This window comes from Aotus nancymaae, unplaced genomic scaffold (assembly GCF_030222135.1).
Source record: "Aotus nancymaae isolate 86718 unplaced genomic scaffold, 86718_ANA_hifiasm-v0.15.2.pri h1tg000008l, whole genome shotgun sequence".
NCBI lineage: Eukaryota > Metazoa > Chordata > Mammalia > Primates > Aotidae > Aotus > Aotus nancymaae.
Window position 1 is genome coordinate 45,079,209 of NW_026988419.1, and position 72,089 is coordinate 45,151,297.

Below are 72,089 nucleotides of genomic sequence, written 5' to 3' on the forward strand. Positions count from 1 at the left end.
CCTCTACATATGGATAGTACCCAAGAAAAATTTTACTTAAGTTTTTTAACACGTTCTTTTAATGCATACGTTCCATTAAAAGATTGCTAAACATGAGCTATCCATCTTCCTCTAAGAGCTAGGAAAAGATGGCTTTTGATTCTTGCCCCTATATTTAGTGATATACATCCCTTCTGCCTGTTGAGTGCCCTTACAGCCCTTCCTATCCCTTCCTTTACTGTTTCAATTGTGGTAGACCATGGCTAGACCTGCTTTATTTAGACCTATCTAAGCCTTCCTATAGAAAATACAACTAGCTTCATGTATCAACTAATGGACATTTTGCGTAGCTACATATATATCACATAAGCTGTGACATCCGGATGTTATATAAATTGTTGCCAATTTACCAGTACGGCACCAGTAGTGTTGCGAGAAATTATACTCAGAACATATAAGTAGATTCAAGTGATGTGGCATATTAAAGGTACTTTGATAAACATATAGGCAATTATATTAAAGTTTTGGAACATAAAAACCTTGCTGTCACCTATAAAGACCTCATGCCAAACAAACAAAATACCATAACTATCATGGCCTGTGTGAAGAAATTGGGGATATCTCTTCTGACCTTTTTCTGGGATACTAGCATCAATTTTGATAAAAGAAATTGGAAGTACAAAATGTGAGTAAAGCCTTTTTGATTCCAAATTTAAATAATTCAGTAGTGGAAGTGGATGCCTCAGAAACTATAGTTGTTTTCTAAGATAATTGTATAATTAGTAGCAGTCTTTGTTAGGGGGTGCAGGGAAGGGAGGAGGCTATTCTAGATTACTGAGTAAAGGTTCACATTCAAACACAATTTTAATGGTTGCATAATCTCTCATCTTAATATTACCCTGCATTTATTTAACCAATCTGCTATTGTATGACATTTCGAATGCTTCAGTTTTAAATTACTATACATAAAACTATTAAAACTATAGGAAACCTCTTATGGCATAAATCTTTGAGAGCCACATCTGATAATTTCCTTGAAATAAATTCCTACAAGTGGAATTACTGGTTCAAAAATAATGAGCTATTTCTAACTCTTTTAGCATATTGCTATGTTTTTTAAATGATTATATGAGGTTGCCTGATTTACAGCCTAATTGCCAACTTTGTGTCTTTAATTGTTGGTAAGTGTTATTTGACTTTTGAAAATTGGAATTCCATTTTCTGTTTGATAAAAATATTTTCGTTTCTTATTTGACCTCCAGTTGACTGAGGGCAGAAACCATGGTATATGCTGTGGGCACTACTGTTTTTGTCTACCTCAGCTCTGAGCATATAATGAACTCAACAAATACTTTTTGAGTAATATATTAATACCAATTACTTTTACTCACATATAGTAGGTAGTTAAATGATTTAGACATCAGCTAATGACAATTTGATATTTATCATTAGTTTATATATTAGTTTCAAAGAAGTTCAAGAAAATTGTGAATATGTTTCTGTACCACTTAGGCCAACTGTTTCTCAAAGGAATTGTTATTCCCTTCATTTTGGTCGAGTTATGGTTTCCATAACTCCTCTACATTCCCTTGTTATCTACTCTTTGCTATTAGTTCAAGATAAAAGGATCAGGCTGCCTTCAGCCATAATTCTCTCCCAGGCTTTCGTAAAACATTTTGGCCTTCCAAGAAGGTTTGCATCTTTCCTGTAAGTTTTCCCACCACCTTGACCGATCTCCTACAGGACTTGCTGCTTTCTGTCCTTTCTGTTAGAGTCCCTAAACTCCACAATAACCAAAAGGAAAGAAAAACACTGGCCTCCGTTGGCCAGGTGAAACTGACTAGAGGGCAGGCTTGATGGGGAGGACACTGTTATTCCCTCATCACCCTTGGGTGTTGGGAATGTTGGCTTTGTTCCAATCCAGTTTGCCTGCATGGATGTCTAGCTACAGCATCAGATTGGAGTAAGGTCCTGGGGCAACTCATGGCATCTAGCTGAGGCCACACCTTGGTGTTGCCTGAAGGCTCGAAGACTAGAAAGTCCCCAACAGCCCATTATGGTGTCAGCACTAGGACTTCCATTCATTACTGTCACCTTATCTTTCTTTCATGGATGTTATGGTTCCTATCTCTCTCTCTCTTTTTTTTTTAAATATACAATGTTAAGGGTGTTGTTGCAAACTAGAGAGATAATACAGTCATCAGGAGTGTAATCCAGAACAATGTGGTTTCTGTCTATTCTCAGAAGCGAGGAGGATGTAACGATTGAAAGCTTTCTTTTTCCTCTGTTCAGGAAATTTATTAGCATAGGTCAAGAAGCTACTTCCCCAGGCACCCACCTGTCCTCTGGATTTAAGTTTTTGGTTTTGTTTTGTTTTGCTATGTTTTTGCCACCATGTCAGGAATCAACATAGTCCTGCAAATGCAGGGAATTTTTCCACACAAAGGTTGCTTTTTTTCTTTTTGTGAGGCATCTTATTAGGCCAGGTCCCCAATTCCTGGGACTCCCTTTTTCTGCCATGTTTGAGGAGAACCTGGTTCCGCAGCTTCATGTTAGCATTCTGCTTATCATAGGGAAGCAATGTAGGAGTTGCCCTGCCAGCTGCTGACTGCAATTTTGTAAGGACCACCTAGGACTAATTTAATAGGTTCATACACCCTCATGAGGCACTTTTTTTTTGTCTCAAATTTGATTGCAAGCTTTAGTTTGAAGCCCTAAAAAGGAAAACTAGATCTGAGGAACCCCAAAGTAGTTACAGCAGAAGGCCAAGGCACAATGCAGGTGAGCATGACTATACCTGCCAATTAGGCCTTTCCACTTCATGGGTGGAGAACTTGCTTGCATACCTGGTATAGATGAGGACTAGGGAACCCAAAGGTTACCAACAGTGTGAGGATAGGGCAGCATAGGTAAGTGAGAATATCTCTACTCACTAGGCCTCCCTGCTACATGGGTGGAGATTGCACTCTCACCCATGGGTGGTGCCTCTCTGGGATGCCAGGACTTGGGACAGGAAAGGAGAAACATATGTTTTTTCTCTTTCACACACACCCTGGTTTTCACTGGAAGAGAAAGAGAGTAACTAAGGGATGGCTTTTCCCCTCTCTTCCCAATGGGTAACCAATCATCTTCAGCCTTTACTCCTCTTGAGTGCGTCCTGAATCACTGGAATTTCTCTGATCTCAGACTCTGAAGAAAAGTGTCCCATATTCCTTTGCTCAAAGGAGTGGCTGGATTATGTTCTGCAGGAAAGATAAGCTTGGCCTGAGGAAGGAAGCATTAATTTTAATACCATCCTGCAGCTGGATCTTTTTTGTAAACATGAGGGCAAATGGTCCGAGGTTCAAAACTTGCAGGCTTTCTTTGCCTTGCAGGGTAAACCAGACCTTTACCAATGTTACAGAATTGATTCAGTCCTAGCAGCCATCTCAGAAGAGGCTGCAAAGAGCAATCCCAAAGGACTAGGGACACAAACCTCAGAGGTACCTTCAGCAGGGGAGTAAACGCCCTCTGGTCCTGCTCCTTCCATTCCACCCCATCCCCCATATCCAGGTTTTCTCTCAAGCTTGCCCCATCCTAGAAATCTTCATTTTAGCAGGTCCAAGTCTCACTCTTGCCCTTACAATAGATGCCTGGTGAATATGGCCCCATTAGGATTCAGGTTCCCTTTTCTCTATAGGACTTAAGGCAAATCAAGGGAGATCTTGGCAAGTTTTGAGATGACCCTGACAGTATATAGAGGCTTTCCAGATTTTAACCCAAGTATTTGAACTCTCCTGGAAGCATGTTATGTTACCTTTGAATCATCAAACCCTGACTACTGCTGAAAAGCAGGCTGCCCTGCAAGTGGCAGAGAATTTTGTGGATGAGCTTTGTATCTCATATAGTGCCAGGGAGAAGGATGAGCCTTATCCAATAGGAAGAATAGAAGTATTATTGGAGGACTCTAAATGGGACCCCAATGATGAAATGGGAAAATGAAAAATGAAGCACTTTCAGGTGTGCATATTAGAGAGCTTTTCAAGCCCTAGAACTAAGTTTCCCAATTACTCCAAACTATCTTTGATAGACTGGGATTAGATGAAAATTCCACTGCCTTCCTGGAAAAGCTAAGAGGAGCGTTAGTACGGCATATCTCTCTATCCCCTGATTCAGTCAAGGGACAACTAATTCTAAAGGATGTATTTATTACTCAGCAAGTCCCTGATATCAATAGGAAGCTGCAGAACAGGGCATGGGGCCAGATAGTACTTTAGAGAACCTGTTGAAAGTGGACACCTTGGTTTTTTATAATAGGGATTGGGAATAAGCCTGAGAGAGATAGAAGATACAACAAAAAGGCAGAGGCTCTAATGGTCACCTTACAAGCTCACAAACCCCAGAATCTCTGTGATGCACCTGGTAACTACTACAAGTGGGGCAAGCCACAGCACATTAGGAAGAACTGCCCAAGCAACATGAGGAAGCTACCTTGACCCTGTCCAATTTGTTATGGGAACCACTGGAGGGTGGACTGTCCCTGGAGATGCATATCGCTGGATCCAGGGCCAGTCTTCCAAATGGTCCAGCAGGACTGATGGGTCATGGGTCTGCTCTCCCCACCTCAAGTGGTTCAGACTGTCATTACCATCCAGGAGCCCTGGGTGATTCAGGAAGTTGAAGGGAGGAAGGTAGACCTTCTTATGGACACCAGAGCAGGCTCTTCATTTCTCTGAAATCAAACCCCCATTCTCTCTTAGCACGACCATGAGGGATGTTTATAGAAAGTCTTTAAACCAATATTTTTCCAAACCTTTAGTTGTAGTTGGGGAGAGGTCTTGTTTACTCCTGCCTTTTTAATTGTGCCTGGAAGCCCAACTCCTCTGCTAAGACAGGAATATTTTGCTTATATGGAACCACCTTCCCGATGGCTCTAGGACAGACTATTTGTCTCTTTCTAGTGGAGACCAATATTAACCCAGAAGTTTGGGCAAATAAAGGGAAAATTGGCTGAGCCACAACCACCACACTGGTCCAGATCCACCTTAAGGATCCTACCTCCTTCCCTAACTGGAGACAATATCCACTAAAATCAGAAGTTAGGAAACTTCTGATAACTTAGGAAACTTCATTGATAACTTGATACAAGGCCTCCTCAAACCCTGCAAGCACCCTTGTAATACCCCTATATTGGGAGTAGAAAAACCTAACAGGGAATGGAGATTGGTCCAGGTCCTCTGCCTCATTATGTGGCCGTGGTTCCAATTCATCCAGTGGTTCCCAATACCTATATCCTGCTAACTCAAATACCTGGGGGAACTAAATGGTTCATGGTCTTGGACCTAAAGGATGCTTTTTTCTGCATACCATTATACTCTGACTCCCAGTATTTGCTTGCATTTGAAGATCCCTTAAACAAGACCACCCAGCTAACCTGGATGGTGTTACTTCAGGGATTCTGAGACAGCCTCCACCTGTTTGGGCAGGTGTTGTCAAAAGATCTCTCTGAGTTCCTTTATCATCAGGTTAAAGTTTTACAATAGTAGATGACAGTCTCCCTTGTGCCCCAGCTGAAGCAGTCTCTCAGGAGAGCAATAGGGTTCTTAATTTTCCGGCTATCAGAGAATATAAGGTCTCAAAATCTAAGGCTCAAAATGAGCACACGCTGTTGGAAAAAAACAGTGCTGATAGACTTGCTTAATGCAAGGTTGCCACAAACCTCCAATTGTTTTTTTTAAAAGCAGTGTCTATGAAGCACAATAAAGAGAAGCACAATAAAACAAACTATGTCTGTATCATAGGCTTTAAGTTTTGTTTTATTTAATTAATATTTTCAAATAACAAATTATTTAGACTTTGGTCTTGCCATTTTCTTAAGAGAGGCAATGTCATGGATTAATCTCCAAATCACATTAATCCTTATGTAAATGGATTGCTAGAAATTATGAATTTGAGCAGCCATCTGGTTTCCAATAGATAAAAGCTCAGAAGGGAGTAGTGTTTTATTCTTCATTTTGTGATGCTACTTAATTTTCATTGCACATTTTCTCACAAAAGGTGGCCTCTTCTAAATATAACATTAAATAATAAAGAAAGAAAGGCTAACCTTTCATTGCAACTTCTCTAGAGTTGAAGTGCTTTCCTCTGATCTATAAAGAAAAGGCAAGAAGATCCTTCAAAGCATCTATACTTGCTAAGGATCAAAGAGAATGCTTCTAAATGAAAAGGTAGAGGGATAAAATGAAAGCTATCAGTAGAACTCTGTCCTAGTCTTTTAGTATCCTGGAATCACTCTTCTTTTTATGATAATTTCTAGTGATTGGAGGGCTGCAAAAACAAAAGTACCTATCTTTTGAAGTCAGGTCTAGAGATGACAGGCCAGAGTGCTGTGTAAGAAACTACTGCTTTGAGGAAATTTGAATCCAACAGACTGGGAATTATAGAATCTTTAGGACAGAATGTAGAATTGCACTCATGCAAAGAGAAAAACTTCAGCCCAAAGAGCATTCTCACCATAAAGGTTAGATGGAAAAAAATTTAACAAGATAGAGTGAGGGGTCAGGTGCAATGTCTCACACATTTAATCCCAGCATTTTGGGAGGTCAAGGCAGGTGGATCATGAGGTCAGAAGTTCAAGACCAGTCTGGCCAATATGGTGAAACTCCGTCTCTACTAAAAACACAGAAAAATTAGTTGGGCATGGTGGCACACACCTGTAGTCCCAGCTACTCGAGTGGCTGAGGCAGAAGAATTGCTTGAATCCAGGAGGCTGAGGTTGCAGTGAGCTGAGCTTGCATCACTGCACTCTAGCATGGGTGACAGAGCGAGACTAGGTCTCAAAAAAAAAAAAAAACAAAAACACAGAGTGAAGTATGGAGCAGTGATTTCTGTAATACAAGGGCTGCCCCCAGAATAATTGTTTCAGGAGGTCTTTCCCACCATCCATCTATACTAAGTAATTGGCATCAGAAATATTTTGTCCCTCACCAAACCTCAAACATGAATTCCTAAAGAATTGGACTATGTGCCCAATCACAGTGGTTAGCCTGGATACTCAAACAGAAAAAGAAGCAGATTAGAGACTTGTCAACTCAGTATCTCAGCAAAGAGTAAAGAAGAAGATGAAGAAAATAAAAGAAAAGAAATATTAGTTTTTGCAACTACATCCAGAAGAAAGCTGTGCTTTCAACTCTGTGCATAGAAAGATTCCATCCTATCTCGTCTCAGCCTTTTCACTAAGATCTAGTGTAGAAAGATTGCATCCAAGAGATACTCAGAGTTGATACAGGGCTTGTCCTAGCCTGGATGGGGTGAAGCCAATACCCCCATATCACAAGCTCCTCATATTCCACACAGCCCCATACTTCAAAGCCACAGATTTTTCTGGATTGAAAAGCCCAAGGCAAGGCTCCTAAAAGTAAAATTGGTCTTCTCAAACAAGGCAAGAAGAATTCTTATTTGGTCTGAGAAAATACACTTTCTAAGACCTCTACAAGCAATATAAACAGATAGCTGAGAGTCACCAAATATTTGTGTTAAATTCAGACCTCAAAATGGAGGCAAGAAAATTACTTAACAAACCTGAGTCATGAGAAAACAGAGTTAATTAAAGATAAACTAATATAATACAGTTGTAAAGATAAGAAAGGATAATGTATTTTGAAAAATGTACAAGTTAAAAACCTCAATATTCTTAATATATGTGAAAACATATTATGTAATATATTTTGGGAAATATTCAAGTTACAAAACACACTCAATATTCTTAATATATGTGAAAACACATATTATGTATGTGTGCCTATGTTGAAAACAGAATAGACACAACTGAAGACAGTAAGCTAGAAGACTGAGAAAAAAATTTCCCATAAATCACAGAAATAAATGAATAAAAGTGAAAGTACATGTAGTACTGTGTGTGCATATATTTTATATATATAATATATACACACACAATAAAAATACACAAAATATATACACACAATATAAATTACACACAATATAAATACATATGCACACATATGCATACACTCTGTATATCTAACAACGTATATTAATATATATATATATATATATATATATATATATATATATATATATACACACACACGCATACACAACCTGGAACCCCTGCATGATGTCTATTATTATTCTGGATGTTATCTTTCTTTCTCAGTCTTCTAGCCTACTACATTCAGCTGTGTCTATTCTGTTTCAATATAGGTACACATACATAATATGTGTTTTCACATATATTAAGAATATTGAGTGTTTTTTAACTTGAATGTTTTCCAAAATATATTATTCTTTCTTATCTTTATAACTATAATTATTATCCAGAATATTAATAGCCTTCTTGCAGGGGTTCCAGGCTCCAGCCAAAAAGAATAGAGATAAGTGAGTGGAATAAATAATCAAACAATCAAATAAATGAGTCTAATGTTTGAAATGAACAGCTGAGACCTAAACAAAGGGAATAAAAACAGATTCAAACCCAGATACATGTTAGTGACATTTAAGAACTGCATAGATAGAGTTGTTAATATTTTTAAAGAACAAAGTATGTCACATGCCAAAAAAAAAAAAATTAAAGATACATAAAACTTCAGCTTGAGGAGAAAACATTTAAAGGCAATCAAATGAAGCCTCCAAAGTGCTGAGGGAAAAGTGATGTTAAATTAAGAACTTTGTAGCTAATCAAATGAGCATTCAGTTATGAGGGCAAAATAAAATTTATTTTGGACATGTAAGAGCTCAAAGTCTATTCAGGATAAGTTCTTTTTGAAAAAAATATAGCTTACTATGCCAGAGCTAATATAATACACCAAATGTAAGACAGCAACAAAGTGAAACCAGGTGTGGTGGCTCACTCCCAAAGTAATTCCAGCACATTGGGAGGCTGAGGTGGGCAGGTCACCTGAGCTCAGGAGTTTGAGAACAGCCTGGCCAACATGGTTAAACCCCATCCATACTAAAAATACAAAAATTAGCCGGGCGCAGTGGTGGGGGCCTGTAATCCCAGCTACTTGGGAGGCTGAGGCAGGAGAATCACTTGAACCCAGGCGGAGGAGGTTGCAGTGAGCTGGAATCGCACCACTGCACTCCAGTCTGGGTGACAAGAGTGAAACTCCATTTAAAAAAAAAAAGAAATAGAAAAGAAAACAAAGTGCGATAGAGTCTATGATAATATCAATTAAAATTATGCATAATTTCTAAATATATTTTATACATAAGGTAATGCAGCTAGAATATTTTATTTCAGAAAGTAGAGGATAGAGAATGAGAAATAATGCCAATTAACTGAGATAAAAAGCTTGATCAATTCAACAAAGCTTAGGAAAGTAAAACTAAATCAAGAATGCAATAAAGGGAAGTCAAAATGGTAGAATTCAGTAATCGTAAGGACTGTGGGTCAATTAATACCTATTGAAATACAGAGACTTTAGGTCTATCTTACAATATGAACATATATGAAATGATTGCAAGAGACACAAATAATATAGAAAATGCTGCAAATAAAGAGAGAGAGACAAATATACTTGACCAACGACATTTTGAAAAAACCAAATGTAATAATATCACAACCAGAAAATTCAGAAATTAGAAACTAATACTGTAAGGCCGGCTGCCTCGCTGAAGAGCCAAATGGACACACTTATCTCTCTGTGCTGGCTCCCCACACCTGCTCCTATCTAGTTTCTCCATGCAGGCTCCACACGCCCACTCCTGCATTCCTCACTCAACCCTTTCAAAATTTAAAAAGCCCGCGGAAGATTTGTCCAATGGCAGTTTAACATTAACCTCCCCAGCCAGTCAGCCTACCAATGAAACTGTCTGCTCTTTGTTTCCCTAACAATCAATCAAATCTCCTTACCAATGAAATTGTCTGCTCTTTGTTTCCCAATGACCAATCAACTACCTCCACTTCTTATAAAACCCCACACCCTGAGAAGCCCATTGCGACTTCTCTGGCCCCTTCCTGGACCACAGAACCTTGCCCGGGAGCTGAATAAATTGGATTCTCATTTTTTCTCACTGGCCTCAGTTTCCTCATTTTAACTCGGCAATATACCTTACAGCTGGTGCCGAAACCCGGGAGGGGTTGTGAGACCCCCTCCTAAAGGGGAAACCGACTCCTCCACCTGAAGCTAAACCAGGGAGCCACTGCGCCGCAAGGTAAGACTTCTGTTACCCATAGCCTCTCCCGCTGCTTGACTCCGGACTCCCTGTCTGTAACCGCGGCCGCGTCAGGGACTCCTCTCTGCCGTGGGCCCAGGGCCCCGGCTCTGTTCAGCTGAGGGCCCAGGGCTCCAGCTCCGCCTCGAGGACCTGAGTGTAGAGGAGACGTCCCTACGCTCTTGTCTTCCCCCCGTAAGGGGTCTGCGGAGGGTCAGGAACCAGAGGGAGACGTCCCCTTCTTCCTGAACCCTCTCTGGTGTCCAGTAGTGTCGTCCGGGATGCCTACCGGTCATCTCTGCGGCAGCGGGCTAGACTTAAGTGACTAGAAGCCCTGTTTACTCCTCCAAGCCCTTAAGGCCTAAATTAAACCTTGGCTCCTAACCCCAAAACCTGCCCTTTGGCAAATCAGCTCCCGTTTAATTATATTCTCAATTTCTCTTTCTGTTTCTCCTTCTGTTCCCGAGTGAGTGTGTGAGTGAGTTTTTTTTCCCTTCCAGTAAAATTGTATCCTGCTTTGCAAGTTTTATAAGTTTACAAATTCTTGTATTCTTGTTCTCTATTGCTAATAACTGTAAGTTTCTACAGTGAAGGTCATAAAAATGCCCAAGCAGGCAAGACTCTAGCTTTCTAAACACTGTATCAAAAAGAAATAGATAAGGCCTGTGCTAAAATCCTTGAGCTCTACAGATAGCAAACATCTGGGTCACATAGCAACTATCACATGTAAGCCTAAGTTAAGTACCTATTACTGCTTAATAAATTGCCTTTGTTCTATGCCTGCAAACTTGTTTTAGTGCCACTGTGTACTTCATATATAAAAAGCCAAGCCCTGTCTTTGTTAAGTGCTTAATATTAAAATGCTAATCTGCTAAGCCAGTAGCCACCTTAATAAAATCCTCCTGTTTCACAAAAAGAAGAAAAAAAAGAAAAGAAAAGAAAAAATCATGGGTAACCAAAAATCCCACCCAAACCCTAAGTCACCACTGGGATGCCTAGTTCTAAACCTACCCAAGCTAGGCCTCTCTATAAAAAACAAAAGGCTACTCTTCCTCTCCACCGTAGCCTGGCCACAGTATCCGCTAAACAACCAGTCCAAGCGGCCTCCAGAGGGCACACTTAACTTTAATGTCCTCACTAATTTAAACAATTTTTGCCAAAGGAAAGGCAAGTAGGCCGAGGTTCCCTACATCCAAGCATTCTAGTATAAAATATAAAAAACTCCCATACGAAACCTGGTAAACTTGGCATTTAAACTTTTTAATGGCCGGGAGGAAAAGGCTAAGACCATCCACCAGGTCCATTTACAGCAACAGGTAAGCCTCCAAACCCAAGCTATCGTAGCAGCCCTAAGGCCGGCAGCACGCCCAGCATCTGGTGGGGAAAACTCCTCAAAGTTCCTCCAAAAAGGTCCCCTAGAACCCACCCAGACTACTTCAAAGGTCCCTCCCGGGCCCTGCTTCAAATGTAGCCAAAAGGGACACTAGGCCCAGCAGTGCCCCTGTCCATGTCCACCTCCCGGACCCTGTCCAATCTGCAGATGAACTAGACGCTAGAAGGTAGACTGCCCATTCTGGACTACAGGCTCACCCCCTGCATCTCCATGTGAGGGGCAGGCCAGTCCAAAGGATGCAGTCCCTTCACTTGAACTCCTTGGCCTCATGAATAATTAACGCAACCCGGACTCGAAGACCCCCATCACCCTTGCTGAGCCCAGGGCGCTACGAAGAGCGGGTAAGTCCATTTCCTTCTTAATGGACATGGGGGTTTCCTATTCTGTATTGCCTTCCTACTCAGAGCCTAGTACACCTTCCCAGGTCTCAGTTGTGGGAATTAACCGGAAGCCCTCCTGTCCCAACCGGACCCATCCTCTAACTTGTTACCTGGAGGGACATCCGTTCACCCACTCCTTCTTAATCATACCCTCGTGCCCAGTCCCCTTACTGGGATGAGATATCCTCCAGACTTTAGGGGCTACCCTCCAACTCATTGGCTCTCCACAGTCCTCCCCATCTTCTACCCATCTCCTGGTATTAACTTTAAATAACAATGCACCCAGTCACGATTCCTCGCTTCAACCCCCTATTCCTCCTGAAATGGTTAATCCCTCAGTATGGAATACTTCCAAGCCCATAATTGCCACTCATCACATGCCAGTCAAAATATTCCTCAAGGACCCTACCCATTTTCCCTCCTGTCCTCAGTTTCCCATCTCAAAAACCCATTGCCAAGGCCTAAAGCCTATTATCACTTAACTCCTAGCACAGGGACTCATTCCTACCAGTTCCCCTTGCAACACTCCTATATTGCCAGTCCAAAAGCCGTGCGACTTTCACCTGGTTCAGGACCTGTGCCTTATCAATGAGGCAGTAATTCCCCTCCACCCTATAGTTCCCAATCCATACACACTATTATCAAACATTCCCTCCACTACTTCTCATTTTACAGTCCTTAACCTCAAGAATGCCTTCTTTACCATTCCTCTTCACCCTAAGTCCTATTTCCTCTTTGCCTTTACTTAGACCAATCCCAACACTAACCTCTCGCAGCAGTTAACCTAAACGGTCCTGCCCCAGGGCTTTAGAGACAGCCCTCACATATTTAAAAAAGCATTAGTAGCTAACCTAACCTCTTGCCCCCCTCAGCCTAGTCTCCTCTTACAGTACGTGGACAACCTGCTGCTTTGCAGCCCTTACCTCTCCATGTCACAACAGCATACTGCCGCTCTCCTTAATTTCCTGAGGTCTAGGGGTTACCGGGTTTCCCCTTCCAAAGCACAGCTGTCAGCCACCTCGGTAATCTATTTGGGTGTCCACCTTACTCCCCAAACTAAGGGCTTAACAGTAAACCACAAAAAGGCACTACTTACACTGCAGCCCCCAGAAACAGCCAATAAAATCCTCTCCCTTTTAAAATTTGTAAAATTTTTCCATCACTAAATTCCTAACTTTGCTGTTCTGGCCAAACCCTTATATACAGCAGCTAAAGACACCCCCCTGGGACCCTTCTCCTAGCCAGGAGCTGTCAAACAAGCCTTTAAAACCCTGCAGGCTGCCCTGTCCAAGGCACCTCCTCTTCAATTACCGGATCTCACTCATCCATTCCACTTATTCACAGATGAAAAACAAGGAATAGCAGTAAAGGTTTTAACCCAACCTCTGGGCCCCACCTATCAGCCTATAGCCTATTTGTCAAAACAGCTTAACCCTACTGTTAGAAGATGACAGCCTTGTCTGCAAGCCCTAGGAGAAGCAATGGAACTAACCAAAGAATCCCTAGAACTTACCCTAGGCCAACCCATCTCAGTGTTCTCTCCCCATCGGCTAACTGACCTACTCTCTCAGAAGTCTCTCATGCACCTAGGACCCTCCCGTTTACAGGAGTTTCACCTACTCTTCATTAAAAATCCCTCAATCAGCCTCCATCCTACCTCTCTACTCAACCCGGCTACCTTGCTTCCTCTTCTGTCTCACTCTCCTTCTCCAGCCCACTCCTGTCCTAAACTCATAAATACATTAACCAAACCACGTGAAGGCCTAACTAACCTTCCTCTACCTAATCCAGACCTCACTCTATATATAAATAAGAGTTCTATAATAATGGCTGAGCGACAGCAAAAGGTAGCTTATGCAATAGTCATAGATTCAGCCACCCTTGAGGCTTGCCAACTTCCCAATGGAACCACCTCACAAAAAGCAGAGCTCATTGCTTTAACCCGAGCTCTCATGCTCCCACAGGGCAAGAAATCATCCCTCGCTTCGGCCTGCCAGTGACCATCCAGTCCAACAACAGCCCGGCCTTCACTGCTCAGGTGGTCCAGCTGGTCACTAAATCTCTCAACATTTCATGGAAATTACACATCCCATACCACCCTCAGTCTTCGGGTAAAGTTGAACGGGCTCACGGCATACTCAAGGACCTCCTAACCAAACTCGCCATAGAAGTAAAACTTTCCTGGCCCACACTTCTACCTCTTGCCCTGGACTGGGTCCGAGTCACCCCAAGGGAGCCAATGGGTCTCAGCCCCTTTAAGTTACTGTACGGCAAGCCTTTCCTGGTTTCTCACAACCTCCCAGTACAACCACCCCCTCTGGCCTCATATCTCTCATATCTCTCCCTCCTCCGCCACTTACTCAGGGAACACGCGGATCACACTCTCCCTGTAGTCCCGGAATTAAAGGACTTACATCCAACAGTACCTCTTCAGCCAGGGGACAGTGTCCTCCAGGAACTCAAACCAAGGTCTCTGCAACCCAGGTAGTCAAGACCCCACATTGTTATCCTAACCACCCCAACTACTGCCAAACTTTTAGACCACACCTCTTGGTACCATGTGTCCCGCCTCAAGCTGGCCCCTAAAAGTTGCCAGTGGAGGTCCAAATCCTTGGGTCCCACTCGGCTCCGCCTTATGCGTGGCCCCTGCCTACTGCCCTCTAACTCTCCAAACCTTTCTCATTGTGGCCCTTCTAGTCCTTCCCCTTAATTCCAGTCCCCATTATGTCTGGCGGTTCTATCTCCAAGAGTCCTGGACAGATGGCCCCACTACTAAAACTCAATACCTTGCCCAAGCTGACTGCCAGCCCTCAGGCTGCCAATCAGCTATACGATTTAATTTCCCTTTATCCAAGTCCCATATCATAAAAAACTCCTGGAATAATTTTGCCCTCTGCTTTCTATATGATCAAACCAAGGATTATTGTCACCGGTGGAGCACCACCTATAGCGGATGCCCATATGCTTCATGTGTTACACACACAACCTACAAACCCGTTAATACCCCAAAAAGTGTATTACTCTCCGGTAACGATCACCAGGGTGTGGTATCCCTTACTATCCGTAATCCTTAGGATGGGCGATAAGAAAAGGGAACTGCAGGTAAAGTTTACACCTGGGTTACAGACAGCCGCCCCAGTGGTACGTGGCTAATATTTCGGTCCTACATCCGCGTTGTGCCAGTAGAAATAAACCAACTCAACTCAGTAGGCAACACCATCCTGCAAAATAAAGCCACCCTAACTAAACAGCTCAAACCCTCAGGTAACACTTCCCAACCTTTCTCCTGGCTAACGTTAGTGCAGCAGGAAGCTAATATGTTAAACTTAGCCAAAGCCACAAATTTCACCAACTGTTTTTTATGTGCCTCTCTTAACAAACCCCCCTTATCCGCAGTTCCCCTTCAAACTGGATTCAACCTGTCACTAAAGTCCACAGGACCTGAGACCACTTTAATGGGAATCCCCTTATTCAAAATACACTCCCACTCTCTATCTCTATGTTATGAGACACCTAGCAACCACAGCCTTAAGTGCAACACCACAGTAAATATAAACTCTTCCTTTCATGCGCCTCAAGGGGGGTACTTTTAGTGTAATAGAACCCTAACCAAAATTATCAAAACCTCTTCCCCATTCCCCTGTGTGCCCGTCACCCTAGTCCCACAACTAGAGGTGTATGGGCAAGCTGAATTTCTATCCCTCCTTCCATCTTCCCCTCAGGGCTGAAACAAACAAGCTGTCTTCCTCCCCATAGTAGTTAGCCTCTCCCTAGCCTCCTCTTTAGCAGCTGCTGGAATTAGAGGCAACGCCTTAAGCTACAGTATCACTTCAGCTGCTCAACTAGAAAACAAACTCCATGTGGCCATTGAAACATCAGCTGCCTCTCTGGCCTCTCTTCAGCGACAAATTACGTCACTAGCCCAGGTAACTCTCCAAAACCGACAGGCTCTAAACCTACTAATGGCGGAGAAAGGAGGTACCTGTCTGTTTCTCCAGGAACAGTGTTGCTATTACATCAATGAAACAGACCAAGTAAAAGAAAATGTCAATACTCTCTATCGCCTCAAGGAAGACCTCCGAGGAACGCCAAGTGCGCCAAACTTTCCTCTTAACTGGTGGCAATCTCCCATATTCACCTGGCTAGCTCCTGTTGTCATTCCCCTAATCATAGTTTGTCTTCTACTAATGCTGGTCCCATTCTTTCTTAGGTTTTTACAAGCTCGCATGAAAGAAATTTCCAGGGTGGCGATAAATCAAATGCTACTTCACCCCTATGTCCAACTCCCAACTGAGGCACCGGCCAACTGACCCCCCCCACTCCGCCCCTGTTCAGCAGGAAGTAGCCAAAGAAGCGACGTCCTATATCATCAAAAAGGTCGGAATGTAAGGCCGGCTGCCTCGCTGAAGAGCCAAATGGACACACTTATCTCTCTGTGCTGGCTCCCCACACCTGCTCCTATCTAGTTTCTCCATGCAGGCTCCACACGCCCACTCCTGCATTCCTCACTCAACCCTTTCAAAATTTAAAAAGCCCGCGGAAGATTTGTCCAATGGCAGTTTAACATTAACCTCCCCAGCCAGTCAGCCTACCAATGAAACTGTCTGCTCTTTGTTTCCCTAACAATCAATCAAATCTCCTTACCAATGAAATTGTCTGCTCTTTGTTTCCCAATGACCAATCAACTACCTCCACTTCTTATAAAACCCCACACCCTGAGAAGCCCATTGCGACTTCTCTGGCCCCTTCCTGGACCACAGAACCTTGCCCGGGAGCTGAATAAATTGGATTCTCATTTTTTCTCACTGGCCTCAGTTTCCTCATTTTAACTCGGCAATATACCTTACAAATACATTTAGTGGACAAAGAGAATTAATAAAAATTAATAAAAGAATGAATCATTCAAGAAGATAAAATGAACAGAATTATAAGATATTAAACAACATCATTTTGAAGCAAATAGAGAAAGAATTCAGAGTGAGACTCTGTCTCAAAAAAAAAAAAATAATCAAAACGTGAGTTCTTGTATTAAAGCATTAGGAAGCAATCTATTTAATCATTTTAATTTTCACATAAGTGCCACGGAGTTAATTGTCACTGATTTAGAATGTTTACAATAGCCCATAGTTTACAATGCTTGTCTACAGAAATACTTAGATGAAGACTAAAGTACAAATTTCGGTTGCCTTTTGCTATTCATTTACACTTCATGGTTTTGCATACTTTCTAAGTCTCCTGAAAATCCATGGTTCAAAGGAAAGAAAATCCTTCTCACATCTGACTAAACCTTGTTTATATCACTTTTAAGAATACAAATTTCTTGGGAGGCCAAGGCGTGTGGATTGCTTGAGCTCAGGTGTTCGAGACTAGACTGGGCAATACAGTGAAACCCCGTCTCTACTAAAATACAAAAAATTAGCTGAGCATGGCGGCATGCACCTGTAGTCCCAGCTACTTGGGAGGCTGAGACAGGAGAATTGCTAGAATCCAGGAGGCAGAGGTTGCATTGAGCTGAGATTGCAGCATTGCACACCAGCCTGGGTGACAGAGCAAGACTCCATCTCTAAAAAAAAAAAAAGAATACAAATTTCAGGAAATAATGTGAAGTGGTATCAGCAGGATGGAGGAATAGGAGTTCCTAGGTTACACTACTATAATCAAATTCAGGTTCAGCTGCTGTTCATACAGAAGACAAAACTCCAGAAACAATGGGTGGTATGAGGAAAAGCAGATTTGTCCAGGAGCTAACAACTTAAGAAGATGGTGAACTTGCATTTTAAAGACCATCTCCCTCTTCTGGCTGGCCAAAGGAGTTTCAAAAGGAAGGGGCTTGGGAAACTGTGCAGAAATTAACTAAGTGCAGGTTGAAACTGTGCAGAAATTAACTAAGTACAGGTTGAAACTGTGCAGAAATTAGCTAAGTGTAGGTTGGCATGTCCTGTTCCAATGATAATCTTGAGTAATGGGCCATTTGGTAGTCCGGCAGGTATCAGCTAGATTGTAGCAGGATTGAACATTAAATGCTCAGCATTTTTCTATGGGTGGACATTTCTCAACCTTGATTTTATCTCAAGGTTACTTCTTGGAGTTCTCAAGCAAGTACACAGTGAAGCATTGCGAAAGAAAGAATAACTATTTACTTTTAGGAAGGGAGTGATTGCCTCAGTTACAAATTCTCCACTGTGAATTTCTTATTCCATTTCTATGGAAAAGGGGCATCTCTAGTCTAGTTACCTCCTGCTGAATGGGGATGTTGACTGGGAACTTTGGAATGAAACCGTTTGACCTGGCAGTATGCTATGTTCAGGTCTTTGTTTTGTTTTGTTCGTTTGTTGTTTTATTTTGGGGTCTTTAGAAGGACTCAATTCAAAGTTGAAAAGAAGATAGTGTTATGTCTGGGCTGACTGCTCCCATTAGAAGTAAATTTATAAACAGGAGTTAGTATAGTGCCTGGAGTCTTAACAAATTTGGCATTTTTTTTTTTTTTTAAATATCAGATGGCTTTCCTGCCATGGCAGAAACCTGAAATGGCCTACTATAGAATATGTTAAAAGGACTCAATTTCTGTCTGTTTCAGGAAGCCATTTACATTTATAACAGGGCAACTGACAACACCTCTCAAGTCAAATGGATTTTTGGACATATTTTGATGACGCTTTTTTTTTTTTTTTTTTGCAGAGTATGTTTAATCTTTTAGTTTTTCCCTTAGATTGTGATCTCCAAGATGACAATCAAAAGGTTGTAGGAAAGAGAAAGTCACAATTTCTCATGACATTTCTGTAATCGCCATAGTCTTCTTTGAAACAGAGGATAGACAGGAATTAACTAGAGAATATATGACCCCTGTATCAATATGAAAGTCAGTAAATTTTCTTCCCACTGTTAATTGTACCTGGGCCCCTGTATGGATATGATGACAGGCTGGTTAAACATACATATTCAACAGGTTATAGGAGAAGTTACAAATATTTATGAAGGTGGTTCTGACACATGCATATTGAATAAACATACATGTAATATATCAATTATGTTCACCTTGGAGTGGAGACTTAACATTTAAATGTATTACAACTAGGTCCTATACATCTTTTTTTCAGAACACAAAAGCACACAAATACACAATCTCTGTAAACTAACCAGGACCAGTCTATGGTCAGTGATATTCCTGGGAAATTTACTGAAGCTGGCCTTTTGTCCAGTCAAAGTTATAGTTATGGTTAGTGGAATATGGGCAGGGAGCATGGAAGATCTGTTAGTATCTGGTGGAACTGCAGTAGTTTTAATATTGTTTATCTTGAGGACAGTGCTTGTTTAGCTGCTGGAGAAAAGGAAAAATCAGGTGGCAGTTAGAAACGGTTTATTTTTTAAGTCTAGAGGTGTATAACTTGGCCCTTGCCTGACATGGCTTTAGGTTCTGTTTATAATTTGATATCTTATTGCCACAAATAATGTTTGGTAAGTCTTATTTATTTTAACATTAATGCTGGTCAGCTGTGTGTCTAAACCATAAAATGGAGGAAGTATAATAAGGCATGACTGACCTTTAATACCATCATGGCTGGGAACTGAGTTTTTAATTTTTTTTAATTTTTGGAGCCAAGGGTCGGAGGTGTCCTCTTGGCCTCTTGGTCTGTTCAGTCAGTAGGGGATTTAGGATTTTTGTCTGTTTGTTTGTGTGTTTACATTCCTCCTTTTGGGAAAAGATCCGTCAGAGACAACATCAATGGCCAAGCTTTTATTTTGTCTCATATCATTGCCAGAGTGGTGTGGCTACCTGCCCTGGGTCCATTATGTCCCTCAGTAGGACTCCTGTGGCCAAAAGACTTAAAGCCAGAAGACTTAGAGCCAATTAGTCATTCCAGACAAGGCAGGAGTGGAGGTGGGCAGACACTCATTAACTCTTTTTTTTGTTTGTTTGTTTTTTGAGACAGAGTTTCGCTCTTGTTACCCAGGCTGGAGTGCAATGGCACGATCTCAGCTCACCGCAACCTCCGCCTCCTGGGTTCAGGCAATTCTCCTGCCTCAGCCTCCTGAGTAGCTGGGATTACAGGCACATGCCACCATGCCCAGCTAATTTTTTGTATTTTCAATAGAGACGGGGTTTCACCATGTTGACCAGGATGGTCTCGATCTCTTGACCTCGTGATCCACCCGCCCCCGCCTCTCAAAGTGCTGGGATTACAGGCGTGAGCCACCGTGCCCGGCCCAACTCTTAAAATCTTTTAGGCAACATAAGAGCTCAAAACTAAAAGCAAAAATGCCAGGTTACAAAATTGAATGATTTATAACTTCTACATATTGAGTCATCTGCTATTTAAGCATCTGTATGCCCATCTTTGATTTGGAGGATCAGAACTAATTTTATTCTTCAAAATTCCCTCTTATAATTGCATGCACCTACCTCTAATACAATAGTCCCTGGGCTTAGAGGGAGAGTGCTTGACATTATACAGCTTTGATAGCAGTTCATAAGCAAGGCAAAACAGATTGACTCAATAGGATTGAACAACTTTCAAACTTTGGAGATATTAGGCAGATATATATATATATATTTCATTTTTTTAAACCAATTTCTTTTATATATATATAAATTTTAATATATTTTATTGCACTTTAGGTTCTAGGGTACACGTGCTGAATGTGCAAGATTGTTACATAGGTACATACATGGCAATGTGGTTGGCTGCCTCCATTCCCCCGTCACCTATATCTGGCATTTCTTACCATGTTATCCCTTCCCAACCTCCCTAACCCCCCCCCAACTGTCCTTCTCCTGTTCCCCCCAAACAGACCCCAGTGTGTGATGCTTCCCTCACTGTGTGATGCTTCCCTCACTGTGTCCATGTGTTCTCATTGTTCAACATCCACCTATGAGTGAGAACATGCAGTGTTTGATTTTCTGTTCTTGTGTCAGTTTGCTGAGAATGTTGGTTACCAGATTCATCCATGTCCCTACAAAGGACACAAATTCATCATTTTTTATGGCTGCATAGTATTCCATGGCGTATATGTGCCACATTTTCCCTGTCCAGTCTATCATCAATGGGCATTTGGGTTGGTTCCAGGTCTTTGCTATTGTAAACAGTGCCACAATGAACATACGTGTGCATGTGTCTTTATAATAGAATGATTTATAATCCTTTGGATATATACCCAGTAATGGGATTGCTGGGTCAAATGGAATTTCTATTTCTAGGTCCTTGAGGAATCACCACACTGTCTTCCACAATGTTTGAACTAATTTACACTCCCACCAACAGTGTAAAAGTGTTCCTATTTCTCCGCATACTCTCCAGCATCTGTTGTCTCCAGATTTTTAAATGATCGCTATTCTAACCGGAGTGAGATGGTATCTCAATGTGGTTTTGATTTGCATTTCTCTAATGACCAGTGATGATGAGCATTTTTTCAAATGTTTGTTGGCGTCATATATGTCTTCTTTTGAACAGCTTCTGTTCATGTCCTTTGCTCACTTTTGAATGAGTTTGTTTGTTTTTTTCTTGTAAATCTGTTTTAGTTCTTTGTAGATTCTGGATACTAGCCCTTTGTCTGATGGGTAGATTGCAAACATTTTTTCCCATTCTGTTGGTTGCCAGTTCACTCTAATGATTGTTTCTTTTGCTGTACAGAAGCTCTGGAGTTTAATTAGATCTCATTTGTCTATTTTGGCATTTGTTGCCAATGCTTTTGGTGTTTTAGTTGTGAAGTCCTTGCCTATGCCTATGTCCCGAATGGTTTTGCCTAGGTTTTATTCTAGGGTTTTTTTGGTGTTAGGCCTTATGTTTAAGTCTTTAATCCATCTGGAGTTAATTTTAGTGTAAGGTGTCAGGAAGGGGTCCAGTTTCTGCTTTCTGCACAGGGCTAACCAGTTTTCCCAGCACCATTTATTAAACAGGGAATCATTTTCCCATTGCTTATCTTTGTGAGGTTTGTCAAAGATCAGATGGTTGTAGATGTGTGGCATTGCCTCTGAGGCCTCTCTTCTGTTCCATTGGTCTATATCTGTTTTGGTACCAGTACCATGCTGTTTTGATACCAGTACCATGCTGTTTTGATTACTGTAGCATTGTAGTATAATTTGAAGTCAGGTAGCGTGATGCCTCCCACTTTGTTCTTTTTGCTTAGAATTGTCTTGGCTCTGTGGGCTCTCTTTTGGTTCCACATGAAGTTTAATGTGTTTTTTTCCAGTTCTGTGAGGAGGGTTATAGGTAGCTTGATGGGGATAGCATTGAATCTATAAATTACTTTGGGCAGTATGGTCATTTTCACAATATTGATTCTTCCTAACCATGAGCATGGAATATTTTTCCATCGGTTTGTGTCCTCTCTTATTTTCTTGAGCGGTGGTTTGTAGTTCTCCTTGAAGAGGTCCTTTACATCCTTTGTTAGTTGTATTCCTAGGCATTTTATTCTCTTTGTAGCGATTGTGAATGGCAGTTTGTTCTTGATTTGGCTCTCTTTAAGTCCGTTATTGGTGATTAGGTATGCTTGTGATTACTGCACATTGATTTTGTATCCTGAGACTTTGCTGAAGTTGCTTATCAATGTAAGGAGATTTGGGGCTGAGATGATGGGGTCTTCTAAATATACAATCATCTTGTCTGCAAATAGAGACAATTTGATTTCCTCCTTTCCTAATTGAATACCCTTTATTTCTTTTTCTTGCCTGATTGCTCTGGCTAGAACTTCCAGTACTATATTGAATAGGAGCAGTGACAGAGGGCATCCTTGTCTAGTGCCAGATTTCAAAGGGAATGCTTCCAGTTTTGGCCATTTAGTATGATATTGGCTGTGGGTTTGTCATAAATATCTTTTATTTTTTTGAGATACGTTCCGTCGATACCTAATTTATTGAGAGTTTTTAGCATAAAGCACTGTTGAATTTTGTCAAAGGCCTTCTCTGCATCCTTGAGATAATCATGTAGTTTTTGCATTTGATTCTGTTTACATGGTGAATTACATTTATAGACTTCTCTATACTGAACCAGCCTTGCATCTTCGGGATGAAGCCTACTTGATCATGATGGATAAGCTTTTTGATGTGTTGTTGCAATTGGTTTGCCAGTATTTTATTGAAGATTTTTGCATCTATGTTCATCATGGATATTAGCCTGAAGTTTTCTTTTTTTGTTGAGTCTCTGCCAGGTTTTTGTATCAGGATGATGTTGGTCTCATAAAATGATTTGGGAAGGATTCCCTCTTTTTGGATTGTTTGGAATAATTTCAGAAGGAGTGGTACCAGCTCCTCTTTATATGTCTGGTAGAATTCGGCTGTGAACCCATCTGGACCTGGGCTTTTTTGTTGGTAGGCTATTAATTGCTGCCTCAACTTCAGCCCTTGCTATTGGTCTATTCAGGGTTTTGACTTCTTTCTGTTTTAGGCTTGGGAGGGTGCACATGTCCAGGAATTTATCCATTTCTTCCAGGTTTATTGGTTTATGCACATAGAGCTGTTAATAATAATCTCTGATGGTGGTTTGTATTTCTGTGGAATCTGTGGTGATATCCCCTTTATCATTTTTTATTGCATCTATTTGAATCTTCTCTTTTTTCTTTTTTTTTAATCTGGCTAGTGGTCTATTTTGTCGATCTTTCAAAAAACCAGCTCCTGGATTTATTGATTTTTGAAGGGTTTTTGATTATGAGAGTATTTATTAAAGATGTTAAAAAGCTCAAAACATTTCACCAAAACCAAAATAAAATTTTGTTCATTTAACCAAGATTGAGAATTAAAAGACTTTAAAACAATATACAAAGTTCTGTAAAGAAAAAAAAATACCTAACCCTTTAAAATTTTCATTTTCCTAAAAAATCAAAAACCTGTGAATATATAATATAGGAATAACTTTGATATTAATAAAATATAAAATATTTGTTTTTTAAGCCAAGTACCAAAAAGTAAAGAAAACCTTCTGCAGTGTAATTGCTTCTCCTTATGGGAAGCCCATTTAGATAACCCAAAAGTCAAACCTGTTGAAAACAGTACATGAATTTAATCAGACACAGGAATAGTGTGTCGAAGTTATGAGTATAGCAGGGGAACATATGACTCTTAGTAACAGCATGAGAAATTCCTAATTACATTGAAAAAATTAGATTTATTGAGAAAAATCAAGAGTACAGATAAATTTATACTGGAAGTAAACTGCTTTTTTAGACCTTTAAGATAAAACATTTTAGTATTAGGCCACAACAACAGAACTAGAGGGAAAAACATTCAGGAGTGATGAAAAAACTGAAGGAGAGAATTGTCATCTCAAGCCTTCTCAAGGGAAGGAAAAGCTAAAAACAAGACACAACATATGTGGAACCTCTGAGATATGAATCCAAAGTTTTTCAAAGAAGTTGGTTATATAATTAAAAATCAAAACCTCTTGTAATTTCCGTAAAAGCAAAGCAATACCTTATGTAACCCTTGTTTTAATATAAGGGGCTAATTTTAGAAAGGCTATTATAAATAGTTTCCTTTTTAATTATAACTAACTTAAATACTTACAAAATTCCTTTTGTAAATTCTGTTTCTTGTAGCTTGTAACCACTTACACAACCCATTTATAATTTTTTTTTTACTTTCTTACTTGTCTTACACAACCACTTTTTAAAAATAACCAGTTATTTTACTTTAAGACAAAAATTTACCACACAAAATCTTTTTTAGATAAAATTATTATTTTTAAATAATCATACTTACCAAAAATATTTTTATATTCATAACTTCTCTCACATCTCTTTTTTGCTCTTTTCTTTTTACCTTTTCATAACTTTTGAATAACTTCTAACTTATATAAAATTATTTTTGCTCAAGAACACAACTTATAGAATTATACTTAACTAGAATTCTTATTCTTAGTAACCTTAACTTTTAGTGAAAACTTAGGAAGCAAGAAATCCTGAACTGTCTATCTGATGTGAACATTTTATAGACAAAATCACTCTACAAATTTGGGAATATATTTTCCTATATTATAACCCTTTCTTAGTTAGAAATGACCCAGATATTCAATAAGCATTCAAAATAATTTTAAGATTTTAAAATTACATAAAAAGTTAACCTGCAAGCCTTTATCCTATTTATATGCACTTATTTTTTTTATTTTTAACAGTTTATCTAGATTACTTCTGAAAATGAAGATATTAGACAAAACTAGTTGTCATTTAAAGCTATTTCTCTGTTAGCCATTTACAAAGCCTGTGAACATAAGGCATTCACCTGAGTAAGAACCTTAAACAAGGCATTTTGCCAATAATTCGGAAGCCTCAGTGGTTTTTATTGGACCTGAAATATTTAGCAAAGGTAGAAACAAAATAATTGGTGTGAGAAAATATTTTAAATGTTTTCAAGGCATGATAAATCTAAGTATGTGCACCCAGCCTGTGGATGTAACAAACCACACGGCTCATGCACCTAGAAGGTCAGTAAGCAAATAGAATGTAGAGGAGAGGTCAGCCCATAAAAGGGAAGAAAGTTTTCATATTGGAAAACCAAAACTTAAGTGGGGAATGGGACTAGGTATAACCTTATAAGGGGGATAATGAAATTTAAGCAACATCCAGGAAGATTGTAACCCCATAGTACTCCACCAATGAGGAACTGGGGGAGGGGCTTGCGTGTCAGGAGATAAATCATCTGCTGTAACTGTCTACCAGACAGCCGAAAAAATCACCTTCTGTAGCTGTCTACCAGACAGCCGATCTTGTGAGACTGCCATTAAAAGTCTCGCTTAAAAGTCTTGTTTCCGCTGTTCTTCATGTCTCCAAGGGTTTAGTTGGGTGAATATGTATTTCTCATAATTGGCATATCCAGACAAAAATGAATGCTAACAATTGGATAATATCTCTATTTTTATTTTATTAATAATTTCAAAATCATTTTTTATTTACCAAAGGTTACTAAATTTACATGAACTTGAAAAGCCTTTGGACTGACTTAATTTATGAATATCCATTTATTTATAATCCAATTTAGTACATGTTAGACACAACACATATATACGCATACATAAGCACATCTAAACACATACAAACAAAGATCCAATAGCTTTTACCTCAGAGCTCTAGCCATCAGAGGGTATCATAAACTCACAGCCTATAAAAGATAGCTGTATCCAAATTTTTTCGTTAACAAAATTGGAACCTGTTCACATGGCTAAACTTTGTCTCATTAGGGAGTTGCATGAAGGTTGTTCACCAAAATTTTTGGTAAAGCACTTTCAATACCGGTTTAGTATTTGAAACCTCTTTTATCCTTTTTTTTTTTAAGTTTCAAAAGTTTTCCATGTTTATATTTTAGCTAGAACTGGCTGAACTGTATAAGAAAAACAAAATATCCCAAGTAACTTTGAATTGAGTTTTATCTCAATACTAGTTGGGTAGCTCAATAGCAGCAGACTCAAAGAAGACAGAAAAAAAAAAAAGAGAGAGAGAAATAGGGAGCTTCAGAAGCCTCTACTTAACTCTGGAGTTTCTGGTTAACCATTTGAGCCCTGAATTTTTCTTGCTGTAATTTGTCCATTAGTTTAACATGTGCACAAAAATGGAGATAATATGTGACCAGCTGGTGTCCCAGAAAATCTGGCATGTCTTTGAACTTTCATGTTTCACCTTTTAAACAATTAAAAACCAACAAACATACAGAAACCAAAACAGAACACTCCCAAGCTAATTCTAAAAAAAGAATGAAGACTGAAGAGATGTCTTCAAAAATCTTATCTCACACCAAGCAGTACCACAAATAACTCATGCTAGATCCAAATGGCACAAGCCCAAATGGCAGAGACTGAAGATTCCTGGTGTGCACACCAGTTTGACTTACTCAGTCTTGGATCCATCAACTCCCAGATACTGCTTTTCCTTGCACCGGCTAAGCATTGCAATCAGCTGATGCCATGAAGGGAAAAGAAGAGAGACAAAAGCATTCTCAGCAGCTGCTGAGATCCCAGGAATTCCAGCTGGGATCCTAAAATCCCAGATGCAAGGAGGGTCTTGTTAACAAAAAAACAGGAATTCATCTAGGGCCTGGCATGCATCTAGGTTCTGCTGCTCACTGCACAGAAAGCTAATGACTGACACAATAAGTATTGCCAAGTGCCAAGGAAGAAGGCTTTAAATGGGTGTTGTAGTGGAGGAGATGGGAGCTCAGTCTCAAACTCATCTCCTTGATTGACTGAAAGTAGGGGTTTATATAGCAAGGAAGAAATGTAACTATGTGTGATAAAACAGAATCTCAGGAGGGATAAGAAAGCAATCATGATGAATGAGGGGCCTGGCATTTCATTGTCTGCATCCCTTGATCTGGTGACTTTCAATTCTTTGATAATATTTGAAAGGCCTGGGGATCTTTTCCTGAGGAAGGAACTCAGATAAAAGAAGTGTAAGAGTCAAGCCTTAAGTTTGCCTGGAGAATACTGCACTGACAGTGAGCTGCACTTCTTTTTATTTTTCCTAATGGGGAAATAGATTAAGACCAGAGGGTCAATTTCTATGTTTATCCAAAGAGAATTGTCTATGGGACTATTGGGTTAGTTTCAGGCTTTATAACCTGATATGATTTGGCTCTATGACCCCACCCAAATGTCATCTCAAACTGTATTCCCCATAATCCCCATGTGTTGAGGGAGAAACTGGGTTGGAGGTGATTGGATCAGAAGGGTGGTTTCCTCAATGCTGTTCTGATAGTGAGTGAGTGCTCATGAGATCTGATGGTTTAATAAGGGGCTCTTCCACCTTTGCCCCTTGCTGTTCTCTCTCCTGTGGCCTTGTGAAGAAGGTGCCTGCTTCTCCTTCTGCAATAATTTTAAGTTTTCTGACACCTCCCCAGCCATCTGGAACTGTGAGTCAATTAAATCTCCTTTGTTTATAAATTACCCAGGCTCAGGTAGTATCATCACAGCAGTGTGAAATCACACTAATACACAACCCAAGTGTGCTGATCCTCCAATTTTTGTTTGCTTTGTTTTTTTAAAAAAACTCAATATTTTAATTAGGTGTGATGGCATAAAATATTATTCTGAACACTGTGGGATTGGAGAGAGAAGCAGATTTGGGGGGTTTGACAGTATTTCAGTTTACAGATACGATTGAGATGTCTATTAAACATTCCAGTATTGAGTATAAAAGAATTGTCATTGGGTATATGAACGTAGGTCTAACATGTTTTTTACATTTTTTTTTTTTTTTTGAGACAGAGTTTTGATCTGTCACCAAGACTGGAGTGCAGTGGCATGGTCTCGGCCCACTGCAACTTCCGCCTCCCAGGTTCCAGCGATTCTCGTGCCTCAGCCACCTGAGTAGCTGGGATTATAGGCATGTGCCACCAAACCCGACTAATTTTTGTATTTTTAAGAGAGAGGGTTTCACCATGTTGCCCAGGCTGGTCTTGAATTCTTGGCCTCAGGAAATCCACCCACTTTGGCCTCCTGAAGTGCTGGGATTACTGGTCTGAGCCACCACACCCAGCCTAATATGCTTTTTAACATGTAGAACTCATTGAGATCACCTGAAGATGTGTGAAGATAGAGTATAGATGAAGATGAAAAAAGAGTCCATTTTAATAGTTTAGGAAGAAGAGAATGATCCAGGTAATAAGACTGAAAAGGATCTGCCACTGATGAAGAGGAAAGTAGAAAGAGTTGTGTCCTTGACATCAAGAAAAAATATTTTCCAAGAAGGGACAGATGAAGTTTACTAATGCTTAAAATTATATGTACAATCAACATTATATAAATTAGATCTATTTGGGGAAGTACATTAAACATACACAGTAAATTTTCTTACTGTCAGGTAGATAGAATGTACAGTAGTGCCCAAACTATTTGATCATGGAACTTTTGCGCAATGAGGTTATCATACAAAAATACTATTCCATTGAAGAGTCTTGTGGAAAATTCCATTTAGAGTCACAGTGAGTGTTATCAAGCTCTCTGAGTTTTAGAAGTTTAGGGTCTACAAAGTTAGTATCATTTATATTTAAGTAACTCTTCTTAATTATTATTTGAAGTTTTAAATACATACAATGTAAAATGTAAAATAATGATATCTTAAAATCTTTCACTGTTTTTTTTTTTTTTTTTTTTTGAGACCGAATTTCGCTCTTGTTACCCAGGCTGGAGTGCAATGGTGCGATCTCGGCTCACCGCAACCTCCGCCTCCTGGGTTCAGGCAATTCTCCTGCCTCAGCCTCCTGAGTAGCTGGGATTACAGGCACGCACCACCATGCCCAGCTAATTTTTTGTATTTTTAGTAGAGACAGGGTTTCACCATGTTGACCAGGATGATCTCGATCTCTTGACCTCATGATCCACCTGCCTCGGCCTCCCAAAGTGCTGGGATTACAGGCTTGAGCCACCGCGCTGGGCCTGTTTTTTAACTTTTTAAAACTTCTTTGGAGCTGTGTAATTTAAATGCTTGAGATTAGCAGAAGAATTTCACAGTTGTCAATTTATTTGGTGCTAGGGGTCAATTCAATTAGCTAGGAACTTATTTTCAAACTGTTACCAATTGGACCAATGGAGTATGACAGCTTTCCCCATTCATTTCTATTTCTAGGTACAAGATGTTGAAAGAAACATCCTGCAAGACTAATTACTTTATAGAAAGATAAGGCGTTTTTCCTCTTCTTTTTAAACATTATTAGGGAAAAGGGATTTATTTTTAATTTACAAAGAAGGGGCTACCGATTACATTATACAGGGACACAATGTGAACTCTTCCTATGCAAGCTGCAAGCAGAGATCTTTGGTTCAGGTGGATGCCAGCCTAGCTTCAATTCTTCTGTTTTCATTCTTTTTTTTTTTTTTTTTTTTTTTAATTTCCAACTTTCATTTTAAGTTCAGGGGTGCATGCGCAGTATGTGCAGGTTTGTTACATAGCTAAAGATGTGCTATGGTGATTAGCTGCACAGATCGTCCCATCACCTAAGTATTAAGCCCAGCATCCATTATTCTTTCTGAATGCTCTCCCCCAACTCTCCCACAGGCCCTGGTGTGTGTTGTTCCCCACTGTGTGTTCATGTGTCCATCATTCAGCTACCATTTATAAGCGAAAACATGCAGTATTTGATTTTCTATTCCTGTCATAGTTCACTGAGGATAGTGGCTGCCAGCTGCATTTATGTTCCTTTTTAAGAAATAACCTTGTTCCTTTTTATGGCTACATAGTATTTCATGGTGTACCCCATTTTCTTTATCCAGTCTATGTCTTTGCTATTGTGAATATTGCTGCAATAAACATACATGTACATATATCTTTATAATAGAATGATTTATATTCCTTTGGGTATATACCAGTAATGGAATTGCTGGATCAAATGATATTTTTGCCTCTATGTCTTTGAGGAATTACTGCACAGTCTTCCACAATGGTTGAACTAATTTATACTCCCAAGAAAAGTGTAAAAGTGTTTTTTTTCTTCCACAACCTCATCAGTATCTGTTGTTTTTCTGACTTTTTAGTAATAGCCATTCTGACTGGTGTGAGATGGTATCTCATGTGGTTTTGATTTGCATTTATTTAATGATCAGTGATGTTCAGCTTTTTTTCATATGTTTATTGGCCACATGTGTGTCTTCTTTTGAGAAGTGTCTGTTCATGTCCTTTGACCACTTTTTAATGTTTTCTTTCTTGAAATTTGTTTAAGTTTTTTGTAGATGTGGGATATTAGACCTTTGTCTGATGGGTAGACTCCAAAAGTTTTATTTTATCCCATTCTGTAGATTGTCTGTTTACTCTGATGGTAGTTTATTTTGCTGTGCAGAAGCTCTCTAATTTAATTAGATTCCATTCGTCAATTTTTGCTTTTGTTGCAATTGCTTTTGGCATCTTCATAATAAATTCTTTGCCTGTGCCTATGTCCTGAATGATATTGCCTAGATTTTCTTCTAGGGTTTTTTAGTTTGGAGTTTTACATTTAAGTCTTTATTCCATTTGAGTTGATTTTCATGTATGGTATAAGGAAGGGGACCAGTTTCAATCTTCTGCATATGGCTAGCTAGTTATTGTGGCACCATTTATTAAATAGGAAATCCTTTCCCCATTACTTGTTTTTGAAAGGCTTTTTGGAGATCTGATGGTTGTGGGCATGTGGTCTTATTTCTGGTTTCTCTATTCTGTTTCATTGATAGATATGTACGTTCTTGTACCAGTACTGTGCCATTTTGGTTACTGTAGGCTCATAGTATGGTTTGAAGTTGGGTAGTGTGATACATTCAGTTTTGTTCTTTTTGCTTAGGATTGTCTTTGCTATTCAGACTCTTTTTTGGTTCCACACAAACTTTAAAAGTTTTTTTCCTAATCCTGTGAAGAATGTCAATGGTATATTAATAGAAATGGCATTCAATCTATAAATTGCTTTGTGCAGTATGGCCATTTTAATGCTATTGATTCTTTTTATCTATGAGAATGGAATGTTTTTTCGTTTGTTTGTGTCATCTCTGATTTGTTTGAGCACTGGTTTTAGTTCTTCTTAAAAAGATCTCTCACCTCCCAAGCTAGCTGTATTCTTAGGTTTCCTAGGTATTTTATTCTTTTTGTGGAAATTGAGAATTGGAGTTCATTTTTGATTTGGCTTTCAGCTTGACTGTTGATGGTGTATAGGAATGCTAGTAATTTTTGCACTTTGATTTTGTATCTTGGGACTTTGCTAAAGTTGCTTATCAGCTTAAGAAGCTTTTGGGTTGAGACAATGGGATTTTGTAGACATGGGATCATGTGATTTGCAAACAATGATAGTTTAACTTTCTCTCATTCTATTTGAATACGCTTTATTTCTTTCACTTGCCTGATTGTCCTGGCCAGAACTTTCAATACAGTATTGAATAGAAGTGGTGAGAAAGGGAATCCTTGTCTTGTGCTGGTTTTCAAAGGAATGCATCCAACTTTTGTCCATTCAGATGATATTGGCTGTGGGCTTGTCATATATGTCTCTTACTATTTTGAGGTATGTTTCTTCAATATTTAGTTTACTGAGAGTTTTTACCATGAAGCAATGTTGAATTTTATTGAAGGTATTTTCTGCATCTATTGAGATAATCATGTGTCTTTTGTCTTTAGTTCTGTTTATGTGATGAATTATATTTATTGAATTGTGCATGTTGCACCAACCTTACATCCAGGGCTGAAGCCTACTTGATAATGGTGGTTAGCTTTTTGATAATGCTGTTGGATTCAGTTTGCCAGTTCTTTGTTGAAGATTTTTGCATTGACATTCATCAAGAATACTAGCCCGAAGTTTTTACTTTGTTTTGTTTTGTTTTTTGTTTTGTTGTTGTTGTAGTTCTTCCATGTTTTGGTATAAAGATGATGCTGGCCTCATAGAATGAGTTAGGGGGTAGGCCCTTCTTTTCAATTTTTTGAATAGTTTCAGTAGGGATGGTACCAGTTTTTCTTGGTACCTCTGGTTGTATTTAACTGTGAATCTGTCTGGTCCTGGGCTTGTTTTGGTTGGTAGGCTATTTATTACTGCCTCAACTGACTCTTGGGTAAATAATGAAATTAAGGCAGAAGTCAAGAAGTTCTTTGAAACTAATGAGAACAGATATAAGCTACCAGAATCTCTGGATGCAGCTAAAGCAATGTTAAGAGGGAAATTTATAGTACTAAATTTCCACATTAACAAGCTAGAAAGATCTCAAATTAACAACTTAACATCACAACTAAAAGAACTAGAGAACCAAGAGCAAGTAAACCCTAAAGCTAGCAGAATACAAGAAATAATCAACATCAGAGCTGAACTGAAAAAGATGGGGACAAAAAAAAAAATCCCCTTCAAAAAATCAAAAAAATTCAGGAGCTGTTTGTTTTTTTTTTTTTTTAAATAAAATAGACCAATAACTGGACTAATAAATAAGAAAAGAGAGAAGATTTAAACAAACACAATCAGAAATGGCAAGAGGGATAACACCACCAATCCTACAGCAATACAAAGAACCATCAGAGAATACTATAAACACTTCTATGCACATAAACTAAAAAACCTAGAAGAAATGGAAAAATTCCCGGACACATATACCCTCCCTAGACTGAACCATTATTTTTTCTCTTTTGTTTTCAGAGAGTAATACTACCTGCTCTAGGTTGAAGTCTCCTAGTAACCTCCATAACAATACCTCCACAAATTGCCATGGTTTACTTTCTATATGTTAACTTATTACCAACACTAAGTCTAAGTGTTACTTTCCTGCCTTTGTTTTTTAAACATCAGTCAATTTTTTAAATGTGTTTGATTGTATTATTATTATTTTTCTTTTCTTTCTTTTTTTTTTTTTTTTTTGAGACGGAGTTTCGCTTTTGCTACCCAGGCTGGAGTGCAATGGCGCGATCTCGGCTCACCGCAACCTCCGCCTCCTGGGTTCAGGCAATTCTCCTGCCTCAGCCTCCTGAGTAGCTAGGATTACAGGCACGCGCCACCATGCCCAGCTAATTTTTTGTATTTTTAGTAGAGACGGGGTTTCACCATGTTGACCGGGATGGTCTCGATCTCTTGACCTCATGATCCACCCGCCTCAGCCTCCCAAAGTGCTGGGATTACAGGCGTGAGCCACCGCGCCCGGCCAGATTATTATTTTTCTTTTTCAATCCAAGTTTTTTGGATGGCAGTTGAGCACTGAGGAGGAGCACCTTCTCTTTCCTTAGAATTTCAAAATCATTTTGTGGCAGCTACAGTATTCTCTACAATATGAGGACCACAACTTGAGCCAGGAATATTTCTAAGAGAAATGTTACATGTGACAATATTTATCATTGATAATTTCTAGAGTGCCTAAATTCTAAGTTTATTGCTGGTTATAGAATAATTGAAACTACTGTATAAGATTTACAAGTCTTCAAAAATGTTAGTTCTAGTTAATTTTAGGGTTCTTATGGGTCCTATTAGGACAACCATTCCTAGTCATTTTTAGCAAAAGTATGTGTAAAAATATATCTGAAGTACAATATATATTACTCAGATGACGGAAACACTAAAAGCCCAGATTTCACCATTAAACAACATAGCCATGTAACAAAATTGCATGTATACCTCTTAAATTTATACAGATAAAATATGTTTCCAATCTTGGTTACCCTGGGTAGAAAAAAAAGAATAGGTATCAAAAATAGAATCAGAATGTAGACTTCATTTTTTTCTACTTCCCTGAAGATAATTTGATCTAGTCTTCAGGTTTTCTCTTCTCCAAATGAGACCCAGACATCATTTTGGCATTTTGACCCCAAAAGCAGATTGGAATTGGGATCCAGTCAACAAAAAACTCATTCACCAATTACAAAACAATAAAAATCTGCTCAAATGCAGAAATTTATTAGAAGGGATGTGTTTTGTAATAGGTAAAAAATTAAGAGCTTTTATTTTTTCAGGACTTTAGATATCAATAAACCTCTCTTTAAATCTCATTAAATTTGTGATTATTCTATTAAGCAACCTAAATGCAATAGTCATTTATTTCTAAATATATATTAAAAATTTAATAATGGTTTTTGAGGGTAAAAATAAGCACTAAATATTTTACATTCACACACACAAAAAAAAAACCTCCTAATTTTTAAAATGTTAAATATGAGAAAAAAGTGCAACTTAGAATTGAGGAGATATTGTATAACACATCATGGCTATTTTCAAAAGATGAATGAGAGACTTTATAGATCCCTTTAAAATTGTGCCATTTTTGCACATATGTACTTATGAATTTTAGCTTAAAATATTCCATTTATAGATTTGCAAATCCACTACATTATTTCCCCCAAGAAGATACCTGCTCAACAAAGCAAGGCCATAAATTACCATTTATGTCCTAAAGAATTAAATGCAGAGGTATTACCTATTTTACAAAGCCCCAGGAATACATCTTTCCCATACATATGTCAACAATTGGCTTATATATGAATTTCATTGTACGAATATTTAGATGTGGCCTAAGTGTATGTGATTTATTATTTGGAGGTGTTCTCTGCTTATACTGAGTGTATACCTGTAGGCATTGAGGAAGCATAATCCACATTAAAGTATTATCCCTCCAGACTGTTATAGATGTTCTTTTCTTAACACTAACAAAAGATTAAAGACGGCTAGCTTAGTATTGCTTTAAACTGTGATGAAATATGACATTATAGCACTTCTTTGACCTATGCCAACATATTTCTTTTCTTTTTATATTTTATTTGTCCAAACTGATAAATTTAATTTTGAATAAGCATATACCTTTATTATTATCAGTACGATTCATTTTTTATTTAGGAAACTTACAAAATGAGTTTTGTGTGACTCATTCATGGGAGATGATATAAGAGATTCACAGGTTGGAGATATTGAGATAAAACATTTAGGTGTGTCACAATCAAATTTGAAATTGTATATGGAACAATATTGTTTCTATGGAGCAGAACAAATTGATAGCATATGAAATTGTGATAACTTCACAGCAAAGGTACTTTTTGATAAGATTTTCATTTCATTAGATATATATCTTGATATATACACTTAAGTACACAAGAAATGTTTCTTTTCTTTTTTTTCCTTAAATTAAATTTGATTCAGATACATTATCCTGGGAAAGAAATTCAGTCTTCTTACCTTGGATAAGGAAGGATAGGATCTTTTTATAAAGGAGTACCTAGAAAATGTGTTGTAATCATTAATTTTATGTGTCAACTTGTTGATATATCAGATGTCCTGATAATTGGTTAAACCTTGTTCTGGACATGTCTGTAGGGGCATTTCTGAATGAGATTAACATTTGAATTTGTAGACTGCGTAAAGCAGTTTGTCCTCCCAAATGTGGATGTGCCTCATAAACCATTGGAGGCCTGAATAAAACAAAAAACAGAGAATTTACTCTCTTTGCCTGTTTTCAGGCTGGGATATCAATCTTCTGCCCTCAGCCATCCTGGTTCTCAGGCCTTTAGATCCAGACTGGAATCTATACCATCAGCTCTCTAGCTCTCTTGCATTTCACTTATACAACCGCTTTTCTGGGTCTCCAGCTTGCTGAGGGGAGATTATGGTACTGTCAGCCTCCACAATCACGTGAAACAATGTGTTATAATAATTTGATCAATCTCTTTCTAGATAGAGAGGTAGATGGAGAGATCCCACTGGTTCTCTCTCTCTGGAGAAACCTGGGTGGTATATATGGAAAGTTCTCTTTCTTCTTCATTTACATCATCATGGTCACTAGTCAGAACCTAATTTCTTAAGTTTATGTGGCCTTTTGAAGACACATATTTTAGTCCTTCCTGGGATAAGAACTTTTGACAATCCAAAAAACTTCTGTACCTAAAATCTAGCCTCCTTGGATGAATCATGTTGCCATTTGTCTCTGAACATTTGATAATCTCCTGGGACTAGGCTTGCCAGAAAAATCCACTATGGCACATTTAATCTGAATTTCAGATAAATGGCATAATTTTAAAAGTATAATTATTTGAAAATATTGCATAGGACATACTTATACTAAAAATATATTCATTATTGGGATTTCAAATTTCATTACTGCTTTTTTTATTTGTTAAGTCTGGCAACCCTACCAGGCACACAGTCATTGAATGGTACAGATCCACACTATGCTCAGAATCAAGAATGCTGTAGATCAATTAAGGCCAAGGTTGACAACCTCAAATGCCTACATATTCCATGATGGAACATATATGCCTATCATAGGCTTAGAGGTGACTGTGGTAAACTGTAAGTCAGTTAACAGGGTCAGCTGATATTCAGCTCCAGCCAGATGCATCCTGAGACCATGGGGCTAGTGTCACTGAACTTTTAAAAACCTTAATCCAGACTTTTCTTTCTCTTCTTCTTCTTCTTCTTTTTTTTTTTTTGTTTGTTTGTTTTGAGAGACAGAGCCTTGTTCTGTCACCCAGGCTGAAGTGCAGTGCCAAGATCATAGTTCATTGCAACCTTGAACACCTGGGTAGAAGCTATTATCTCATCTCAGCCTCTAGAGTAACTGGGACTACAGAGGCACCACCACGCCCAGATAATTTTCCAAGTTTGTTGTACAGACAGGATCTTGCTATGTTGCTCAGGCTGGGCTGAAACTCATGGCCTCAATTGATCCTCCCACATCAGCCTCCCAATGAACTGGGATTACAGGCATAAACCACCATACCCAGCCCCAAATTCAGATTTTTATGGGGAGCCTTCTAATATTTAACACACATTAAAATAATTTTACAAAGTAAAATAAATAATCAGCAAGTTATACTCAGCCCAATGACCTTCAGTGGAGACTTTTACTAAAGGTGGAAGTCGACATTGTTTCCAAGTTGCTTCAGCTTTTAATCCAGTAACAGAAACCTCACCTGAGTCAGGAAAGCCCAGGGTACTATTATAAAACAAAAAATAAAAACAATACATAACACTGTTTGAGAGCTTTTGTGTAACAGTGTGATAAAGTATCATGTAGAGAATTCAATGACTTGAAAAGCTGAAAGTGATTCATGTAGCATTAAAGTCTTATTTCAAACTTGGTTAGTACTTGTTTTATAGACCTGTAGGAAATCAATAGTGTTGTGATGTTCAGGTAATATCCCAGAAAAGTCTGTGTACTTTGAAGGATTTTCAAGTTTGTGAAACAAAGATAAAATGAAAATATGTTACCTTAGTCTTTATATTTTATACATGTGATAATCTTTTTTGATTTAATAAGCTGTAATTTTCTGTTTTCATTTATGTCTCATGACAGAATTCAATTAAAGGTTCTTATATTTATGAATGTGTTCTGAAGACCTCTTTTTTGTATAAAAATTTTGTTTGCCTAGCAATATTAGTTTCTGAATGAAATTCTGCCTGTGTCAGTTTCTTCTGATACATAGTAATTGTGTGGCAAATAGTAAAAATAGCTTTCTTTTATATGCAAATGGGACAAATCTAATTTACTATATAGATTATAATCATCACTTTTGGCAACTTTACTTAATGAATATTTCTAAAAGGTTATCTTATATTTCCATTTTAAGTTAAAGAATCTTTTAGCATCTAGGTGAATTATTTTGAAGAAATGGAGAATGACCAGTTAAACATTTATGCATATTTAGAATCCTGCGTTGAAAGCCAATATTTCAAAAAGACCCCAACAACACTGCAGAGTAAACAAACAGCACACAGATTTCAAAGTCAATTGACTTTTCTCTTCTTGAGCATGAGGTAAAGATTTACTTGAAAAAGGTCAATATCTAGCAAACGGGATAATGGCTTTGCAACCTGTACAACAGTGAGGTAAAAAACAATTATATGTTTAAACTATAAAAGTGCAATTTATTTTATTCATATTTTTATTAAACATCATTGGATTCACATTTTATTGCTGGAGAAAGGTAAGTTAACAGGTCATTCCAATCTTCTGTTGATAAGTTAGAGGGGCTGCCTAGTGCCATGGGAGGACATAAGAGAGGCATCAAACACAAATGATTTAATCTTTTTGATGTAATCTACTTTTTATTTACATGAGGAGAACATCTCTCTGGAGTGTGGATTATTGAAAATGCCATAAAAGACTCAGGAGAGACAGATAAGACGTGTAGGTCTATGTCCATAGTATGAGTCAAGAATATATTTTATCATTCATGCTGGGAGACTTTTGTGACAGGGATCACTATTAATATTTACACTGGGGCATCATAATTAACATGAAATGGCCCAGGGAAAATAGGACATATGGTCACCCCATGGATATTCCATTCCTCTTTGGATCCAGGAAGAGTAAATAATTAAGTCATTTCTTACATGTCAGAATTATTATCTGTGTTACTATAAAATTGTTAATTCAGAATTTGACATTTTAACATTCTATTATTACCCATTTCAGGAGTCATTTATATTATTGATATCGTTTAATTTTAATTAGAATATTAAACACTTGTAAGGTGACCAGGAGGTTATTTCTAGCTGAAGATCAGGACATGTTTTTCTCATCCTCACCACAGCAGACATTGACTATCTAGAAGTCAATTTTTTCAGGTGCTGGTCAAAGACCTACCTGTTGTTTTAGATGTCTACAAAATGTAAGCTTATTCTTGGAGTGCTCTCCATTCAATCTTAAGGTAACAGAAAAAAAGCAAATTTAGCCCAACTGTAATAGAAAAAGGAATATGTGGGTCCTAAGTGACTAAGAGAAATAAATAAATAATACAAAAGTGTAATCTGAGTTAAGAAAAGCCTCTGCTAGCTACTCAATACACCTAAACAGTGAAATAGTTTTATGTCTTCTTTTTTTTTTTCATGTTTTGGGAACAAACAAATATATCTGAAATATTTACTGCCCTACAAAAGGAATAGCCATTTATGAAGTAAAATGTAGATTAGCAACAATGATGCAAAAATAAATAAATTGGCATAAACGCTATTCCATTATACTTGACACTTGCTTATTGTTGTTTCATCTGGTATATTTAATAACAGTGCATTAGACTTCAATGCTTAACTGCAAGGTACATTTTTGCAGTTAAGCATTAAGAACTAAATGTGGGCTGGGCATGGTTGCCCATGCCCATAATCCCAGCATTTTGGGAGGCTGAGGTGGGTGGATCACCTGAGGTCAGGGGTTTGAGATAAGCCTGGGCAACATAGTGAAACCCCATCTCTATTAAAAGTGTAAAAATTAGCAGGGTGTGGTGGTGGGTGCCTGTAATCCCAGCTACTCAAGAGGCTGAGGCAGGAGAGTGGCTTGAACCCAGGATGCAGATGTTGCAGTGAGCCAAGATTGGACCATTGCACTCCAACCTGGGTGACAGAGCAAGACTCCATTTCAAAAAAAGAAAAGGAAAAAAAAAAGTGAACATTGCAGGTGTTCAAACACAATAGAGCATTTTTACTTGATTTTGTATTAGAATAAATTAGTTTTGAGTAGAATATGTGTAACAATCTTACTCAAATGGATCTTATGGACACTTTTCATAGCATGCTAGAATTTATTTTAACATTCCATTTACTCGTAAAATTGGTTTTAAGTAGCATCTGTGTTAGTCCATTTTCACTCTGCTGATAAAGACATAGCCAAGACTGGGTAATTCATAAAGAAAAAGAGGTTTAGTGGACTCTCAGTTCCATCTGGCTGGGGAGGCTTCACAATCATGGTGGAATGTGAAAGGCAAGTCTTACATGGCAGTAGACAAGAGAGAATGAGAGCCAAGTGAAAGAGGAAACTCCTTATAAAACCATCAGATCTCATGATACATATTCACTACCATGAGAACAGTATTGGGAAAACCACACCCATGATTCAATTATCTCCCACTGGGTCCCTCCTACAATATGTGAGAATTATGTATGGCAGCTACAATTAAAGATGGGATTTGGATGGGCACACAGAGCCAAAGCATATCAGCTACTATTTAATTGGAGGAAAAAGTGAATCACTGCAATTTGCTCTGACAGTCCTAAGATCATTACAATTTACTTTCTTCTAATTCTTTACTACCAGATCCCAAATGTATTAGTTCATTTTTACACTGCTAATAAAGACATACTCAACACTGCATAATTTATACAGAAAAAAGCATTTAATGGACTTACAGTTCCACATGACTGGGGAGGCCTAACAATCAAGGTGGAAGGCAAAGAGGAGCAAGTCACATCTTACATGGATGGCAGTAGGCAAAGAGAGAGCTTGTTCAGGGAAACTCCTCTGTATAGAACCAACAGATTTCATGAGACATATTCATCCTCAAAAGAACAGCACAGGAAAGACCTGCTCCCATGATTCAGTTACCTCCCACCAGGTCCCTCTCACAACAAGTGGGAATTCAAGATGAGACTCGGGTGAGGACACAGCCAAACCATATCACCAAACTTCTTGTAGAAATTATTTTAATCTTCTTGTAGATTTTTTTAAAAATCTATGTTTGGTTGAGACCACTTATTTTGCTTCAAGTTGTCCCACTTGAGTTGTTTTGCCTTTCTGGATCCAACCAATGCTCATTTTGTGTATGTTGATTGATGTTTCATGTCTCCCTAAAATGTAAAGACCAAGCTGTGCTCTAACCACCTTGGGCACATGTCATTAGGACCTCCTGAGGCTGTGTCATGGGCATGTATCCTCAATCTTGGCAAAATGAACTTTCTAAATTAAATAAAGTCTATCTCAAATTATCAGTGTTTACACTAGAAAAGTGAATTTGCTGATCTTAAATATTAGGTAGAATTTAAATTCATTATTTTTCATAAAAGTTGCCCAAAAGGTAAATTTACCAAATATTCAAAGCTGATATGTACTGATAATATTTTCTACATGATCATAAAGTCAGGGAGACATTTCTGAGATCTTATTGTGGTAGGATAGAGACAGTCAAAGAAGTAAACATGTTCCTGGGATGTGAGACAGTGGAGACCATACAGTCAACACAATAAGCATCAGCATTTGCATTGTAGTCAATTCATTAAAGCAAAATGATCTCCAGTAGGGAATTTCCCCTGTAGAAAGCATGTGCATTTTGATTTTGCCTGTTTTCAGATAGATCATTGTCTTTATAATAGTAAAAAACACACCCCAAGGTGGAGATTTTGGATGCTGATGAGACATGTGGTGCATGAACAAGCATGTACAGCTACTGTGCATGTGCACCCAGAGGACCACCCAGAACATACTTCCTAGTAACACCTTTTCTGTCCCTTTTGAATAATCATGTAAGACTCCCATAAATAGAGTCTTCCTAGTGCCAATAGCAATATTTGCTGTCTCATCCTTATGAACAGCCTGCCCCTAATACCCTCTGTCTCTCAGGATGTACTGTCTATTCTGCAGTTATCTTTCAAAATATTATTTTTCCTTTGTAATAAATTGCTCTATGTTGCACCTCTTTTGCTGTGTGTCTCCTGTTTAAATTCTTTTAAACTAAGAAGACAAGAACTAAGTTCTCACAACAGCCATCGACACTATAGTTCAGATATTTTCAGTAGTTTAGCAGTCCTTGTGTTGAAACTTCTCAGTATAAATACATCTAAGAAGAAAATAGTAATCTTCCATTTATTTGAAAATATTTGGCAACTTGTTTAATAAGCAATTTATGAATCAAGTAGTAGAGATTATAAATATATAAATGCCTGCCTGGAATTTACAACATAGTTGAACATTCATGAAAGTTATAAAATGAGTACAAGAATATTTATTGTGTTATGGTGAATTTTATATCTATACTTGACAGAGCTGCAAGGTACCCATATATTTGGCCAAATGTTATTCTGGTTGTGTCTGTGGGGAGGTTTCTGAATGAGATTAGCAATTGAATGAATAAAGTAGATTGCCTTCTCCATTGTTCTATTGAAGGTATGAATAGAACAAAAAAAGGGTCAGGGAGAATTTTCTTTCTTTACCTGACTGTTTTCAAGCCTGGGTATTGGTTTTCTGGATTTGGACTGAAAACTGATATCATCATCTTTCCTCATACCCAGACCCTCAGACTCAGACTGTTACTACACCATCAGTTCTCCCAGGTCTTTAATTTGCAGAAAGATTTGGAGAGTTCTTAGCACTTCTTAATAACGAGTCAATTAATTATGATAAATAAACTACTGGTTCTGTTTCTCTGAAGAATTCTGACTAATTCACATGGAGATACAATTTCTTATAATTAATGTTAGAATTAAATCATCTGCATTTTTTAAAATGGTGTGAATTCTTATTCCTGAGTAAAATATTTTATTTCATTTTTAATTAACAGAAAATAATCGTGTATAATTTTGAAGTGCATAGTGATGTTTAGATACACATAATTTATAGTGATCAGATCAAGGTAATTAGCATACCCATAATTTTAAACATGTATTATTTTCTTGTGTTGGGAACATTTATTTCTTCTAGCTATCTGAATCTGTATATTTGGTTTACTGTACTCCTCTTATAGTAATATAGTGAGACAGGGTATGCACAGGAGAAGAGAAAATTCCATTCAGCAATTTCACATGACTAGTAAAATGAAATTGTTGACACAGCTGCATAAGCTAGGGGCAGATAAGATCTTGAGGAAAAGCAAGTGGGCCAAGCTGGCCAAGACCAACTTGACCCAACATTGAGCTGGAGTTGACCTAGGTTTCACCTAGGACCTCATTATATGCTCATCAACATACTAAATCACACACACGCCAGCGCCATGACATCTGGAGCATCCATATTTAGTGTAAAAATGAGTGGTGCTCACGCTGGTAATCCCAGCACTTTGGGAGGCTGAGGCGGGCAGATCACGAGGTCAAGAGATCGAGACCATCCTGGCCAACATGGTGGAACAAAAAAATTAGCTGGGCGTGGTGGCACGCACCCGTAGTCCCAGCTACTCGGTAGGTCGAGGCAGAAGAATTGCTTGAACCAGGGAAACGGAGGTTGCAGTGAGCCGAGGTCACACCACTGCACTCCAGCCTGGCACCTGGTGATGGAGTGAGACTCTGTCTCAAAAAAAAAAAAAATGAGTGGTGCCACAGTTCCAATAAATATTTATATTCTTCCAGCAATTGTCATGAGTATTCTACCCCTTGGTTAAAGAAACCTATAAAGATAGTAACCCTACATCCTATTGCATGTACCTCTCTTTCTTGAGTATGCCTGCACTCCCCTTTCTTGAGTGTGTACTCTTCAGTTTGCAATAAATCTCTGAAGTTTCACTATTTTTTGACTTGTCCTTCCTTCTCACAATAGTGCCAAAATCCTGGACATCAGCCAGGAGTGGCATCTCACTGGTGTTGAGGGACCTTCCCTAGCACACAAGTATCACTATAACTTATTCCTCCAGTAATTATGTCAACTTCAACATTTTTTTCCTATCTCCCCAACCTCTAGTATTCTCTATCCTACTTTTTACTTCTATGGGAGCAATATTTTTTTTTTTTTTGAGATGGAGTCTCACTTTCTCGCCCAGACTGGAGTGCCATGGCCTGACTTCGGCTCACTGTAACCTCCACCTCCAGGTTCAAGCAATTCTCTTGCCTCAGCCTCCTGAGTAGCTGTGATTACAGGTGCCTGCCACCATGTCCAGCTAATTTTTGTATTTTTAGTAGAGATGAGGTTTCACCATGTTGGCCAGACTGGTCTTGAACTCCTGACCTCAGCTGATCCGCCCACCTCGGCCTTCCTAAATTCTGGGATTATAGGCGTGAGCCACCATGCCTGGCTGAGAGCGACAGGTTTTAATCTCCAAGTATGAGTGAGAATATGTAGTGCTTAACTTTCTGCTCCTGGCTTATTTCACCTATATAATGCCTGACTGAAATCTGACTGTTACAGCATCTTCTTATTTTCTATTAAAATTAATTTGTCTAACCATTTTCCTGCCATTGCTAAAAGCATGGAACATTTTTTAATTTAGTAAAATACAAATTATTTCACAAATTGCCTGTTGATGTTAGAATACTTTAGAACACTTTAACTGCATTTACCTCCTCACCTTTTGTATTATTTTTGTCATTCACTAATTTTTATATATTTGAAACCAGGAAACATACCATTTTCTTGTTTTGTATAGTTATTAATTTCTTATATTTACCTACATATTTACATTTTTTTCTCCCAGGAATTCAGTGTTTCTTATTGGCACAATTTTTCTTCAGCCTGAAAAATCTCGTGCGTGTTTGTATGAATGTGTGTGTGTGTTTTTAAAGTTTTAATGGAGAGGAATTCTTGCTGTTTCTGTTTTTCTGAAATTTTTTTCCCTTACTTTCATTTTGGAAGGATATTTTAATTGGGTACAGAGTTTTGGTTTGGCTGTTATTTTATATGATTATTTGAAAGTAGACCTCCTATTATACTTTGACATTTATAATTTGTCTCAGATTTTTCATTTCTTGTAGTCTCAGCCATCTTTTCTACTGCCTCAGTAGTCCTCCACTACTAGTAAAAAGAGGGATTATTCATTTTAGCCAGCCTACTAGTCATGTCTTTGGTCAAACATATCGATTTATGAACAAAAAACTGGAGTAGAATTAGTATAAATGAGTACAGTGAAATGATTACAGCTTGATTTTTTTCTTATTTTTTGCTCTAAGTATCTAAACTACACTGAATAACACTAAATATGTAATGTCTTCAAATAATAAAAAAGAAGAAAAAAGATATACTTTATTTATTATTTTATTTTAGAGACAAAGTCTCGCTATGTTGCCCAGGGTGACCTCAAACTCCTGGTCTGAAATGATCTGCCTTCTCACCCCAGTCTCCCAAGTAGCTGGGACTACAAGTGTGCACCACTGCACCCAGCTAAAATAATATACTTTTAGTTAATATATTCACGCCTTGCTTTTTTTTCTTCTTTTGATATGTGAAAGAAGCCTACTAATTTTTCTACTAACAAGTAAAATGTGCTTGGGAAAACTGTGTAAATAGCAACTTTTCCCCACCATTAGGCTGGTCTTAATGTGAAATGCCTATGCATAGTAAAACACCAAGCAGAAAAATTGAGAAGTAAATTATTGCAAACAACTTAGCACTTTCATCATAGCAGCTGATATAATGTGAATCCAGAACTCTTAAATGTGGAAGATGATAAATTGTCTTGTAAGTGAATAGTAATGACGAATGGGGATATATTTCTCAGGAAACAGACTTTTTGAATTATTTCTATTTCCAGTTTTGTTAGGAAAATCTATTAAATCTCTTCTATAAGAGAGACGCTTTCAGACCACACAGCTAGAATTTCAGCAGAAGATGCTGTTAGAAAGTTTACATAAAGGGAATGCACCTACTTAAACACTCCAGCATTCCCAAATCCAGCTCGGACCATCCTGCTTAAAAATCTCTCCAGCAGATTACCCTGTCTTAGTAAATGGCAATCATAGTGTTTTAGATGCTTAAGTAAAACGTGAAAAACCTTGGAGTCTAATGTGATTCTTATTTTTCTTATACTCTCCATCTAATGCATTAACTAATCCCTTTCATCATGTGTGTTTATTGGATATTAGTGTTGAAGACCTCCATGATATATTCTGTAGATTAGAATAAGTAAATCACCTTTGCAGCTAGAGCCTGAATAAGAATCTTTTGTAATCTAGTATGATATCACTTGATAGTGTATTAAAATAATACTTTTCTTTTTTGAAGAAGTGAAGCAGTTAATTTACTTTGCTAAAGGTTGTAATATCCATCTGCTAAACAGTTTACATACATATAGAAGCCCCTGACTGTTGATAAAAACTGTGCAATTATATGTCATAGCCCATATAAAAAAATCTATGCTGTTCTGAAAAGGTATTAATTGGTTCTTGTCTTAATTTAGAAAAATCACTTGGGATTTCCCAGAGCCATAAAAATGTTGGTTCTGGAATAAGCAATTTGTTTCTCAAATAAGACATGTTGTTTAATTTTCCTCTGAGATTCAGCTTTATTAAAGCAAGTTCTGAAACTCTGAGATGTCTTATAATTATTGTTTAATTTATTTTTTTGTTTTGTTGTGCTTATCACTAATTGAAATAACTTTTCATTTGTACTTACAATGTATTTATTTCATAGGCTGTGAACAGTTTGATTTTGCATTGCCTTTAAGGTTTCTTTTCTTTTTTTTTTAATATATATTGTGTTTTAGGTTTTGGTGTACATGTGAAGAACATGCAAGATTGTTGCATAGGTACATACATGGCAATGTGGTTTGCTGCCTTCCTCCCATCACCTGTATCTGACATTTCTCCCCATGTTATCCTCCCCAACTCCCCACCCCCTGCCATCCCTCTCCTAGTTCCCCCCACAGACCCCATTGTGTGATGCTCCCCTCCCTGTGTCCACGTGTTCTCATTGTTCAACACCCACCTATGAGTGAGAACACGCAGTGTTTGATTTTTTGTTCTTGTATCAGTTTGCTGAGAATGATAGTTTCCAGGTTAATCCATGTCCCTACAAAGGACACGAACTCATTGTTTTTGAAGGCTGCATAATATTCCATGGTGTATATGTGCCACAGTTTCCCTGTCCAGTCTATCATCGATGGGCATTTGGGTTGGTTCCAAGTCTTTGCTATTATAATCAGTGCCACAATGAATATTCATGTGTATGTGTCCTTATAATAGAATGATTTAAAATCCTTTGGATATATACCCAGTAATGGGACTGCTCAGTCAAATGTAATTTCTATTTAAGGTTTCTTAACTTTAGGTAGGTTATATTTTCTAGTGGACTGTATATCACTTCTAAGATATATAACATTCAAAGAAAAAAGTCTACATTCTTGAAACCTTAAATTGAGAAAATCATATGTCTTAATATGTAAATAGAAAATTTGAAGGGTGTATAATGTTACTATGATTAACATAATTGTGAAACAGCCAACATGATACAAAAATGACTGGTCTTTGTTTATTTGTTTGTTTACAGGAGGAATGGGAACATGTACAAATTAGATGAGAAATTCATGCTCCTTATGCACTATATGAAGATCATTAGTATGTCACTATATACCATTCCTATTGGCAGTGAAAGTATATTTTATTGTCTATGACCAAGAATACCACAACAAAATGATAATTTTAAAGACAGGAATCAAATTCATTGATGACTTCTAAACTCAAACTACTTGTCTCCATGCTGAAAATCTTTTGATGACCTTGAGAAAAAACTGTGGCAGTCTTTCAAAATGTACGCAAAAGAACAACAAAGTAAAAGTCTTGAAAAAACATTTGACAATGTGGATATGTCTATTGATTTCAAAATTAACTTCATAGATGCCACACAGTCAGGGAACTAGCAAGCAACAAGAGAAAAAAAATAAAATATGTAACATAAAAAATATGCTGAGCTGACAAAAGATGTGAACTTTTGAATTAAAAGTAAACACAGAATGCCAAGTAGAAATAATCATTTTTAAGATTTCCACCAAGACAAATTAGGATAAAATTTTAGAATTTTAAGTGAAAAAAAAAAAAAGAAATTCCAAAATTATTTGTAGGGAACATAAAATACAGAATACAGTGTATGTATGTAATTTATATATAAATACTATACTATTTTATATATGTTCTCTGTATAGATCATATTTGTATTTAAATTTATATGATGTTCATATTTGTCATCTATATATTTGAGATCCTTGTCTTTAAAATTAGTTTAACTGTGGTATTATCAGTCATAGACAATAACATATATATAAAATAAATATATGTGTTTTTATTGCCTGTGACCAATAATACCATAGTTAAAGTAATTTTAAATCATAATAGACTATATTAAGTATAGATTAAATAGGTGTTTTCTTATTTCTGAGGAAAAAAATTTTGAACCTAGAATTCTGAACTCAATCATTATGAAAAGAAAATACAAATCTCTTTAGACATATAAGGAACAAGGGGACTTTCTTCTAAAATGTTCTTCCTAAAAGAATTACTCAGAGAAGTTCCAAGATGGCTGGTTACGTGCAGCTCAGGATAGCAGCTCCGAGTGAAAGTGCAGAGGGTGAGTGGACACCGCATTTCCAGACAGATTTTTATTGCCCACAGAGCAGGAGATTCCCAGGTGGAGGAGCCGCACTGGTTGCCAGGGTGGCTGTTTTGGCTGGCGCAGCTGTTTTGCCTGTGCCCCAGCACAGTGGCTCCCAGTGCAGAGTAAATGGGACTGTATTCCCACTTAGCCAGCAAGGGGAGCTGAAACAGGGAGCCAGGCCAGGAGATTCCCAGGCAAAAAAGTGCCACGAATCTCAGAGCCGCGGTTTCAGCCAGCAAAGTGGGTAGGCGCAGTGGGTCACCACAGGGGAAATCACACAGATCCCGGTGCCTATTCAACAGGCTACCAGGACACTTGGGAAAGAGCCGACCAGTCAGCTAAAAAACAAAAGGCTCTGAGGCAGGGAGCCAAGAGATCAGGCCCGGCTGGTCCCACCCCCACAAAATCAAAAACAAAAACAAAAAAACAGCAATTGGAAATGCTCTGGGTTGAGAGTTTCACAGCAAGCACAGCTGAACCCGGGATGGTCCAGCTCTGTAGGGGAGGAGTGTCCACCATTATGGAGGCAGCCTGCCATTGCTAAGGCAACCAGCCATTGCCGAGGCAACCTGCCATTACAGAGAGTCCATCATTAAAGAGGCGGGGCAACATTGCGGAGGCAATACTAACTACACCCATATAAACAAGACTGCAGGAAAGTTCACAGGGCAGCTGGGTGGAACCCACAGCAGCTCAGCAAAGCCTCTGCAGGCTGAGAGTGACTAGGCTACCTCCTTGTGGGCAGGGCAGCCCTGAAAAAAAAAAAAAAAAGGCAGCAGCACAGCAGACACTCATAAAGTCCTAACTCCCTGGGACAGAACACCTGGGGAAAAAAAAGGGGGGGTTTATGAGTTCTGCTGTTGCAGACTTAAATTTACCAGCCCAACAGCTCTGAATGAACAACGGGGCTCACAGCTCAGCACCTGAGATAATATAAAGGACAGACTTTCCTCAAGCAGCTCCCTGACCCCCGTATATCCAAAGAGTAACCTCATAAAGGAGAGCTCAGACTGACATTTGGAAGGTATCCTTCTGGGACAAAGCAGAAGAAACTGGTAGCAACCTTAACTGTTCAGCAGTTGCTGCAAGTGATCCCCAGGCAAGTAGGGCCTGGAGTGGACCTCAGCAATCCTACAGCAGAGAGGCCAGACAGTTAAAAGGAAAACTAAGAAACAGAAATAACTTCATCAACAACAAACAGGACATTCACTCAGAGACACAATCAGAAAGTCAACAACTACAAAGTCGACAGGTGGATAAATCCACAAAGATGGGAAGAAACCAGTGCAAAAAGGATGAAAACACCCGAAACCAGAACACCTCTCCTCCTACAAGGGATCACAACTACTCACCAGCAAAGGAACAAGACTGGATGGAGAATGAGTGTGATGAAATGACAGAATCAGCCTTCAGAAAGTGGGTAATAAGAAACTTCCGTGAGCTAAAAGAACATGTTCTAACCCAATGCAAAGAAACTAAGAACTTTGAAAAAAGATTTGATGAAAAGCTAACGAGAATGGACAACTTAGAGAGGAATATAAGTGAATTGATGGAGCTGAAAAACACAACACGAGAACTTCGCGAAGCATGCACAAGTTTCAACAGCTGAATTGACCAAGCAGAAGAAAGGATATCAGAGGTCGAAGATCAACTCAATGAAATAAAACGAGAAGGCAAGATTAGAGAAAACAGGGTAAAAAGGAATGAACTAAGTCAACAAGAAATATGGGACTATGTGAAAAGACCTAATCTACATTTGATAGGTGTACCTGAATGTGACGAAGAGAATGCATCCAAGCTGGAAAATACTCTTCAGGATATTATCCAGGAAAACTTCCCCAACCTAGTAAGGCAGGCCAATATTCAAGTCCAGGAAATACAGAGAACACCACAAAGAGATTCCTCAAGAAGAGCAACCCCAAGGCACATAATCATCAGATTCACCAGGGTTGAAATGAAGGAGAAAATGCTAAGGGCAGCTAGAGAGAAAGGTCGGGTTACCCACAAAGGGAAGCCCATCAGACTCACAGCAGACCTCTCAGCAGAAACCCTACAAGCCAGAAGAGAGTGGGGGCTGATATTCAACATCCTTAAGGAAAAGAACTTTCAACCCAGAATTTCATATCCAGCCAAACTAAGCTTCATAAGTGAAGGAAAAATGAAATCCTTTGTGAACAAGCAAGTACTCACAGATTTCATCACCACCAGACCTGCTTTACAAGAGCTCCTGAAAGAGGCACTACACATAGAAAAGAACAACCAGTACCAGACACTCCAAAAACATACCAAATGGTAAAGAGCATCAACACAATGAAGAATCTGCATCAACCAATGGGCAAAACAGCTGACTAGCATCAAAATGGCAGGATCAAATTCACACATGACAATATTAACCATAAACGAGAATGGACTAAATGCCCCAATCAAAAGACACAGACTGGCAAATTGGATAAAAAGCCAAAACCCATCAGTGTGCTGTATCCAGGAAACCCATCTCACATGCAAGGATACACAAAGGCTCAAAATAAAGGGATGGAGGAAGATTTACCAAGCAAATGGAGAGCAAAACAAAGCAGGAGTGGCAATTCTTGTCTCTGATAAAATAGACAAAGAAGGACATTACATAATGGTAAAAGGATCAATGCGACAAGAAGAGCTAACGATCCTAAATATATATGCACCTAATACAGGAGTACCCAGATACATAAGGCAAGTTCTTAATGACTTACAAAGAGACTTAGACTCCCACACAATAATACTGCGAGACTTCAACACACCGTTGTCAATATTAGACAGATCAACGAGACAGAAAATTAACAAGGATATCCAGGACTTGAACTCAGACCTGGAACAAGCAAACCTAATAGACATTTACAGAACTCTCCACCCCAAATCCACAGAATATACATTCTTCTCAGCACCACATCACACCTACTCTAAAATTGACCACATAATTGGAAGTAAATCACTCCTCAGCAAATGCAAAAGAATGGAAACTATAACAAACAGTCTCTCAGACCACAGTGCAATCAAGTTAGAACTCAGAATTCAGAAACCAACCCAGAACCGCACAGCTACATGGAAAATGAACAACTTTCTCCTGAATGTTGACTGGATAAACAATGAAATGAAGGCAGAAATAAAGACGTTCTTCGAAACCAACGAGAATGAAGACACCACATACCAGAATCTCTGGGACACATTTAAAGCAGTCTCTAGAGGAAAATATATAGCAATAGGTGCCCACATGAGAAGAAAGGAGAGATCTAAAATTGACACCCTATCGTCAAAACTGAAAGAGCTAGAGGAGCAAGATCAAAAAAACTCAAAACCTAGCAGAAGACAAGAAATAACTAAGATCAAAGCAGAATTGAAGGAGATAGAGACACGAAAAACCCTTCAAATAATCAATAAATCCAGGAGCTGGTTTTTTGAAAAGATCAACAAAATAGACAGACCACTAGCCAAACTAATAAAAAAGAAAAGAGAGAATAACCAAATAGATGCAATAAAAAATGACAAAGGGTATATCACCACAGATGCCACAGAAATTCAAACCATCATCAGAGATTATTACAAACAACTCTATGCACATAAACTAGAAAACCTGGAGGAAATGGATAAATTCCTGGACAGCTGCCTCCTCCCAAGCCTAAACCAGGAAGAAGTAGAAACCCTGAATAGACCAATAGCAAGGTCTGAAGTCGAGGCAGCAATTAAGAGCCTACCACCCAAAAAAAGCCCAGGTCCAGATGGGTTCACAGCTGAATTCTACCAGACATGCAAAGAGGAACTGATACCATTCCTACTGAAACTATTCCAAATAATCCAAAAAGAGGGAATCCTTCCCAAATCATTTTATGAGACCAACATCATCCTAATACCAAAACCTGGCAGAGACTCAACAAGAAAAGAAAACTACAGGCCAATATCCATGATGAACATAGATGCAAAAATCTTCAATAAAATACTGGCAAGCCGATTACAACAGCACATCAAAAAGCTTATCCACCATGATCAAGTAGGATTCATCCCGGGGATGCAAGGCTGGTTCAATATATGCAAGTCTATAAATGTAATTCACCACATAAACAGAACCAAAGACAAAAACCACATGATTATCTCAATTGATGCAGAGAAGGCCTTCGACAAAATTCAACAACCCTTTATGCTAAAAACCCTCAATAAACTAGGTATCGACGGAACGTATCTCAAAATAATAAAAGCTATTTACGACAGACTGACAGCCAACATCATACTGAATGGGCAAAAACTGGAAGCATTCCCTTTGAAATCTGGCACTAGACAAGGATGCCCTCTCTCACCACTCCTGTTCAATATAGTACTGGAAGTTCTAGCCAGAGCAATCAAGCAAGAAAAAGAAATAAAGGGTATTCAATTAGGAAAGGAGGAAGTCAAATTGTCTCTATTTGCAGACGACATGATTGTATATCTAGAAGACCCCATCATCTCAGCCCAAAATCTCCTGAAACTGATAAGCAACTTCAGCAGTCTCAGGATACAAAATCAACGTGCAAAAATCACAAGCATTCCTATACACCAATAACAGACTTAAAGGGAGCCAAATCAAGAACGAACTGCCATTCACAATTGCTACAAAGAGAATAAAATACCTAGGAATACAACTAACAAGGAATGTAAAAGACCTCTTCAAGGAGAACTACAAACCACTGCTCAATGAAATAAGAGAGGACACAAACAGATGGAGAAACATTCCATGTTCATGGTTAGGAAGAATTAATATCGTGAAAATGGCCATACTGCCCAAAGGAATATACAGATTCAACGCTATCCCCATGAAGCTACCAATGACCTTCTTCACAGAACTGGAAAAAACCACCTTAAGCTTCATATGGAACCAAAAGAGAGCCCGCATAGCCAAGTCAATTCTAAGCAAAATGAACAAAGCAGGAGGCATCACACTACCGGACATCAAACTCTACTACAAGTCTACAGTAATCAAAACAGCATGGTACTGGTACCAAAACAGAGATATAGACCAATGGAACAGAACAGAGGCGTCGGAGGTGACACAACATATCTACAACCATCTGATCTTTGACAAACCTGACAAAAACAAGCAATGGGGAAAGGATTCCCTGTTCAATAAGTGGTGTTGGGAAAACTGGCTAGCCATATGCAGAAAGCAGAAACTGAACCCCTTCCTGACACCTTACACTAAAATTGACTCCAGATGGATTAAAGACTTAAACATAAGACCTAACACCATAAAATCACTAGAAGGAAACCTAGGCAAAACCATTCAGGACATAGGCGTAGGCAAGGACTTCATGACCAAAACACCAAAAGCATTGGCAACAAAAGCCAAAATAGACAAATGGGACCTAATCAAACTCCACAGCTTCTGCACAGCAAAAGAAAGAGTCAATAGAGTGAATCAGCAACCAACAGAATGGGAAAAAATTTTTGCAGCCTACCCATCTGACAAAGGGCTGATATCCAGAATTTACAACGAGCTAAAAAAGATTTACAAGAAAAAAACAAACAAGCCCATTCAAAAGTGGGCGAAGGATATGAACAGATACTTTACAAAAGAAGACATACATGAGGCCAACAAACACATGAAAAAATGCTCATTATCACTGGTCATTAGAGAAATGCAAATCAAAACTACATTGAGATACCACCTCACTCCAGTTAGAATGGCGATCATTAAAATGTCTGGAGACAACAGATACTGGAGAGGATGTGGAGAAATAGGAACATTTTTACACTGTTGGTGGGAGTATAAATTAGTTCAACCATTGTGGAAGACAGTGTGGTGATTCCTCAAGGACCTAGAAATAGAAATTCCATTTGGCCCAGCAATCCCATTACTGGGTATATATCCAAAGGAGTATAAATTGTTCTATTATAAGGACACGTGCACACGAATGCTCATTGCAGCACAGTTTACAATAGCAAAGACCTGGAACCAACCCAAATGCCCATCGATGATAGACTGGACAGGGAAAATGTGGCACATATACACCATGGAATATTATGCAGCCATCAAAAACGATGAGTTTGCATCCTTTGTAGGGACATGGATGGACCTGGAAACCATCATTCTCAGCAAACTGACACAAGAACACAAAATCAAACACCACATGTTCTCACTCATAGATGGGTGTTGAACAATGTGAACACATGGACACAGGGAGGGGAGCACTATACACTGGGTTCTGTTGAGGGGAGTGGGAGGGACAGTGGGGTATGGGGAGTTGGGGAGAGATAGCATGGGGAGAAATGCCAGATATAGGTGAAGGGGAGGAAGGCAGCAAATCACACTGCCACGTATGCACCTATGCTACAATCTTGCATTTTTTTCATATGTACCCTAAAACCTAAAATGCAATTAAAAAAAAAATTAGAATTACTCCAAATTTTGTGTGAGACAGACAGAAAAGCAAATAAAGCAAAAGGTCAAGAGTGGTCACTAAAGTTGGAGATCTGGAAAATAAGTCCTGTGTAGAAGAACATAAATTCTAGGAATCTGAATAGATTGGAGCTGTGAATGAGAGATAGAAATGGAGTATAGTGGTAGTCAGTAGTTTAGCCTAAGAAAAGAAAAGTAAAAGACATCCTTGGGGTTCCATTTTGTCCAACTCAGGGTCTAACCAAGATAGCATATGACATAAGAACCAGAGAGAGAATTTTTAGCCATAAACTCACATTTGCATGTGGTTAGTGCTATGGCTTTTTTGAATCTCAAACATGGTAATAGGTATAAAAACTGGATGCATAATATTAAGAGTAGGAAAAGTGAATGCCAATCTCAATTCTATAAAATGAGGCCAGTACTAAATTTTCAATTAGTCTATTAAATTCCAATGCCATTTCCTAAACTTACTTTATCTCATCTTTCTCAATCTATTGGAATAGATTTCTTTTTCCCTAAATATTCCTCAATACGACCATCTAACATGTTATCTTCAAGAAACACAAGTACAAGTATTATATTTTTCGGGGTGACATTTGTATTTTCTTCCTTTCCAGCACAATCACATTTCATTCAGAATTAGGATCAAATTCTATCTAATAAACGAAGTGACATTTAATGTCTTGTTTCAGTCTTCCTTATTAGCTTCATCACTGGCAATATCCTCTTATACTCCCACTTTCACAGCGGAGTATATTGCCTTTTCTCTAATTTTCTGAGTATTCTCTTGATATGGTTTGGCTGTGTCCCCACCTAAATCTCATCTTAAATTGTAGCTCCCATAATTCTCATATGTTGTGGGAGGGAACAGTGGGAGATAATTGAATTATGGAATTAGTTTCCCCCATACTGTTCTTGTGGTAGTGAATAAATCTCACAAGATCTGATGGTTTTATGTGGGAAAACCTTTTTGCTTGGCTCTCATCTTCTCTTGTTTGCTGCCAGGTAAGACATGCCTTTCACCTGCCATGATTGTGAGGCCTCCCCAACCATGTGGAGTCCATCCAATCTGTTTTGTTTTATAAGTTACCCATTCTTGGGTATGTCTTTATCAAAAGCATGAAGATGGACTAATACAGTAAATTAGCACCAGTACAGATAGGGCACCACTATAAAGATACCCAAAATTTGAAGGGCAACTTTGAAACTGGGTAACAGGCAAAGTTTTGAATGGTTTGGCAGGCCCAGAAGAAAACAGGAAATGTGGGAACATTTGGCACTCCCTAGAGACTTGTTGAATAGCTTTGATCAAAATGCAGATTATCATATGGACAATGAAATCCAGGCTGAGGTGGTCTCAGATAAAGAGGAGAAACTTGTTGGGAACTAGAGCAAAGGTGACTCTTCTGTGCTTTATGAAAGAGACTGGGAATATTTTGCCACTGCCCTAGAGATTTGTGAAACTTTGAACTTGAGGGAGATGATTTAGAGTATCTGACAGAATAAACATCTCAGCAGCAAAGCAGTCAAGAGGTGACTTTGATGCTGTTAAAAGCACTCAGTTTTAAAAGGGAAAAGCCTAAAAGTGGGAAAATTTGCAGCCTGATGATGTGATAGAAAAGAAAAACTTATTTTATGAGGAGCAATTCAAGCCGGCTGCAGAAATTTGCACATATAATGAAGAACCAAATGTTAATATTCAAGACAATGGGAAAATCTCTCCAGGGCATGTCAGAGACCTTTGTGACAGTACCTCCCATCACAGGCCCAGAGTCCTAGAAGAAAAAAATGGTTTCATGGGCTGAGCCCAGGGCACCCCTGCTGTATGCAGCCTAGGAACTTGGTGCCCTGTGTCCCAGATGCTCTAGCCGTAGCTAAAAGGAGCCTAGGTACAGCTCAGGCTGTGGCTTCTGAGAGTGTAAGCCCCAAGTCTTGGCAGCTTCCATGTGGTGTTGAGCCTATGGGTACACAGAAGTCGTCAAGAATCGAGGTTTGGGAACTTCTGCCTAGGTTTCAGAGGATGTATGGAAATGCCTGGATGTCCAGGTAGTAGTTTGCTGTGGGAGTCAGGCCGTCATGCAGAACTTCTGCAAGAGCATTGCAGAAGGGAAATGTGAGGTTGAAACTCCCACACAGAATCCCCACTAGGGGGTACTGCATAGTGGAGCTGTGAGAAGAGCACCACCATCCTCCAGATCCCAGAACAGTAGATCCACCAATAGCTTGCACCATTCACCTAGAAAAACCAAAGACACTCAACACCAGCCCCTGAAAGCAGCCAGGAGGAAGGCTGTACCCTGCAAAGCCAGAGGGACAGAGCTACCCAAGATTATGGAAAACCACCTCTTGCATCAGAGTGACCTGGATGTGAGACATGGAGTCAAAGGAGATCATTTTGGAGCTTTAAAATTTGACTGCCCCACTGGATATTGACCTGTATGGGGCCTTTAGCCCCTTCGTTTTGGCCAATTTCTGTCATTTGGAATGGGTGTATTTATCCAATGCTTGTACGTCCATTGTATCTAGGAAGTAACTAGCTTGCTTTTTATTTTACAGACTCATAGTTGGAAGGGATTTGCCTTGTCTCAGATGAGACTTTGGACTGTGGACTTTTGAGTTAATGTTGAAATAAGATTTTAGGGAACTGTTGGGAAGGCATGGTTGAGTTTGAAATGTGAGGACGTGAGATTTGGGAGGTGTCAGGGGCAGAATGACATGGTTTGGCTGTGTCCCCACCCAAATCTCATCTCAAATTTTAGCTCTCATAGTTCCCACATGCTGTGGAGGGACTTGGTGGAAGATAATTGAATCATAGGGAGTTTCCCCCATGCTGTTCTCTTGGTAGTGAATAAGTCTCACAAGCTCTGATGGTTTTATAAGGGGAAACCTCTTTCACTTGGCTGTCTTTCCCTTGTCTGCCACTATGTAAGACATGACTTTTGCCTTCTGTCATGATTGTGAGGCTTCTCCAGCCCCCTGGAACTGTGAGTCCATTAAGCCACTTTTTCTTCATAAAATTCCCAGTCTTGGGTATGTATATCTTTAGCAGCAGCATGAAAATGGACTAATACATCCCTCAGCTTCCCACACCCATTTCATCTACCACCACTTTTCTCAAAGGGATGTTAATAGAAGTTTTGCTGGGGTGGCAAACACTGTTGGGCCGGGTTCTGAAGAGCCAACTTTGTGGGCCAAGATGAATAAGATGGGGAACATAATTATTTAAATGTATTGTCTAGAGGCAAAATAGGACCACAAATTCACAAACTAAAGAGTATCAGCAGGAACCACATAGAACATGTGTGCAAGGTCAGTCTGATGATCATGAAAACAGTTGGTGTACACCATTTTGTGCAATTAAGTATATGAGTAGGCAGAGCTTAAATGACTGGAGGCAGTGTGGTTATTTCTTTACTTTTCCATATTCCGTTTCTTCTTTCTGCAAACAATCTTCTTCTACATCTTGTTGATCCATGCTTTTTTATTGTAGACTTTAAGTTTTTTATCTCTTGTGATCATTGCCAAATCTTCCTGGAAATTTCCTTCAAGGACACTGGTGTTCGTACCCAGTTTTACTTCTGCTCCCATCATGTTTTATTCACTCCTATACTATAGCACTTACTATACAGTATTGTAAGTATTGATTTTCTTTCATGACTTTTCAAATGAATTGAGAATGCCCTAATTGCAAAGACTATGTCTTCTTCATTTCTGCATCTCAAGCAGTAAATCAATACCTGGTATATCCTAGGAAATTAGCAAGAGTTGATTAAATGTCTAATTAATGAAACCAATAGAACCCTCATTTATAGAAAAGTATCATTTGAAAAATTATATTGTTTATCAAATACAACTGTAAAATACTATCTTTATTGAATACCTCTTTCCTTTTAATTTAAAACTTACAAGTTATATCACTTTTAAATTTTGTTGCCACCAAATTTTAAAAATATGCAGTTTTATTTGATTCATTACTGGGCCAAATTTTCTTCAGTTACAGAGAATATGGGGATGGATTTCCCCAAATACATGCTGACTCTTTGGAAAAACTGCCAAGTCAAAATGTGTCAGCATGAAGGTTGCTAACTCTACAGAGGTATGTATAGTGGCAGAGACTGATCTACTTGAAAATCTCTTCCATACAAACCTTACATTGATTCTTCATGTTCTAGTAATAAAAATGAAAGTGATAGTTTCAAAATATAAAACATAATGAGCTGTTTTTAAAGACCAAAGTAAATATTTTAGCATGACTTTGAATTATAGTCAATTACATATAATTGTTATCATCATTAATGGTTAAAACTTTCCAATATTTGAGATAATGTATATGTTAAATAGATTTAGCTATTTTGCAATGTATATTTATTTCAAAACAATATGTTGTACATATAAATATGTAAAGTTAGTATTTGTGAATAAATTTTAAAAATGTAAACCAAAGAAGCAAATTAAAAAAAAAACTTCTCATTTATTTATTTGGCTTCTATGTTACCTACAATAAAATCTACATGTATGTAAAATATGTATTTTACATACATATATGCTCACATGTGTCTATAATTTTATAAAAATAGTATAATGCAACTGCAGTAGAAAGTATACGCATGACTTAAATTTTATGATTAATATAAAATATTCCCAAATATAGCATCCAGCATCCAGAAATTTCCTTGGAACTAATAGATAGCAGAATGAACTCTTAATTTGTACATCTTGTTTGAAAGCACTTTTTAAACAATGTGGTCAGCAATATTTTATTTTATTTATTTATTTATTTATTTATTTATTTATTTATTTATTTATTTTTTGAGATGGAGTTTCGCTCTTGTTACCCAGGCTGGAGTGCAATGGTGCGATCTCGGCTCACTGCAACCTCCGCCTCCTGGGTTCAGGCAATTCTCCTGCCTCAGCCTTCCGAGTAGCTGGGATTACAGGCACGCGCCACCATGCCCAGCTAATTTTTTGTATTTTTAGTAGAGACGGGGTTTCACCATGTTGACCAGGATGGTCTCGATCTCTTGACCTCGTGATCCACCCGCCTCGGCCAGCAATATTTTACTACCGCTATCCTAAGTAACTGAATTATGACCAGTTATATATAATTATGATCTTCTATCCTAAAATCCTGCTTAACTTACAGTTTAAGTAGTTCCGTGTGTATGTGATTTGATAAGGGTGGGCTTGCAGCATTTTCTATATAAAAGGTCATGTCATTTGTGAATAAAGACAGAAAGCTTTACTTCTTCCTTTCCAACCTGGATGCTTTTAATTTCTTTTTCTTACCGGATTGTACTGACTGGAAACTCCAGTAAAATATTAAATAAAATTGGTAAGAGTGGGCATCCTGGCTTTGTTCCTAACATTAGAGAGAAAACTATCAGTCTTTTACATTAAATCTGATACTGGACTACATTTTTGATAGATGCCCGTTATCGATTTTAGAAAATTCCCTTTTATTTCCAGTTTTCAGTGACAGTTTATCATGAAAATGTGTCAGATTTTTCTCAAATACTTTTCTGTGTCTGTTGAGATGATCATGCAGTTCTTGCTCTTTATTCTGCCAATATGGTGGTCAAAGGACAAAATGACAACAAATATAGCTTAAATATTTCAGTTAACTTTGTTTGTAATTCTAGAAGAACCAGAACTTCATTCCATAAAATAGAATAAGTGTTTCAATGAGCTGAACAGAAATGATTGGCTTTTAGACAGCAAAGAACTGAAGAAAGCAGAAGCAAAGAACAAAAAGAATTTTATTCCTTTTAAACATGCTTTTCTGGTAAGGCAGGGACAGGTGGACAAAACAATGGAAAATAACTGATTAGTCAACATCATGTTACTTAAGGCTACCTTTTTTGTGTAAGGATTAGAACAGAGAGAACTTCATTGTTATGCACATTTAAGTATTTAAACTGGCGTATTCAAGAAATTGGCCATTTCTCCTGATTTCTTGGAGGGCTGGACAACTTATTTTGGGTTGTGTGACTATAATTTGCTTTTTAGTCTGGTCTGTTAGAGCTTAATATAGTCACTTTGTCAAAAACAATGGTCTCCTGTATTTTTTAAACATGGTGTGTTACATATATTGATATTATTGGATCTTAAATTGACCTTACATAACCAGAAGAAATCTCAATTGGCCATGATGTAGAATCTTTCTTATGTGTCGCTTAGCTAATATTTTGTTGAGAATTTTTGTATCTGTGTTTTTATTTTCATGTAACATGTTAGTCTGGCTTTTGTGTCCGAGTAATACTGGCCTTCTGGAATAATTTGGTAAGTATCCCCTGCTTCCTCTCTTTTTCTGGGAGAACATGTGAAGAAATAGCATTATACCACCTCAATTTTTTTTTAAACTTTACCAAAAAGTTTCTGGAATTGTGCTTTTCTTTGTGAGGAAGTTTTAAGTTACTAATTTAATTTTTTATGTGATCTGTTAATTATAGGTTTGTAAAGTGATAAGAAGCATGTGGCGAAAATAAATCAATTTACCACTTCCTTCTTTGATGAAGTTTTACTATTAAAAAATTCTTTAAAGTCATGAAGTAGTTGATTTACAATCTGGTACATTTTACTTACATCATCAGTGACAATATCAAATATTTTATGGATTACTACCTGTCCATGAACTACAGTTTGATAGCAATGGTCTAAGTCACTAAACTATGAAGATAGAATTAATCAAGGTATTTGGGTAACAATTTGATAGCCTAAACTACCTAACACAATAAAGGAAAGACTTATTATGTTATTGTAGGAAAGTTAAAACTTTCTGAAAAGTCGATAATTGAGTCTGCTGAAATAAACTGACAATAGACAAATTAACAGGAGTAAAGGGATTCTATGGGAGTCACACTAAGTATGAGAACTCAAACAGGGCCAGATGACTGGAGATTATATATCCTTTTCCTAGGGGAGAGGGAAGTGGGGAATGTGAGCAATTTCAGAGGAAGAGTAAATAATTTTCAGGGATGATAAATAGGCCCAAAGAACAGATAATAGCCTGTGACAAAATTCCAGTGGCTCTGTGTGTAGTGTCAACTCTAGTCTTCTTTCCTGGGAGTTAATCTTCTGTTTCGTGAGATTATAGGAGTGGGCCCCAAGACAACTGCATTTATTCTGGAGGAATTTTCCTTCGCCAGATAAGGAATTTTCAAAAAAGGCCCTCTCTGTGTTTCAGGAGAGGCAGAGGAGCAAAAGTTGAGAAGCTGGTGTGGGAGAAGGGCAGAGAGACCTTGGTCCTGAGGCTGTTTCCTTAGTACGATGTACAGTTGATCCTTGAACGACACAGTGTTGAGCTGCAATGGTCTACTCATATCCAGATTTTTTAAAATAAAAATTACAACAAGTATGCCTGCCTCTTCTGCCTCACTTCCACCTTGTCTGCCTCTTCTGCCTCTGAGACAGCAAGACCAACCCCTCTTCTTTCTCTTCCTTATTCTTAGCCTACTCAACCTAAAGATGATGAGGGTAATCCAATTCCACTTAATACATAGTAAACATATTTTCTCTTTTTTGTTTTTCTTTTTTTTTTCGAGACGGAGTTTCGCTCTTGTTACCCAGGCTGGAGTGCAATGGTGCGATCTCGGCTCACTGCAACCTCCGCCTCCTGGGTTCAGGCAATTCTCCTGCCTCAGCCTCCTGAGTAGCTGGGATTACAGGCACGCACCACCATGCCCAGCTAGTTTTTTGTATTTTCAGTAGAGATAGGGTTTCACCATGTTGACCAGGATGGTCTCGATCTCTTGACCTCGTGATCCACCCACCTCGGCCTCCCAAAGTGCTGGGATTACAGGCGTGAGCCACTGCGCCCGGCCCTTCTTTTTTGTTTTTCTTAATAACATTTTCTTTTCTCTAGCTTACTTACAAGAATATTGTATATAATACATATATCATACCAAATATGTAGTAATTGTTCATATTGTTGGTAAGGCTTCTGGTCAACAGTAGGCTATTAGTAGTCAAGTTTTAGGGGAGTCAAAATGTATGTGTGAATTTTTCACTGTGTGGGGGAGCTGGTGCCTATAAGTCCTCCATTGTTCAAGAGTGAGTTGTACTCAGCAAGTCAAAGCACCATGCTTTGGGCTATCATTTTGCTGAGCCCAACATTTTGCTGGAAAATATCATGGAACCTAAGGATAGGGAAGTGTCCAGGTCTAAGGCAGCCTCTGTAGCAATGAACTGGAAAGTCTTTTTAACAACTAATAAAAGACATTTTCTCTGTCATCTTATTTTTTTTTTTATAATGCTAATCAACTTTACAGGTTTTCTTTTACATAGTGGCATGCAGCTACTTAGAACTCCATAATTACATATTTTTATCTTTGATCGCATCCCACCATGGATGTCTGTTTCTAAGATGATCACTTGTAAGGGGAGCATAGGCATATAGTACAAACATCATGTCTTGGGGCCCCTAACCATGGGGATGGAAAAGGCATGCAGCAGAGAACATGATCTGGCAGACACTGCCAAAGTGTCTCATATTTATACTTTAATATGATTGCTCTTAAAACTCACTTTTGGACTAGCCTGAAAAACTTATAGTGCATCACTTTAAATGTCTCCAATTTGGGTAAATATTTTAAGGTAAAAATTATCTTTCAGATAACCATATTTAAATTGTTTGAACTTGCTATTTGAATCAATTGGGTTATCAGACTATGCATGTAGCCTTTAGGAAAAATAAAATAAAATAAGGTGAGAGTATCAATAATCAGTCTGCTTTCCTATGTTCAAAGCAAGTCATTTGTAGAGCTTACCAAAGAAGAGTCTCAAAACGTACCGAGTAATAGAGAAATGTATAAACACCTAAGTACATCATTAAAAAAAAAAACACATGTATTCAAATATATGTATTCTTATTTGGAAAGCTTAGTAATTTATTCTCACTAATGTTTATCATTTACTATATGCAGGCACTTCCAGGCCACAGACAGTAAATGTGAAGAAATAGTACTCAATTAACAAAGGGGAGATTTAGTTTAAAAAAATGTGTGTGTGTTTGTGTGTGTGTGTGTATACGTATAATATATGTGTACATACATACACACACATATATATTCAAATAAATACATGTAAATATGTGTGTGTACATAAAATACAATGTATTGCACCTGTGTAACTTCGGTAGCATAACAAAGTTATTCTTATCACTCAGGAAATTCCAAGGGATTTAGCAGCTCTGTGCCAGGAACTGGGGATAAAGACCAAATATCTTTGTAATTGTAGCACAAAAGGCTATTATAATTCTTATCCTTGTTTCTCTATAAGGAAGGAGTATTTTTTCTTTGGCTTCTTGAAAGAATTTGTTTTTTTCTTTTTTAGTTTTCTGCAGTTTTAATGATATGCCCACCTGTGGGGTTTTTGGTCTTTCTTCTGCTTGATGTTCTCTGAACTTGCTGCATCTGTGATTTGGTGTTTGTCGTTAATTTTTAAAAGTTCTTGGCCATTACTATTTCAAATATTTCTTCCTGTCTGTTTTTGCTGTTTTTCCTTTTGTTTCTTCTTCTGATATTATGTTCACATATATATTACATCCTCTGAAATTATTTTGAGTATTCGCATTCAGCTTTTGTTTTCAGTTTTTTTTTTTCTCTTTGCCTTTCAGTTTAGGAAGCTTCTATTAAGTTACCTTCAAGTTCACTGCTTATTTCCTTGACTGTGTTATGTCCACCGATGAACCCAAAAAAGGTATTCTTTATTTTTGTTGTAGTTCTAGAGTCTTCAAATTCCTTTAGTGTTTTTGTTTTTGCCTGTGCTCTTGATTTTGGGCTTTTCCTAAGTACCTCTTCTAGAAAGTTTGTGCCTTACAGCTAGTTCAACTTTAGAACCCACTGCTATCATATGAAAGCACCATTGGTATGTGGTATAGTGTGGAGGAATGGGAGCCTTCTGTAATCTGATTAAAACTCAATCTTTCAGGAGGCCTGTGTCTCAGGGTTGTAAACTTGATAAATGTTTCTCCAGTGATAAAGCTTTTTTCTCCTATAGTTAAATCATTGTACCGTGGCCCTATTTATATCTCTTTTTACTGTCTATGATAGAAACAAAAACCAAGACAATGATTATTTTTTCATATATTTATAGGTTCAGATAACCAAATGCATGCAGGTTTTGTACACTCTAAGTGGTTATGGTATACTGTCCATGAGAAATGTATGTTTTATTGGAGTTAAGCAGAAAAACTGTAGCATGGAAATATAATACAAATATCCTGCTGATCCCTTTATTTCAATAAGTTGAAATTAATAGGAATATAAAAAGTGAATAAAGACACACACACACACACACTCACACACATTTTTTAACTAGATGCATCCACGTGGGAAAGAAGAACAGATTTCCAAGTTTGACCCCACAGATTTCAGATCTTTGTGTAATAGCCATATGATCTAGTGTTCTTTTTCTTCTGTTTAAAAGTCTTTGAATTAATTCACATTTGAAAAGGCTAGAAGAGAATGAATCTTATTTATGACATGTCTTAGTGGAAAACTTCATGTTCATATTTAAAAAAAAAGTACCAAGAGGAAAGTAATTTCAGATGCTGAACAATCAGCAATTTAAGCAAAATCTGTCAAAACCAGATGTTGTTTTGACAATCCATTCTAAATAGACTTGTTTTGCATTCCTATCTCTGGTTTCAAAATAACAGTACACCAAAACAATGTAGTCTTCTGTAAAAGAGACTCTGTTTTTGTGTGTAATGTTGGAACAAAACATGTTGAGGGTGGGTGGATGAAATAGGATGATTCCATTGCCAATGAATTGAATTTGAGTGAATTAGTTTATTATGATATCCAACATAATTATCATTATTGCAAAAGAAGGTAAACAATAGTTGTATTTTAAAATTTTATTTCTAAAAGACGTTTTGGAGGGCAATGCTCTTTTTGTTTGAAAAATGGCTACTCTGTATTCTTAATTTTTTTTTTTTTTTTTATTGCATTTTAGGTTTTGGGGTACATGTGAAAAACATGCAAGGTTGTTGCTTAGGTGCATACGTGGCAGTGTGATTTGCTGCCTTCCTCCCCTTCACCCATATCTGGCATTTCTCCCCATGCTATCCCTCCCCAATTCCCCACCCCCCCGCTGTCCCCCCCACTCCCCCACAACAGACCCCCATGTATAGTGCTCCCCTCCCTGTGTCCATGTGTTCTCCTTGTTCAACACCCGCCTATGAGTGAGAACATGTGGTGTTTGATTTTGTGTTCTTGTGTCAGTTTGCTGAGAATGATGTTTTCCAGGTTCATCCATGTCCCTACAAAGGACGCGAACTCCTCGTTTTTAATGGCTGCATAATATTCCATGGTGTATATGTGCCACATTTTTCCTGTCCAGTCTATCATCGATGGGCATTTGGGTTGGTTCCAGGTCTTTGCTATTGTAAACTGTGCTGCAATGAACATTCGTGTGCATGTGTCCTTATAGTAGAACGATTTATAATCCTTTGGATATATGCCCAGTAATGGGATTGCTGGGTCAAATGGAATTTCTATTTCTAGGTCCTTGAGGAATCGCCACACTGTTTTCCACAATGGTTGAACTAATTTACACTCCCACCAACAGTGTAAAAGTGTTCCTATTTCTCCACATCCTCTCCAGCATCTGTTGTCTCCAGATTTTTTAATGATTGCCATTCTAACTGGTGTGAGATGGTATCTCAATGTAGTTTTGATTTGCATTTCTCTAATGGCCAGTGATGATGAGCATTTTTTCATATGCTTGTTGGCCTCATGTATGTCTTCTTTTGTAAAGTATCTGTTCATGTCCTTCGCCCACTTTTGAATGGGCTTGTTTGTTTTTTTCTTGTAAATCTTTTTTAGCTCGTTGTAAATTCTGGATATCAGCCCTTTGTCAGATGGGTAGGCTGCAAAAATTTTTTCCCATTCTGTTGGTTGCCGATTCACTCTATTGACTGTTTCTTTTGCTGTGCAGAAGCTGTGGAGTTTGATTAGGTCCCATTTGTCTATTTTGGCTTTTGTTGCCAATGCTTTTGGTGTTTTGGTCATGAAGTCCTTGCCTACGCCTATGTCCTGAATGGTTTTGCCTAGGTTTCCTTCTAGTGTTTTTATGGTGTTAGGTCTTATGTTTAAGTCTTTAATCCATCTGGAGTCAATTTTAGTGTAAGGTGTCAGGAAGGGGTCCATTTTCTGCTTTCTGCATATGGCTAGCCAGTTTTCCCAACACCACTTATTGAACAGGGAATCCTTTCCCCATTGCTTGTTTTTATCAGGTTTGTCAAAGATCAGGTGGTTGTAGATATGTTGTGTTGCCTCCGATGCCTCTGTTCTGTTCCATTGGTCTATATCTCTGTTTTGGTACCAGTACCATGCTGTTTTGATTACTGTAGCCTTGTAGTAGAGTTTGATGTCTGGTAGTGTGATGCCTCCTGCTTTGTTCTTTTTGCTTAGAATTGACTTGGCTATGCGGGCTCTCTTTTGGTTCCATATGAAGTTTAAGGTGGTTTTTTCCAGTTCTGTGAAGAAGGTCATTGGTAGCTTGATGGGGATAGCATTGAATCTGTATATTACTTTGGGCAGTATGACCATTTTCACGATATTAATTCTTCCTAACCATGAACATGGAATGTTTCTCCATCTGTTTCTGTCCTCTCTTATTTCGTTGAGCAGTGATTTGTAGTTCTCCTTGAAGAGGTCCTTTACGTTCCTTGTTAGTTGTATTCCTAGGTATTTTATTCTCTTTGTAGCAATTGTGAATGGCAGTTCGTTCTTGATTTGGCTCTCTTTAAGTCTGTTATTGGTGTATAGGAACGCTTGTGATTTTTGCACATTGATTTTGTATCCTGAGACTTTGCTGAAGTTGCTTATCAGTTTCAGGAGCTTTTGGGCTGAGATGAGGGGGTCTTCTAGATATACAATCATGTCGTCTGCAAATAGAGACAATTTGACTTCCTCCTTTCCTAATTGAATACCCTTTATTTCTTTTTCTTGCCTGATTGCTCTGGCTAGAACTTCCAGTACTATATTGAATAGGAGTGGTGAGAGAGGGCATCCTTGTCTAGTGCCAGATTTCAAAGGGAATGCTTCCAGTTTTTGCCCGTTCAGTATGATATTGGCTGTCGGTTTGTCGTAAATAGCTTTTATTATTTTGAGATACGTTCCATCGATACCTAGTTTATTGAGGGTTTTTAGCATAAAGGGCTGTTGAATTTTGTCGAAGGCCTTCTCTGCATCAATTGAGATAATCATGTGGTTTTTGTCTTTGGTTCTGTTTATGTGGTGAATTACATTTATAGACTTGCGTATATTGAACCAGCCTTGCATCCCCGGGATGAATCCTACTTGATCATGGTGGATAAGCTTTTTGATGTGCTGTTGTAATCGGCTTGCCATTATTTTATTGAAGATTTTTGCATCTATGTTCATCATGGATATTGGCCTGTAGTTTTCTTTTCTTGTTGAGTCTCTGCCAGGTTTTGGTATTAGGATGATGTTGGTCTCATAAAATGATTTGGGAAGGATTCCCTCTTTTTGGATTATTTGGAATAGTTTCAGTAGGAATGGTATCAGTTCCTCTTTGTATGTCTGGTAGAATTCGGCTGTGAACCCATCTGGGCCTGGGCTTTTTTTGGGTGGTAGGCTCTTAATTGCTGCCTCGACTTCAGACCTTGTTATTGGTCTATTCAGGGTTTCGACTTCTTCCTGGTTTAGGCTTGGCAGGAGGCAGCTGTCCAGGAATTTATCCATTTCCTCCAGGTTTTCTAATTTATGTGCATAGAGTTGTTTGTAATAATCTCTGATGATGGTTTGAATTTCTGTGGCATCTGTGGTGATATTGCCTTTGTCATTTTTTATTGCATCTATTTGGTTATTCTCTCTTTTCTTTTTTATTAGTCTGGCTAGTGGTCTGTCTATTTTGTTGATCTTTTCAAAAAACCAGCTCCTGGATTTATTGATTTTTTGAAGGGTTTTTCGTGTCTCTATCTCCTTCAATTCTGCTTTAATCTTAGTTATTTCTTGTCTTCTGCTAGGTTTTGAGTTTTTTTGATCTTGCTCCTCTAGCTCTTTCAATTTTGACGATAGGGTGTCAATTTTAGATCTCTCCTTTCTTCTCATGTGGGCACTTATTGCTATATATTTTCCTCTAGAGACTGCTTTAAATGTGTCCCAGAGATTCTGGTATGTGGTGTCTTCATTCTCGTTGGTTTCGAAGAACGTCTTTATTTCTGCCTTCATTTCATTGTTTATCCAGTCAACATTCAGGAGAAAGTTGTTCATTTTCCATGAGGCTGTGCGGTTCTGGGTTGGTTTCTGAATTCTGAGTTCTAACTTGATTGCACTGTGGTCTGAGAGACTGTTTGTTATGGTTTCCGTTCTTTTGCATTTGCTGAGGAGTGATTTACTTCCAATTATGTGGTCAATTTTAGAGTAGGTGTGATGTGGTGCTGAGAAGAATGTATATTCTGTGGATTTGGGGTGGAGAGTTCTGTAAATGTCTATTAGGTTTGCTTGTTCCAGGTCTGAGTTCAAGTCCTGGATATCCTTGTTAATTTTCTGTCTCGTTGATCTGTCTAATATTGACAGTGGTGTGTTGAAGTCTCCCACTATTATTGTGTGGGAGTCTAAGTCTCTTTGTAAGTCTTTAAGAACTTGCCTTATGTATCTGGGTGCTCCTGTATTAGGTGCATATATATTTAGGATCGTTAGCTCTTCTTGCTGCATTGATCCTTTTACCATTACGTAATGTCCTTCTTTGTCTCTTTTGATCTTTGTTGCTTTAAAGTCTATTTTATCAGAGATGAGAATTGCAACTCCTGCTTTTTTTTGCTCTCCATTTGCTTGGTAAATCTTCCTCCATCCCTTTATTTTGAGCCTTTGTGTATCCTTGCATGCGAGATGGGTTTCCTGGATACAGCACACTGATGGGTTTTGGCTTTTTATCCAATTTGCCAGTCTGTGTCTTTTGATTGGGGCATTTAGTCCGTTTACATTTAGGGTTAATATTGTTATGTGTGAATTCAATCCTGTCATTTTGGTGCTAGGTGGCTGTTTTGCCCTTTGGTTGATGCAGATTCTTCATTGTGTTGATGCTCTTTACCTTTTCGTGTGTTTTTGGAGTGGCTGGTACTGGTTGTTCTTTTCTATGTGTAGTGCCTCCTTCAGGAGCTCTTGTAGAGCTGGTCTGGTGGTGATGAACTCTCTGAGTTCTTGCTTGTTCACAAAGGATTTTATTTTTCCTTCACTTATGAAGCTTAGTTTGGCTGGATACGAAATTCTGGGTTGAAAGTTCTTTTCCTTAAGGATGTTGAATATCGGCCCCCACTCTCTTCTGGCCTGTAGGGTTTCTGCTGAGAGATCTGCAGTGAGTCTGATGGGCTTCCCTTTGTGGGTAACCCGACCTTTCTCTCTGGCTGCCCTTAGTATTTTCTCCTTCATTTCAACCCTGGTGAATCTGATGATTATGTGTCTTGGGGTTGCTCTTCTAGAGGAGTATCTTTGTGGTGTTCTCTGTATTTCCTGGACTTGAATCTCGGCCTGCCTTGTTAGCTTGGGGAAGTTTTCCTGGATAATATCCTGAAGAGTGTTTTCCAGCTTGGATGCATTCTCTTCATCACATTCAGGTACACCTATCAAACGTAGATTAGGTCTTTTCACATAGTCCCATATTTCTTGTTGACTTTGTTCATTCCTTTTTACCCTGTTTTCTCTAATCTTGCCTTCTCGTTTTATTTCATTGAGTTGATCTTCGACCTCTGATATCCTTTCTTCTGCTTGGTCAATTTGGCTGTTGAAACTTGTGCATGCTTCACGAAGTTCTCGTGTTGTGTTTTTCAGCTCCATCAATTCGCTCATATTCCTCTCTAAGTTGTCCATTCTTGTTAGCATTTCGTCAAGTCTTTTTTCAAGGTTCTTAGTTTCTTTGCATTGGGTTAGAACATGTTCTTTTAGCTCATGGAAGTTTCTTATTATCCACTTTCTGAAAGCTGATTCTGTCATTTCATCACACTCATTCTCCGTCCAGTCTTGTTCCCTTGCTGGTGGGGAGTTGTGATCCCTTGTAGGAGGAGAAGTGTTCTGGTTTTGGGTGTTTTCATCCTTTTTGCGCTGGTTTCTTCCCATCTTTGTGGATTTTTCCACCTGCTGACTTTGTAGTTGTTGTCTTTCTGATTTTGGTAATTTTAAGTCTGCTGTGGCAGAACTCATAAACCCCCTGCTCTTCCCCCGAGGTGTTCTGTCCCAGGGAGTTACTGTTTTCTGATGTTCCCCTGTGCGGTTGCTGTTTTCCCTGCCCACAAGGTGGCAGCCTAGTCACACTCAGGTTGCAGAGGCTTCGCTAAGCTGCTGTGGGCTCCACCCAGCTTCCGTGTGAACTTCTGGGTGTAGTTAGAACTGCTTCCGCTATGTTGGCCCGCCCCTGTAGTGACGGAGTCTCTGTAGTGGCGGATTGCCTTGGTACAGAACAGCAGGGTGCCTATGGAGAACGCCCCTCCTCCACAGAGCTGGACCGTCCCGGTTTCAGTTGTGTTTCAGGTCTTCTTGCTGGGTAAGAGGGGACACCGTCTCATCCGATCTGCCTCCGGAGCCACTGCGTTGGCTAAAGCCGCGGCTCTGAGATTCGTGGCGCTGGCCTGGCTCCCCGTTTCAGCTCCCCTTGCTGGCTTATAGGGGACTCAGACTCTCTCACTTTATACAGTGAGCCGTTGCCTCAGGGTGCCGGCCCAGCGGCTGCGCCGTTCAAGCCAGCGGCGCCAGCGGCGCTGGCGACCCGTGTGGCTTCTCTGCGTGTGAATCTCCTGTTCTGTGGGCAGTAAAAATCAGTCTGGAAATACGGCGTCCACTCACCCTCTGTGCTTTCTCTCGGAGCTGCATTCCCGAGTTCCTCCTAAGCGGCCATCTTGGATCTCCCCCCTTAATTTTTATATGTTTAAAAAGCCTGGCCTCTTTATTTTATTTTACTTTTCAAAATAATTCTATACTGTACTATTTACTTTTTTTAAAAAAGCTTAAGCAAATAATTTAAAGAATGCGTAAATTCTATTAGTGACAAAAGAAAGAAGGTAAGAGAGAATAGCTTTCGATATGCAAAGCAGACATCTGATTGGTTATAATTTACTGAGGTACAAATCATTTTGAAGGAAATAAACATCACATATTGTCCAGGTTAGCTGAGAATTAATTTTGAAAGTGAAGAGAACCTAACAGAGTAGAAAAGGAAGTGTTGCTAAGGAAAGATCTAGAAATCTGCAGTTACGAGGGCAAGGCTTGGAAGTAACAGTGTTTATTTGAGTGGAAGAGCAGGCTAACATAACAAGGGACTTTTACACTTGCAATAAGTGCAATTCTGCCTAGCAGGTTGATAATTAAACTTGACAACAAGTCACAAATATGATTCTTTCCTTCTCAGATTATAGACAGTGAGATGATGACTAAGATGCTTAT